Source organism: Cinclus cinclus, chromosome 23 (assembly GCF_963662255.1).
Source record: "Cinclus cinclus chromosome 23, bCinCin1.1, whole genome shotgun sequence".
Lineage (NCBI taxonomy): Eukaryota > Metazoa > Chordata > Aves > Passeriformes > Cinclidae > Cinclus > Cinclus cinclus.
In genome coordinates, this window is record NC_085068.1 from 1,270,593 (window position 1) to 1,342,204 (window position 71,612).

Below are 71,612 nucleotides of genomic sequence, written 5' to 3' on the forward strand. Positions count from 1 at the left end.
TGCTGAAAGAGAGAAGTGGCCAAAGCTTTACCTTTACACTGATTCATGGATGGTAGCCAATGCTCTGTGGGGCTGGCTGGAAAGATGGAAAAAAGCTAACTGGCAACGTAGGGGAAAACCAATCTGGGCTGCTGATGAGTGGAAAGACAATGCCAGTCGGGTAGAGAAGCTACCCGTAAAGGTCCGTCATGTAGATGCCCATGTCCCCAAGAGTCGGGCTAATGAGGAGCACCAACACAATGAGCAAGTAGATCAGGCTGCAAGGATAGAGGTGTCACAGATAGACTTAGACTGGCAACACAAGGGAGAGTTGTTCCTGGCTCAATGGGCCCATGATGCCTCAGGTCACCAAGGCAGAGATGCTAGCTATAAGTGGGCACGAGACCGAGGGGTGGATCTCACCATGGACAGTATTTCCCAGGTTATCCATGACTGTGAGACGTGTGCTGCCATCAAGCAAGCCAAGCGAGTGAAGCCCCTCTGGTATGGGGGGCGGTGGTCCAAATATAAGCATGGGGAGGCCTGGCAGATTGACTACATCACACTGCCTCAGACACGCCAAGGCAAGCACTATGTGCTGACCATGGTGGAAGCCACCACTGGATGGTTGGAGACCTACCCTGTGCCTCATGCCACTGCCCGCAACACTATCCTGGGCCTGGAAAAGCAAATCCTTTGGAGACATGGTACCCCTGAGAGAAGTGAGTCAGACAATGGGACTCATTTCAAGAACAGCCTCATAAGAACCTGGGCCAGAGAACACGGCATCGAGTGGGTGTACCAGATTCCTTATCACGCACCAGCAGCTGGGAAAGTGGAACGGTGCAATGGGCTGCTTAAAACCACCTTGAAGGCACTGGGTGGGGGGACTTTCAAGAACTGGGAGATTAATCTACCAAAGGCCACATGGTTAGTGAACACCTGAGGTTCCACTGATCGAGCAGGCCCTGCCCAGTCTGAGCCCTTGAGAACACCAGATGGGGACAAGGTTCCAGTGGTGTATATGAGAGGTATGCTAGGAAAAACTGTTTGGGTGAACTCTGCCTCCAGCAAAGACAATCCAATTAGTGGGGTGGTTTTTGCTCAAGGGCCAGGTTGCACCTGGTAGGTGATGCAAAGGGATGGAGAGACCCGAAGCATTCCCCAAGGAGACCTTGTTTTAGGGTGAACTACCTACAATACTGTGCCTGTATCTGTAACTGTATGGATGTCTATAATTTGAAGATTTTAATTTGGTTTAGCATGATGGTAGGGGAAAATTTGGGGTGGATAATGTTGGGGGTTGGTTCTCTCCCTTTTCCCTCTGTGGAATTTTCCCCATTGTCATGCTAAGATACCTGTTGACTCGGCCCTGGTGACAAGGGGAAGGGGGGAGAGAAGAGGGCAACCCCGCGAGATTCAAACAGCCAGAAGAGGAAGCAGAAGGCGGGGCTCGGCTCATTTCCCCCACGGAGTTTGGACGAGAAGGACGATCGCCATCTCAGCCCCACCTCCGCCATCCCAGCGTCGGGAAACCACTATCGGACCCTGCCCTGCTGCCTTCTCGCTGTGAACTACCACCATCCAGGACTCTGCTGAGCACTGGGACCCACACCGTGAGCGGAGGGCTCTCTCTCCATCTCTCTCTCCCCCTGGGACAGCGCTGCCATCACCCCCAGCCCTCCTGCAGCTCTGTGGGACCTGCCCATCCCCAGCACCGGGAACTGCAGCTCAGGGAAAAGGTGCCTGCAGCCAAAAAACACTGGGACTGAGTTACTGTTCTGTTTGTGGGTAATTTCATAGCTGTTGTTGTTCTTGTTTGTCTTGTTAGATATACTAGTAAAGAACTGTTATTCCTACCCCCATATCTTTGCCTGAGAGCTCTCTTAATTCCAAAATTATAATAATCGGAAGAATCACATTTTTTTTCAGTCCAAAGGGAAGCTTCTGCTTTCCTTAGCAAACACCTGTCTTTCAAACCAGGACAGTTATTTATACATTTTAGCAAACAAAGGCCTCAATATTTATTGGCTGCATGTTACAGAATTCTCTATTTCATATTTTATCTTCTTTTGGTTAAATGATTTTCTCCCATCTCTAATTATTTCTATAACACTAATTATTCCACAGGCTCAGTCTTGTCCATCCTTGGAGTTTGTGAGATTCTGGAATCAGTGGCCGTGAGTCAGTTGTCATGATCTCCTCGTGCCAAAATCACCTTTCATAGAGAGAACACCTCAGACTGATGAGCTGGCCCTGTTTGTCCCTCCTGAGACCCAGCCTCAACAGCCCTGAGGGATGTGCAGCCCTCAGAGGGACCTAAACAGGCTGAGGAAATGGGCAGGGAAGAATCTTCTAAGAGTTCAACAAGGGAAGTGCAGATACTGCATCTGTGGAGGTACAACCCCAGGCACCAGCACAGGCTAAGAGTGACCTGCTGGAGCAGCTCTGCAGAGAAGGACCTGAGGGTCCAGGAGACAGTGAGCTGTCCCGGGCCAGCAGTGTCCTGGGGGACCAAGGAGATTAATGGGATCCAGGGGGGATCAGGAAGAGCATTGCCAGCAGGTCAGGGAGTGCTCCTGCCACTTTGGTCAAGCCTGGGAGGCACATCTGGAGTGCTCTGTCCAGTTCTGGACTTCTCAAGACAGGAGGGACATGGAGGTCCTGGAGTAGGGCCAGTGGAGGCTGCGGAGATGATGGAGCATCTCCCTGCCGAGGAAAGGCTGAGGCAGCTGGGGCTGTTCAGCCTTGACAGGAGACAGAGCTGAGAGGGGCCCTCATCCCTGTCTTTCCTGGTCTGCAGGGAGGGCTCAGATCAGGGATCAGGCTCTAGTCCAGAAGGCCCAGCAATGGGACAAGGGGAACGGACAGGAACTGATGCCCAGGAAGTTCCAGCTGAACATGAGGTAGAATTTCCTTGCAGTGGAGTGATCGAGCTGGGAACAGGTGGTCCAGAGAGGGGGTGAAGTCTCCCTCACCAGGGATATTTCAGACCCGTCCAGATACAATCCTGTACCATGTGCTCTAGGATGGCCCTGCTAGAGCAGGAAGGTAGGACCAGATGAGCCACTGGGGTCCCTTCCAACCTCATCCATCCTGGGGTTCTGTCACTGGAGTCATCCATGTCCACCAGTCCCATCTGGATTACCGAACACTGTTGTCCCAACCAAGGGCTCAATCCCTGGTGTGAAGCAGCAATTCACACACCAAGGTGGTGGATTTCCAGGTCTTTATTCTTTTTTTCATGGTGCCATGTGGCCATCCTCATGTTCCAGTTCTGCTTCTGTCTCTTCATGGATCTCCAGTGGCTTCACCAAGTTCAAGGTAGATCCAGGAGCTGTTCAAGGTTCAAGGAGGTACAGGGAAGAGGGCAAAGAACTGCTCACCAAGTCTGCTCCTGGAGGTTCTGTAGTCTTCCAGACACCCCAGCCCTGCAGACCCAGCCCTGCCAGCCCAAGACCTGCGAGAGGTCAGTCCAGACAGCAGGGGAACCCACCCATGTTCTTATCTGCCCTGTCCTGGCTGAGGCTGTCACCTGCAGCTGGAAGGCATGTCTGGTTAAGGGACAGTTCTGCCCCCCCTTCACCACCCCCCCCCCCCAGCAGCACAGACAGTACTTCCCAGGGGCTGCTGCCAGTCAGGGGAGGAATGTGCCACCACAGGAAAATGCAACCAGTGCTTGGAAATACTTACTGAGGGAATTGTCATTGGACCATTTCTGTAACTTGTTGATCTGCAAGGCCTTCATGCACTGCTCCTGGGCAACTTTGTATGGCTGCAGATTTAGCAGGACCTGTTTTGCTCGTGGGGTCCTGCAAGGTAGGGACAGATTCCCCTCTCACTCCCTGGTTAGAATCCTGCCTGGCCCAGCTCCTGCTGCTCTTGTCTCCACTTCCTCTTTGACCACACCACCAAAAGGGACATATGGGACACCAGGATCAGGAGCTACCCCAGGGCATGCCCATGTCAGGGGATGTACAAGGGATCATATTCAGCCCAGGGCTCAGGGCTCCACTTCTTTAATCGCAAAGGGGTCCCTCCCACCTGCTCAAACCCCCTGGCCCTGACAGCTGCTGCCACACTCTTACCTTGGCTGTGGTCTTCCTACATGAGGGGACAGTGTCTTCTCTTTTCTCTCTGGGGACAAAGCAGCAACCACTCCTGCCACAGCAGCCACTCTCTCCTTCCTTAGCTTTTCAAATTCTCTAGGACCGAAGGCAGCAGCCTTCCCTGGACTCCTCTGCCCTTCCAGGGGTGAAAGCTGTTACATGAAGCAAGGGAAAGGCAGCTCATACATTTTGGCAGCAAGGGTCCCATCCTGCAGCCCATGACCCAAGGGACAGTTTGGATGCTTCCTTTCTCCCCCAGAGATCTTGGCAGTGACCCTCTGCTTCATGAAGAAGTCTGGACACCATAAGGGTTCCGTTCAGAGAAAGATTCCTAGCAACACAGCACAGAATGATGAAGTCATTCTCAGGACTGAATGGAGGACCCAAAAGACATCCCAGAATGGACACATCCAAAGGTACCCTTTCAACAGCCTCCCTGCAGTGACACAGGACATGATCCTACATCCATGTCACATACCTGGACACGTTTTCCCTGCCTGGTGGGAGCTGCCAGCCCAGTTTGGGGTGCTTCCATGCCCTTGGTGGCTCTGTCCTTCTTCACAGAGTTCTCAATTGGAGACAGTAAACTGCAAAGACATCACACAAGCGTTTTGTCTGAGAACAGTGAAAGCATCTTCTCCAGTGTGTTTTCCAGGCCTCTCCAAAACACTGCTGCCTGCTTCCCATGCTGTGGGAAGGGCCGAGACCTTGGGCATGTGCCCATATCTTCTCTCCATAAGTACAGGCAGCAGGGCCAAAGGTGACAGCTCCTCACACCTGTCCAGGAGCATGGAATTACCTAAAGGCAGCTCTCCTAGACTCTCACCTCCCTCTCTGCACTCCACCATCAGCCTTTTTCTTTTCTCTTCCCATCACTTTCACATCACATATCTGACTTGGAGAAAGATGTGGACAAAGAAGGAGGTGTTGGCTGGGAAGGTTCCCTGAAGAAGAAAAATAGGAAGCTCCTCTCAACTGCATCTCCTGAACACTTTGTGCATGAGGGATCGCCCAGCCTTCCTGTCCCAGCCGAGTCCCCTTCCCTGAGGGCTGTGCTGCTCCATGGTCCTGTCCCACTGCTTCCTTAGGTCCCCGTTCAGAAAAAGAGGGACCGGCCGGGACACTTTTCTGGCAGGCAACAGAATTCGCTTTGCATGGAGGACATCAGTTCCTAGGAGGGAACTTACCTGGAGTTTTTTGGCGCTTGGTGTTGGTCTTGCTTCTGGTTCCAGTGCCTTGTAGGGAAGCACTTATAGGATGTGGCTGGGACTTCCCATCTGCCTTCACAAAGCTGCAAAGGAGGTGGTGACACCAGTTTGAGTAAGGGCAGCAAAGTCCATGGCAGCCTCTGGGAAGAAGCTGTTCCCAGGCATCCAGTTTTCCAAATGAAACATCACACTAGAGCATGGGGAGAAGAGTCTCCCTCCATAGGGCTCCTCTCAGCCAAGTCTGGGATCCCACTTGTCAGAGATGCTTTCCAGGGAAAACAAACCCGCAGTGACTGAGAACACCCCAGGCTCTGGGACCTGTTGGTTCTCAGTCTTTCTCAAATGAAAAGGAAGGAGCTGGTGAGGCTCTCTGCTCCATGGCCCCCAGCTGTGCCTCTGGAGTCATTCCCACAGAGGTGGGAAGGTAAAGCAGGCCCTTTTCCCAGGGGAATCCACCTGAAGACACTCCCCAAAGAAACCAGAATGGCCATGGACCTTGCACAATTTCAATTCCACCTCCAAAATTAAATACATCCAAAGATTCCTCCCACATGGAAGAAGCCAGGACCAAAAGCTGTTGCTGGTTATCACCCTGCCATGTACAGAAACAATTGCACTCACTGTGGCAGCACTAAGACACCTCCAGGTGGAATCTGGGAAATATCCTTTTCCGTGTGGGCTATGAATAACGGCTTCAGATTTGGTGACTGCAACAGGGACAGAGACATGGCAGAATCCTCAGGGAATTTACCTGCTGCTCGCAAGGCACAAAACCCCTCTTCCACTCCCAGTCCCAGCTGCCTCTCCTCAACCCCCAGCTCCAGCTCTCTCTTCACCACCCTGTGCCCCTACATCATCCCAAATCCATAAGCATCTCCATGACCTCTGCATTTTGAGACAACAAGGCCATGCCAGGAGCCTGGACACACAGGAGCCAAAGCCAAGGGCTAATTCCCTGGAGCAGGAGGGCAAGCTCAGCTACTAGGACCATGGAAAGCTGTCCAAGGCCACAGTTGTGTCCCCAGGAGTTTGAGGGCACATAAAATACATGCCAGACTCACTTGGAGCAAACCTTCTGCCAGGTGCTGTGACGGAGCCACCCTTCGGACCAAGTCTTCAAAGAACCGCATGACCATGTAGTTTCCCCAGCAGACCAGGATGCCAATGTCCTTGAACACAAATTCGAAGTTCTGGCCACTGGACAAGGCCCACTCACAGATCTTTAGTGTGGCCTCAATGCACATCATGATGGTGGCCTTGGGCTTGTGGAGGTGCAAGGCCACCTCAGCACAGACCAACTCATCTGCTTTGGAAAGCCCTGTGGAGAAACCACCCAATACAAAGTCACTCACTCAGCCCTTCTGTGGCCCCTTGAGAGCCCACCAACCTCCACCCACCACAGTGACTCTTCACCCAGCAGCAAATGCCCTGCTTGTGCCATGAGACCCTGTCACTGCACTGCCAGCTCAACCACCATGCTCCAGCTCCACAGAACCTCTAAGGTGGCTGCAGGAGCCAGCAGGAATGCTGGTTCCTGCCTTCCCAAAGTAGTGGGGATCATCAGCCTCTTTGGTGCCAGGAGATTCTCAGGAACACCTCCAGGAGCTCTCCAGCGGCAGCCAGCATATTGTGGGCACTCAGGGAGCCCTGGAGGGGCTGCTGGAGGGACCCATCCCTGTCCAGTGGGAGCACAAGGCTGAAGGGCTCATCTTACCAGGCACGGGGCTTTTCCCACAGACACTCTTCTTCCCCACCATAAATGGCTTGTTCAGCTCAAACTCCAAACTGTCTGCCATGAAACCTTCCCCTTCTCCATGCCAGATGGGTCTTTTCATAATGTGGATGGTACCCAGGCCCATCAGCCCAACTCTCTGGAAGCAAAAGCAGGCAATCAGAGGGCAAAAAGGAGGGAAGACTAAGGGTGATCTTCCACCCCTGCAGCTCCAAGGCCTTTCCTGGAGCCCCCAGGAAAACTTTGGAGAAGAGCTGTTTCACTCTGTTTTACTCCAGATGGTTCCTCACTCCCTCCTCTCCAGGATCTGCAGGGTGCAAGACGTGGGAGAAATTCCTGCAGCCTGGGAAAGCCCAAGGAGTGCAGGAGAGGTGCCTGGGTGTCCCTCCTTTCCAGCCATCCTGCAGAAGACTCCAAAGAGGAAATCCAACATTCTTCTACTCAAGCAACAGTTGACTTCTTGCCTGCACTCACAATGGGTCTCTGGCTAAAATGCAGGGTCTGCCTAGGGCACCTCTTCTGTCCTCTAGGCTGGGTGAGGGCCAGGCAGGATGGGGAAGGATCAGGAAACCACCGTGGTATGAGGGAGGACCATGAGGAAACCAGCCCCACCTTCTTCAGCAGCAGGTCTTGGTGATAGTACTCAGACACACAGTCCCAAACTTTAGTGATTTCTGTCAGGAGAAAGGGCCATGCTGAAGTTATGAAGTTCATCATCCCCCCTTCACCTTCCTAATGTCAGATCCCCTTCTCCAAAGGGACCCTCTCCCTGGGCAAAGCCACCAACACATTCCTGCGCCCAGGGGCAGGAAGATGCCAGGACCTTGGGGGATCTCAAACTTCACCATCCTTGTGGAAGTACACAAGATCCGGAGACAGTGCAAGGAGGAAGCCAGGGAAAAGCTCTGTCATCACTGCAGCTCCTTCTGCCCGACCACTTCCTCTCCTGGTGGAACAGTGGGGCACCACAGCTGGGCTGGTCTCTTGCTCTCAGGGAAGTGGGTGTTACGGTTCCATGGAGGCAGAATTTATCATTATGACCTCACATGTGTGACCAAGGGGCTGCAGAGCCCCACAGAGAAGCCCCCGGCTTCAACCCACAGGGGAATTAGGCTGCACTCATCATCTCGAGGGGCTGCCCCCACTCAGCCACTGCCCTTTCCAATGAGTCTCCCACAGCTGCTGCTGAAGCACACAGGAAAATAGAATGGAAATCGATTTAGAATTATTTACATGGATACTGGGAACTGCTGTGTTATGAGTTAGAAATCTGGCAGCAAGCAAAGTTAGTGTCCCAGCTGGTCCTGAGGGATCAGAGGGGCTGGGGGCAGCAGGGCTGAATTATTGATAGGAGCCAGTTCCACCTGGCAGATCTGGTCACATCCAGTGGAAACTTTCACAGACACAAATTCACCAACACTGCAGTTTATTGGAGCAGCAGGTTACAGACTCTTGTTAAGACTGAGACTGATAAATGCTCTGGACCTGCAAAAGCTGCACAGGACTAATGTTCCCAGGAATTTTCTGATGCATCTGGAGGCACAAATCTTTGCTAAGAGGTGTCCATGCTTTGGGAAGGAGAGAGGAGCATCCAATTTATCTGGAAATTAGGGATATCGAGTCATAATGAGAGAGATTCCAAAGGCTCTGGGTCTTGGCAAGGGCAGAACAGAATGTGACACCTGAGCAGCACTCCCTCTTCTACCTGGCAAGATTCCAAGGATAGGCATTATTCAGCCTCTGCCTGATGATCCATCACCTCCTCAGCAGATGATCACACCCAGGTACTCCCATCACCATATATCCCATGGAAATGCCTTATCTCAGATTGTGGGCCTAACTCCTACACAGGCACAGAGCTGCAGCACAGGAGAACTCCAAGGCAGATTGGACTGGTGTTTGCAAGGTTAGGAGATGACTGGCTTGAATCATCAGTAAATTTCTATCCTGGCCAGAATCCAAGTTATCCAAAACATTTAGAAACTGTTTTCAAAACTCCAGCAACAATGGTACTGTTCCACTCAAGCTCTGACTCCGGCAGGGACTGTTCCAAGGCTGTCAGGGAATGCATGATTATACTTTGTTCCTCACCTTGGACAGGCTGTTGGACAGCTGCTGTTCCTGATATACTCAGGAGTTCCTTGTACTATCAGGGGACACTTCACTTCATCAGGTGCTTATCAGGAGCTCCCATATAGCAGGGGGAGGAGGATGCACCACAACAGGTTATTGCAAAAACAGCCATACAGCTGATACTGGATGCGTGAAAAGTCCATGAAGTGTAGTTCTGTTGGGGTTCACCCAGAGCAGGGTCCACTGTGTGTGACATACAGGGTAACTGATCCCACTTAACTGGATCCACAATTACCAGTTACAGAGATCCCAGTTACCTTGTACCAGATGCATTCCTATGCTGGGCATAAGGAAAACGAACCTGCAGTACAGCCCCAGAGAGTTCCAACAATGCCATTACAATCACAGATTCATTTCCTGTGTCAAAACACTCAACACGGCCTTACCCAGGGATTTACCCTGGGGCATCATTCTGGGCAGGATGAACGGGACAACACCACCAATCTGTAACTCCAAATTCCAGGTTGAGCTTTCATCCCCTACATAGGTATAAAATCGGGGTACATTTCTTACCTTTTTAACCACAACTGTGCAAAGTGCTGTGGGTAGGGTCATGGTCAAACCTCTTGTTCTCTGGGGTCCCAGTGTGTGGAGGCTGGTAAGCCTGCCCCAGCTCTGCCCTGGAGGGATATCCCTTGAAGAGGGTGTGGAAGCCCATAAGCCTACCTCAAGCTCCCCTGGAGAGATACCCCTTATATGGACACATCCTCCTGGCCATGGTGAGCTATCCCAAGGGCTTCAGTTATCCCACCATGCTTTGGTCCTGTTGGGGGTTGGTTCTCTCCCTTTTCCCTCTGTGGAATTTTCCCCATTGTCATGCTAAGATACCTGTTGACTGGGCCCTGGTGACAAGGGGAAGGGGAGAGAGAAGAGGGCAACCCCGCGAGATTCAAACAGCCAGAAAAGGAAGCAGAAGACTGGGCCTCAGCCCATTTCCCCCACGGAGTTCGGACGAGAAGGACGATCGCCATCTCAGCCCCACCTCCGCCATCCCAGCGTCGGGAAACCACTATTGGACCCTGCCCTGCTGCCTTCTCGCTGTGAACTACCACCATCCAGGACTCTGCTGAGCACTGGGACCCACACCGTGAGCGGAGAGCTCTCTCTCTCTCCATCTCTCTCTCCCCCTGGGACAGCGCTGCCATCACCCCCAGCCCTCCTGCGGCTCTGCGGGACCCGCCCGCCCCCAGCACCAGGAACTGCAGCTCAGGCAAAAGGTGCCTGCAGCCAAAAACACTGGGATTTTAGTTACTGTTCTGTTTGTGGGTAATTTCATAGCTGTTGTTGTTCTTGTTTGTCTTGTTAGATATACTAGTAAAGAACTGTTATTCCTACCCCCATATCTTTGCCTGAGAGCTCTCTTAATTCCAAAATTATAATAATCGGAAGAATCACATTTTTTTTCAGTCCGAAGGGAAGCTTCTGCTTTCCTTAGCAAACACCTGTCTTTCAAACCAGGACAGGTCCTTCCCCCTTTGGTACCACCCTTGCTTTCCTCATTAAAACCCCAGCTTGTCCCCAGTTCAGCGAGGCAGGTGTTGTCCCTGGTCCCTTCCACAGAGCTGCTGGACAGCAAAGAACCTCTGTGGAATTGTCATACGATGCTTCTGTCTCTCTGTCCCTGTGTTGGCCTGGGGTGTCTTAGAAAGGCAGAGCTGGAATCACGGAGCTGAAATTCACTGCTAAGAGCTGATCTCCAGCAGCCACAGGCTGTCCCCCCTTGCTGAGGTTACCCAGCAGCCAGAAGTGCCAGTCCCTGGAAGGCTGTCCCTTGTGAGAACTCTCTCTGGGAAGGTTGAGGCATTCCTGGTCAAACCAACAGAGTCCTGGCCATGATACCAATGAACAGAATATTCCTTGGTAGGAGTTGTTGGGCCTCAAGCAGAAGAATGAGGCCATGCCCTGCTCCATGTTCCTCTCAGTGCCACAACAACACAAAACGCGGACTTCCCTCTGCTTCTGTATCTGCACCATGGCCCTGTCACATTTGGAGCTTTGCATTTTCTTCCCTATTTTATGCTTCCAGCACTGGGGAGGTCCCAGCTCAGGTACTGTGGTTGTTTTAGGCCCCTCAATGCAAGACAGGGCCCAAGATTCCAGACATTGGAGGGCTATGGAAAATTGCCCATCCTGTTGTGTGGGCACAGAGCTGCTGTGAGGTGAGAAATAACTGATGGAGCTGTTCCAAGCCATCTCTGATGTGGGAGAACCCAGGCTCTTGGGTTAATAGATCCCTTGTAATGGATGAAAGGACACTAAATGTTTGGTGTTTACACACATACATACATATATATTTATATATATGTCACATTTATTTTAACACTGGTTGCAATGAAAATCACCTCTTGTACCCGTTTTGATTATTTCCTTTAGAAATACACCAATATAAAAGTATAGAAATAACACTTCAGAAAATACATGAGGAAAAGAAAGAATAAAAAGAAAGGATCAGAGTAAAGAGTGGAGAGGAAAGGTCTCACCCCCCACGGGTGCAATGACAAGGCTTGGTTGTTGCAATTTCAGTGTCCACGGTCAAAGTGATGGTAACAGTCTGGATCGATCAGGTGTGGGGGAAGCTCCAAAAACACAAAGTTCAGTGGGTTAATAGAGGATCAGGCTTAATGGGAACACCCAGCGACCTTCCCTGGGGTCAGGAGTTTTACACTGACTGATGTAACACTGGGGTCATGCCCAGCCCTCTGGTGGAAAGCCCAGAAATGAGTTTGTGGGCCCTTCAGGGTCTCTAATGGTTTGTACCCCTTCTAAGACCTGACTCTGCTTCTCCCCAAGTGTGGCTGAGGCAGTTCTGCCCCATCAGAAGGGATGAAACCCTTCAGCCCTCCATGGGAGTGCTTCTGATACCTTCCCTGGGGTCTGTGGTAGCCAAAGGCTCAGTAGGGGGCTCTGGGGTAGCCCAGGGCACAGCCAGAGGGCTGAGGATGCACTGAACTCCCCCAAGCAATGCTCACACACACTGGGGTGTGCAGAGGAGGCCAAAGGTACACCCAGGACTCCGTGACACAGAAAATCCCATGGAGAGGTTCTGTGCACCCCAAAAGGCTCCTTGAGGGCTGTGGGGAGCCCAAACAGGCACAGGCATGGTCCAGGGACACCCAAAGGCAGTGCTGGGGCCTGGACATGGCACAAAACAAACCAAGGGGTGGGGATAGCCCCCAAAATGGACACCAGGGCATGGGATACCCTCTAAGGGATGTGTGCAGAGGGGGCGAACCAAGGAGTCAAGAACTCCCCAAAACAGACAGGGAGAGTCCAGGAAGCACAGAAAGGCCCATGGAGATGTGCAGCCATGCTCTGTTCCCACCTGATTTACAGCTGTGATCCCTCTGTTTCCTTCTTCGTATCCTCAGACTCCAACCACTCTGTTTCGCAGGGCCTGATCAATCCCACCCAAGCATCCTCAGAGAACATCTATTCCAGATGTATCTCCTTTCTTTTCCTGGATGCTCATATCCCTCCTCCCTTCTATCCTTATTCAAATTCCTTTTCCCCTTCCATTTACCTTTATCTCATTTCTGACCCTTTTGCCCATAGCATCCTGCCCCCAGAGCTTCTCTTTTCTCCCATCTTCCTTCCCTGCACATACCCATCCTCTCCCCAGTGCTCAGATATCCCATTCACGTCTGCACAAAGCAAAGGGAATTCTGAGAGCATGGAAAAGGGGTATACCAGTGGGTGTGCATGGATTGTGGGCACAGGGTAAAAGGGAACTTCTCCAAGTTTTATTTAAAAAATGTATAGATTTGGACTGGACAGGGAATTAGACTTGAGGGAAGACACCCTTCAACCCACCCCTCTACCACTGTACAGAGTTCATCTATAAATTCCAGCCTTCAGTGGATCTGGGATCACACACATTTAGAGGTGGGCAAGTAAAAAAACATCTGTGGAATAATTCAGTTGGAATATATCCCACAAATCATGGGGTCAGTCCATTTGGCAATTCTCTTTGCAGGCTCTGTCATCCCATGGCCCCAGGAGGCAAAATCCTGCAGTTCAGGCAAGACTGCACCAACCAACATTCCCAGCTCAGTTCTCGGAGCCAAGGCTCCGGCTCCCATCATGCAGCGGTGAGGCCATGGGGGCTGTGGTATCCCCAGGAGAGGCCACATTCAGGTATCCGATCTCTGAAGGCTGCGATGGGGACAGGCAGAAGGAGGAATCCTGGCTCTCAGCCTCTCCCTCAGGCTTTGTGTTCTGTGGGGCCTTCAGGGTGCTGAGGGGCTCTGGGACATCTTGGGCTGGGAAGCTGGAAATAAATTTCCATCTTCTGTCATTCTATGGAGTCTGGGGGACCCTTACCCAACGCCTCTGAGCAGCACAGGACGATGTTGATGCTATTCTCTTGGATCAAGGCTCTTCCTCCAACCAAGGAAGGGAAACACCATCAGCCAGCCTAGAGGGCTGTTGATCCAGGTCCAACCTGCTTGGACCATCCTTCACCCCAACAGCACCTGGGGCTGTGATCAATCCCCCTGAGCTGCATCTCCAGAGCTACAGGGTCCCTCTGCCTTCCCCTCATCTGGTTTGGCATAGATTAGAATGGAGGAACACATCCCAGAGTGATGTGGGGACACAGCTCTGGCCGTACTAGGACTCCAAGTCTTACCACCTCTTGTATAAAGACTCCTCCAAAGCCCCTGGGCACCAAGATTCCTAAATCCCACAATGTTCCCCAAAATCTTCTGAAAATCTGACTTCTCCATCCCATCAGCTGACTGGTTTTAATACTATTTCAATGCCATTTTAATACCATTTTCCCTAAAATTTGACCAAAAATTAACAAAAATGGCCTCTGGGAGGTGAAAGCAGAGGGTGGAGCAGCCAAAATGCTTAAGTGGCTCCTCCCTGGCTCCTCCTTCCCCCCACAGTACCTGGCACGAGGAGGCGGCAACACTTTACTCTGTGGTTGGCGTTCCGACCCAGGAACAATCTTCAAGTCCTGGAAGGAGAAACAGAGACTTTGAAAGGAGGAGATACTGGTCAGACCCTGAATTCCAACAATTCCTGATCTTCCAAGCTCTCTCTCAGCTTCACTGAGAATCCTCTCCAGCAACTGCAGTCCCACAGAGGTGCTAATCAGGGATTTGGTTGTTGTTTGGGTGTAAATTTCTACCAAAAAATCCAAACCAAGCCCCACCAAGGCCAGGTGAGCCCCAAGCAGCTCTTTCCCCCTCAACAGCTCATTTCCAACCTACCTGGGTTCTCTCCAAATTAAAAGTTCCAATAATCTCCTAAATCCACCTGGTTGATTTGAAAACTCTTTGATTTCCTGGATTTTCTCAATTTCTCCAGCCAAAGCTCTTCATTAACATGACCAATACTTTCACTCCGCTCAGGAATTATTGCTTAGCTTGGCCTGAGGGAGGAACATTCCTCCTGGCAGGAAGAACATTCCCAATCTAGCACACAGGGTTGGTTCTCCTTTCCTAGAGCCAACTTTACAACTAAGGCCTCTGAACAGCTCTAAATGTGCCAAGTGAGATTCCTGTCCCTGTGGAAGGGGATCCCATGGGCAGCAGCTCAGAGATGAGCAGGGGCTGAGTGTATGGAGCCTTCAGCTCCTCACAAAGCCTCTCCTCAGCACAGTTGTCAGCACCTACCATATGGGAACCCTTTCCATCTCACAGGATGGATCCAGCTCTTCCTCAGCCCCTTAGACATCAGGTTCTGTGATTGCTGCTGATCCCAGCCCTCCCAGGGTCTCACCTCTGTGTTGGGAGTGGGGCTGCTCCTGGCAAGGTGCTGGGAGAAGGCCACATGGCTGGAGAATTGGAGCTTGTCCTGCAGCCGGGCGTTCTCCTCCTCCAGGATCTTCCCTCTGGGTATGGCACAAAGCACAAGTTATTTTCCTTCCAGCCATGTTTTCAAACAGGAATTTTCTTTTCCAACCTCAGAGCTGTTGCTCTCCACAGCCTCCAGCTCAGCGGCAGGATCTTGGATGGGAAAACGGGGTAATTACATCTCTAATTACAGCCAAGAAAGCTACTGCACCAACAGCTGGGGCACAATCCAGACTTTCCTCTAGAATTCGTAACAGAAAGAGGCACAAAACCAGGAAAAGGGAGGATCCCAGGGGATGGACATCAGCATGGACCTACCTACTCTGCAGGGAGGGAATCCCAGACCAGAGGCTCCAAGGGAATTCCTCCTGATCTGATATTTTTTGGAGGAGCCATCGCCTCTCCTGGAGTAATTTCTCATTCTCAGCATTGATCTGGGCAATCAGCACCTTCCCCTTAGGGTGGTGGAGAAGGAAAGAACAATCACCAGTTACTTTTGACTCTTCTCTGTCCTCTGCAAATCTCGGGGCTTTCCCAAGGGACCACCATTAAGGGTGCCAGCTCCTAAAAGCTTGCAGTCACCACCCCTGCAAGTGCTCAAGAATCATGTGGATGTGGCATTTGGGGACATGGTTTAGTGGTGGTGAGTGGATAGGTGGATTTGATGAAGATCCTCATCTTTAAGGTCTTCTCCAACCTCAATGACTCTGCAATTCCACACCCTGTTCGATGTAAAATACCCCAAAAAGAGGCTCTGGGGTCACCTCCCAGCAGGAATTGCTGAGACAAAGGAACATGGAGCTCAGCCAGTATTAGACTGCGATTTGAGGATGTGACTGCCCCCAAGGGCTATCCTGAGCCAGGAATTTCTTTTTGGGTTTTTGTTGCTACAGGTTGGTAGTCACACAGGTCCCTTCCTGCAAGGAGGGACTTTGGACAAGGGCCTGGAGTTCCTGGACAAAGGAGAATGGCTTCTCACTGCCAGGGGACAGCGTTACATGTGATATTGGGAAGGAATTGTTCCCTGTGAGGGTCAGGGAGCCCTGGCTCAGGTTGCCCAGAGCAGATGTGGCTGCCCCATCCCTGGCAATGTTCAAGGCCAGGTTGAACAGGGCTTGGAGCAGCCTGGGATAGTGGAAGGTGTCCTTGCCCATGGCAGAGGTTGGAATGAGATAAGCTTTAATGTCCCTTCCAATTCACACCATTCCCTGAATCCATGATTATTTTCACAGAATCATGAGGTTGGAAGAGACCTTAAGATCATTGAGTCCACCCATGCCCTAACACCTCAACTAACCCAAGGCACCAAGCGCCATATCCAGTCTTTTTTTAAACACATCCAGGGATGGTGACTCCACCACCTCCCTGGGCAGTGATGATTCCAGTATTTTATCACACTTTCAGTAAAAAACCTTTTCCTAATATCCAAATTAAATTTCTGGCAGTGCAGCTTGATACTGTGTCCTCTCATTCTATCAGTGCTGCGTGGAGGAGACCAACCCCACCTGACCACAACCACCTTTCAGGGAGCTGTAGAGAGGTGATAAGGTCACCTCCGAGTCTCTTTTTCTCCAGACTAAACAACCCCAGCTCCCTCAGTCATTCCTCACAGGGTTTGTGTTCCAAACCCCAACCAGCCTTGTTCCCTCCTGTGGACACACTCAAGGGTCTCAACATCCTTCCTCAAGTGAGGGACCCAGAACTGGACACAGCACTCAAGGTGCAGCATCACCAGTGCCAAGTAAAGGGGAAGAATAACCTCCATGCTCCTGCTAGCCACACCATTCCTGATATAGGCCAGGATGTCATCGGCCTTCTTGGCTACCAGGGCATACTTTCAGAAGCAGCGATGCCCCTGCAGCATCCCCTTGCAGAAGCCCTGGATGTGTCCTCTCACCTTTTCCACTTGGAGCTTTGACTCGCTGAGCTCATTTTCCAGCTGTTTGATCCTACTGTCCCTCTGTTTTACCTCATGGATGAAGGTCTCCTTGGCCCTGCGGATCTTGTCCTTGTGCCGGAGCTGCATCTCATTGTATTTCCTGTGAAAGCAGGGACAATCATCAGACTGTGAAAGGCACTTTGGCTTGGGATCACCATCCAGGCAAGAATGTCCTAGGTTTATTCAGGCTCCTCAAAGTCCAAACTCAGAGTCTCAGCCATCCCCCAGCTCCTCCTTCCCATCCAGAATGAGCACAGAGACTATCTAGATGCTTTCACTGATCAGTTTTGGGGTGTTTTTGTTGGAAATTTTAATTTTTAAGTGTCAACCAAATGCAAATTGATAAAGGAAAATGACCCAAAGCATTTCCAAAAGTAACTCTCAGCTTTATAAATCCTTGTGCTCATCCCTCCCAGCTCTTTACAACAAACAGTATTATAAGGGCACCAAAACTGCAAGGTCCAAGGAAAGGATAAGTGTGTTTTGTTGATGGGCATGTGGATGGTTAAGGGAATGACTTCTGAATGGGAGGAAAATTTAGGAAAATCCTCTAAGATCACCAAGTCCAACCATTCCTCCAGCACTGCCAAGTCCTCCCACTAACTATGTCCCCAAGTGCCACATTGACACATTGGTTGCAAAATTAAGAATTCTAAACAGCAATGGACAGGTCAAGAGGAACAAGAAGAGCCACTTCAGTGCGAGCTTCTTTGAGTTAGGACATTGGAGACAAATATTTTTCCCTCCTGACACTTCTGATTTTTGCTCTTCCTCACTTGTCAGTTTGAGCAAAGTTCTTGTTCAGTTTTATCCAGTTGGGATAGAAGGTAAAATGATACCAAAACAGAAGACAAATTCCTACCATATAAGGAGTATTTGCCCATGTTTGCTCAAAATTCTTGATAAGAAAAGCTACTCTGCTTCAAATTAACCAAGAGGGCTTTGGGGAGAAAGGGGCAGCTCCAGGGAGAGTCTTTGCTGACAACAGACCCCAAGTGATACCCAGACCATCCTCCTGTGCTGCCTTCACCTGCCAAGGAGAGCAGAAAGGCTGGAAGAGCTGGGGGTGTTCACCTGGAGAAGAGAAGGCTCCAGGAAGACCTCAGAGCCCCTTCCAGTGCCTCAAGGGGCTCCAGGAGAGCTGGAGAGGGACTTGGGACAAGGGCCTTGAGGGACAGGACACGGAACGGCTTCCCACTGCCAGAGGGCAGGGTCAGATGGGATACTGGGAGGAAATCCTTCCCTATGGAGGTGGGGAGACCCTGGCACAAGGTGCCCAGAGCAGCTGTGGCTGCCTCACTCCTGGAAGTGTCCAAGGCCAGGCTGGACAGTTTGCTCTGAGCAACCTGGGCTAAAGGAAGGTGCCCCTGGCCATGGCAGGTGGTGACACTGGATGGGCTTTAAGGTCCCTTCCCATTCAAACATGTCTTGAATTCTCTGACAGCAGACATGGGGGATGAGCTTCTAATAAAAACAACATAAAAATTGTTCATTAAAATAGAAGGACTACCAAGAGTTCAATAAAATAACAAAGAATAGAACCAGATCTGAGAGGGCACAAGTCATGCACCCGTAGTCCACAAGAATGTCTTGATTAGTTTGAGCTGAGTTAATTAACCATACTTAAGTGTCCATTGTTCAACGTGTAAAAAGGATCTACTGATAAGGCAGAGGTTCTGCCGGGAAGAGGAGTCTTCTTCATTCCAACAACCACCGGAGAGCAAAGTACGACCCCTATCAACAGGCAGTGCCAGCGCAGACACGATTGCAAAAGGGACACGTATACCAGAAACAAGGGGTATAAACCCCAAAGGACAGAGAGAGGAAAGTGCGCGCCGTTGGTGGAGTGCTAACTCCCGGCCGCCCAGCGCTGCTTTTGCTTGTTACCGCTTGCTTAATAAATTCCACTTGTTGATGTTCAATTGGCTCTGAGTCAGTGTGTGTGACAAACACTTATAACAAATTGGTGCCGTGACTCGGATAAGGGCAACCCGGTGGGAGACCTCCACCAGGGAGGCGCCCCGCTTTTAGCGGCCTTGGTGCTGCGCCCACCCTCCTGGACCCTTACCGACAAACCCTAAATTGGTAACAAGCAAAGGAAAACCGGTAACCCCATAATCTTTGTGCACGAAGCCCCGGGCGAAGACGCAGGAAGCGTAAGTATATGTGTGAATCCGTTCAGTTGGGGTTGGGTATCCCAGGACACAGCAAATGAGACGCCCGGTGTGGGTGAAGCAAGTGCAGACCTCTGAGTAGTGTGGTTCCCAAATCCCGGGAGGAACTGGGCCACAAAAAGAGGGAAACGTGTGTGTGAGTGTTTGTTGGTGTTCTGGAAGATGGGACAGGGGAAAAGCAAGCCCTCTGATCCCATGGGTAAGGGGACCCCAGTAAAGCTCCCCCAGATACCCCCTGACAGTCCGTTAGGGATGATGATGATTAAATATTGGAATGATTAGCCTTCTAGGAAAGGGAAGGATAAGGTCAAAATGATACATTATTGTATGGAGGTGTGGGGAGGGAAACAGATCCGTGGAGATAATCTGTTTTGGCCAGTATTCAGAAGTTCCGAAGACTGGATTTGCCAGGCATTAAATATTTTTGTAAACTCTAAAGAACCTTTTTGCCTGGAAGAAAGTGAATATGCTGCCCTTTGGATAGTGGGAGAAACTAGGACTAGATTGTTTGCCCTAAACACCTGGGGAGGGAAAAAGAAATCTAAATGATCCGAGGAGGTCCCGACTGCTCCCCCCCCCCCCCTACATATCTCCTCCTCTCCCAGTTCCCCCACCTCCCCAGGCACAAGTCCTAGAGTCAGATCATGAAGAAGAATCCGGGGAACAAGAATTGGGGAACCACGAGTTAAGATCCGAAGATAACCGAAGGATCACTCGCAGCCAGTCTAGGAGGGATAGAGAAGGTCCAACCCTGTATCCATTAAGAGAAGTGGGCCTGGGGATGATCCCTAATCCAAATGCTGGACAACAGGGGCAGCCTGCCCAAATACCGGGCATAGGCTATGTAGAAGTGCCCCTTAATTCTGGAGATGTTAGAGAATTCAAGAAGGAGATGGGACATTTGCTAGAAGATCCCCTTGGGGTGGCGGAAAGGGTTGATCAATTTTTGGGTCCCAATATATATACGTGGGATGAAATGCAGTCTATCATAGGAATTTTGTTCTCTTCTGAGGAAAGGAGAATGATCAGAACAGCGGGAATGAGGGTGTGGGACAGGGACCACCAGGCAGGTCCCCAAGATGATGTGAAGTGGCCATTGCAACGCCCTAATTGGGATAAGCAAAATCCACAGCACCGAGCCCATATGGCAGACTTAAGAACTATCCTAATCCAAGGAATCCGGGAATCTGTCCCTCGGGGACAAAGTGTAAATAAAGCCTTCTGTGAAAGCCAAAAGAAAGATGAGGACCCTACTGAATGGATAGAGAGGCTCCGAAGGTCATTTCAACTATATTCCGGGGTGAACCCTGATACTCCAGAAGGTCAAGTGTTATTAAAAACTCGATTTGTAGCAAAATCTTGGCCTGACATCAGGAAAAAGTTAGAGAAAATTGAAGATTGGCATGATCGTAGTTTAGATGAATTGTTGCGGGAAGCGCAGAAGGTGTATGTCCGGAGGGAGGAAGAAGGACACAGGAAGCAGGCTAAAGTAATGATGGCAGTAGTACGTGAGGGGCAACGAGTAACAACTAGTCGATTCTCCTCGAAGGCGGGCCCTCCTAGAACCAGAAATGTGCCTAGAGAAAAGGAGGGTACCCAGGAGACTTGCTATTATTGTGGAAAGAGGGGGCATTTTCGGAGAGATTGTCGGAAAAGGATTGCAGATGAGAAAGAATTTAAGGAAGATTAGGGGGGTCAGGGGCTCTATTTGCTGGGGACCCGAGAAAGATCAGAGCCCCTGGTAAAGCTGAAAGTAGGTCCCCAGCAACAGGAAATAGAGTTTTTAATTGACACTGGAGCAGAAAGGTCCACAGTACAAAGCCTCCCTTTAGGATGTAAAATATCAAAAGAAAGAATCCAAGTTGTGGGAGCGAAGGGAGAACCTTTTAGTGTACCTGTAATTAAAGATGTAGCTTTTGAAAACAGCTCAAAATTGGGTTTAGGAACCCTCCTGTTGGTACCTGAAGCTGATTACAATCTTTTAAGAAGAGATCTTATGGTAGAACTAGGAATTGAAATTAGTATAGAAAATAAACAATTAACAGTAAAATTATGTCCATTGCGAGTAGAGGATGAACAGGAAATAAACCCAAAAGTTTGGTATACCCCCAACACTGTGGGTCGATTGGAGATAGAACCGTTTGAAGTGACATTGAAAGACCCTGACATTCCAGTAAAGATTAAGCAATATCCAATTTCAGATGAAAGGAAAATGGGGATAAAACCCGAAGTTGAAAGACTTCTAAAACAAGGATTGTTGCAACCCTGCATGTCCCCTTTTAATACACCCATTCTCCCTGTTAAGAAGCCTGATGGGAAATACCGGTTAGTACATGATTTACGGGAAATTAATAAAAGAACCGTGGAACTGATTTCCCGTAGTAGCAAACCCTTACACCCTGTTGAGCCAATTAGGACCTGATAATCAATGGTATAGTGTAATAGATTTAAAAGATGCTTTTTGGGCCTGCCCCTTGAAAGAGAATTGTAGGGATTATTTTGCATTTGAGTGGGAAGACCCAGATACTCATAGAAAACAGCAGCTTCGCTGGACGGTTCTTCCTCAAGGATTTACTGAGTCCCCCAATTTGTTCGGCCAAGCACTTGAACAATTACTAAGTGATTATAAGTTAGGAGAAGGGGCCGTGTTGATTCAATATGCGGATGACTTGTTGATTGCTGGCAAGGAGGAATGGGTGGTAAGGCAAGAGAGCATAAAGCTGTTGAACTTCCTTAGTTTAAAAGGACTGAAGGTATCAAAATCTAAACTCCAATTTGTAGAAGAAGTAAAATACCTGGGATACAGGCTGAAGCAAGGAATGAAAAAGATAGATCTGGATAGGATAAAAGGGATCTTATCTATGCCAAGGCCACAAACAAAACGAGAGGTGAGGCAATTACTGGGATTATTTGGATATTGTAGACAATGGATTGAGGGGTTTAGTGGGAAAGTAAAATTTTTATATGAAAAATTAACCAAGACTGGTTTACTTAAGTGGAATCAGTTAGATGAAGACAAATTACAAATTCTCAAGACAGAGTTGGTAAATGCACCTGTATTAAGCCTCCCAGATTTAAAAAGGCCTTTTTATCTCTTTGTAAACACAACGGAAGGAACAGCATATGGGGTGTTAGCCCAGGATTGGGCTGGTAGTAAAAAGCCTGTGGCCTACCTATCTAAATTACTAGATCCGGTATCAAGGGGTTGGCCAACATGTTTGCAGTCGATAGTGGCTGCTGCTCTGTTAGTAGAAGAAGCTGTAAAAATCACTTTCGGGGGAGAGTTGCATGTTTTGTCTCCTCACAACATAAGGGGGGTCCTCCAACAGAAAGCAGACAAATGGATAACTGATGCTCGGCTTTTAAAATATGAAGGGATCCTTATATCTTCTCCTAAATTGAGCTTAGAGACAACCTCTCTCCAAAATCCCGCCCAATTTTTATATGGGGAACCGAGTGAAAACTTAAAGCATGATTGTTTAAGGGTAATAGAAGAACAAACAAAAATCAGACCAGACCTAGAAGAGGAAGAATTAGAATATGGGGAAAAACTGTTTGTGGATGGGTCTTCCCGAGTAGTTGAAGGAAGGAGAAAATCTGGTTATGCAGTAATTAATGGAAAGACCCTAGAGGTGAGAGAATCAGGACCACTAAATTCTGTGTGGTCAGCGCAGGCTTGTGAATTGTATGCTGTATGGCAAGCACTGAAATTATTGAGAGGAAAAGCAGGAACAATCTTTACAGACTCAAAATATGCTTATGGGGTGGTGCATACCTTTGGAAAAATTTGGGAAGAGAGAGGTTTAATTAATTCCCAGGGAAAAGGATTAATTCATGAAGATTTAGTAAGGAAGGTTTTACAGGCTCTAAGGTGGCCCACTGAAATAGCTGTGGTCCATGTAAAAGGGCACCAGACTGGAGTAAACAATCGAGTGAGGGGAAATAACCTAGCAGATCACGAAGCAAAGGCCGCAGCCCTCAGGGTATTAAAAGAAAAGGCTGCAGGAGTTAAGAGAAATTGCTCCTTTTGTGAAAAAGATTTAAACAAATTACCTCGTATGCTTTGCTGGGAAGATTCCAAAATAGATAAGATAGAATGTGTCTGTTTGAACCCCACTAAGATGCATTGTTATTATCACGGGCCAATTCAAATACTCACATTCACTGAGAGAGAACAACAGAAATTGAATGAAATGGGGGTAGTGAAGAAAGGAAAATAAACGAGAATTGCCAGACGGTCGCGAAGTTCTTCCAAAACCGGTAGCCCGAAGAATTTTGGAAGCCATCCACTCCAAAACTCACTGGGGTACACAAGCCTTGATAGATCAATTTGCTATTAAATATGTCTGTATTGGGATGCATAACTTAGCCAAACAGGTCACACAACGATGTTTAACCTGTCAAAAGGTGAATAAGAAGCATTGGTGACAACGGGAAGCTGGGGGAAGGGATTTAGCCTACAGACCTTTTTCACACATTCAAATTGACTTTACTGATTTGCCTAAGGTAGGGAGATACAAACATTTGTTAGTGATAATTGACCATTTAACCCATTTTGTAGAAGCTTTTCCTACCTCTAGAGCAACTACACAAGCAGTGGTGAAAATTTTGCTAGAAGATATCATCCCTCGATATGGGTTAATAGAGGTGATAGATTCAGACAGGGGGGCACATTTTACATCTAAAATCGCTAAAGAAATTGTTTCAACCCTGGGGACAAAATGGAAGTATCACACTCCTTGGCACCCACAGAGTTCAGGGAAAGTAGAAAGAATAAATGGAGAAATAAAGAAACAACTAACCAAGCTGATGTATGAAACACAATTACCTTAGGTAAAATGTTTACCTTTAGCTTTGCTAAATATACGCACTCAACCCCGGACTGATGTAGGGATTTCCCCCTTTGAAATGCTTTACGGAATGCCGTATAATATGGATGCCCCAGCGGATCATCCCGAGATAAGTAATCAACAAATTAATCATTACATAATACAGCTGACACAAGCTCGTGATAAACTCAGAAAAGCTGGATTATTGGTACAAAGACCTCCTCTTGACTTAGCGATTCACAATATAAAAGTGGGTGATAAGGTTTTGGTTAAAACATGGAAAGAAAATACGTTAACTCCAACTTGGGAAGGTCCCTATGTTGTGTTACTCACTACAGAAACTGCCATCAGAACCGCGGAAAAAGGCTGGACTCGTGCAAGCAGGATAAAAAGACCTATACACCCCTCCTCCGAGGAACCCTGGAAAGTAACCAGCGCTCCAGGAGATCTTAGAGTCACCCTAAAACGGACTTAAATGAACACTGTGAAGGTAGTTCGGGTACAATGAGACAGCGAAATTAAGTGTAACTACTTGATAACTGGATATTTCAAGATATATTGCTCGAACAAGGATTGTGGTTGTGATCCATTTGTATGTTTTGTTTGTAAAATTTGCCAAGAACGGTGGTGGGTCCATTGTTAGAGAGGAAGTCCACCTAGCAGTGTTTGTAAGAATTGCTATCAACTAGAACGGGAGCTTACTAAAAGGATTTTACATGAAGGGGAAGGGTATTCACAAGGGGGGGCAAGGTCAGAAAATTATTGCTTCCATCCTAATGAACCAGTTCCTTTCATAGCTAAAATCATTAAGGGAAATTGTAGAAAAGCTGTACCTGGGGTCTGGTGTTCTTCACCGCAAGTGAAGGATAAGAAGTGGGAATCTTATAAAAAGAGGCAACAAAAAACGACATGGCCCTCCTGAAGAATATCCTTGCTGCCGAGAAGATGGTTCCCCTCGCGGCTCGAAGCAACCGAGTCGGCGAGCGAGGCAGAGGGATAAGAAAAGGTGGAGGAGAGAACCCACAGACTGGAACAATTCAGAAATGTTCCGAGAACTGCCTCAAGGATTTTAAATCCCAGAAATCACTCATAGACCCAGAGGGGGGGTGCAAAAAATAAAAATTTCACATTAAGACACAAAGGAATTGAAAATAAAAATCCACCAGGACCACACCCTTCTTGGCAGGTTATGGGAATTTTAGCTGTAATATATATACAAATCAGCCAAGTAGATGCTTATGCGAACAAGCATCAACCTTTCAAATGGTCTTTGATACAAATAGAAGACTCGATAGTTATAAACTCAACGATTACGACTGCAGCCCCAAGCTTCCAAACACATTTGAGCTCAATTATTCGAGCAGGGACTGATAACACATACAAAAGACAAGTACAATCTAAGGCCTTTTATATGTGCCCAAGCTCAAATCCAGGATGGGGTTATTGCAATTGGCCTGGACATTACTATTGTGCATATTGGGGATGTGAAACTATTGCCTCTGATTGGGAACCGGGGGCAGGCCAAGACAGATACCTTAGAGTCGGGTGGGGACCGCCTGGATGTCAAATACCCAAACATGGATATGATGACACAGTGCAAGGGGAAAATCGAAATACCTGTTGGATGATTTACCTTAACATAACCAATCCACAGGATCCAGGGTGGAATATTGGGAAAATCTGGTGAATTCGGTTTTGGGAACCTGGCACAGACCGAGGAGGATTAATACTAATAAAGAAAGAAATAGTCCCAAAAGACCTAGTGGGTGTCGGTCCTAACCCAGTGGTAAAAGAGTCCCCAAAATTATATACCATCCAGAGGAATATGTATATCAAGCCCAAAATACCCCAGAACATCATTTACAAAAAAGAGAACCCTTTACAGCCCTTACTGTGGCCACACTTATGTTGGTGGGCACTGCGGGAGCTGGTACAGGAATAGCTTCCCTAGTGAGACAAACAACAGAGTTTAATACATTAAGGATAGCAGTAGATGAAGATTTAGCTAGAATAGAAGAATCAATCACAGCCTTAGAAAAATCTGTTCAATCTTTATCTGAGGTAGTATTACAAAACCGAAGGGGGCTAGATCTAATAATCTTCCTTCAGCAAGGAGGATTGTGCGCGGCACTTAAAGAAGAATGTTGCATTTATGCAGATCATACCGGGCTTGTTAGAGATACAATGGCTAAATTGAGAGAAAGGCTAGAGCAAAGAAAGCGAGAAAGAGAAGCTCAACAGTCCTGGTATGACACTTGGTTCAACAGTTCTTCCTGGCTTACTACTCTGCTATCTACAATTGCAGGTCCTTTGTTATTTCTGGTGTTCGGATTAACTTTCGGACCCTGCATCTTTAATAAGGTCATAGAAATTGTAAAAGGGCGATTAGAAGCTGCTCACCTGATGTTAATTAAAGCTAAATACGAGTACATCTTAAATGATGAGGAGGTGGAAAAAGAGCTTGCATTGAGCTATCAGGAATTAAAAAGATTTAATGAACAAAATATGAAAGAAGAAAAGGAGGGATTGTAATAAAAACAACATAAAAATTGTTCATTAAAATAGAAGGACTACCAAGAGTTCAATAAAATAACAAAGAATAGAACCAGATCTGAGAGGGCACAAGTCATGCACCCGTAGTCCACAAGAATGTCTTGATTAGTTTGAGCTGAGTTAATTAACCATACTTAAGTATCCATTGTTCAACGTGTAAAAAGGATCTACTGATAAGGCAGAGGTTCTGCCGGGAAGAGGAGTCTTCTTCATTCCAACGACCACCGGAGAGCAAAGTACGACCCCTATCAACAGGCAGTGCCAGCGCAGACACGATTGCAAAAGGGACACGTATAGCAGAAACAAGGGGTATAAACCCCAAAGGACAGAGAGAGGAAAGTGCGCGCAGTTGGTGGAGCGCTAACTCCCGGCCGCCCAGCGCTGCTTTTGCTTGTTACCGCTTGCTTAATAAATTCCACTGCTTGATGTACAATTGGCTCTGAGTCAGTGTGTGTGACAAACACTTATAACAAGCTCACTATATTCAGGGCTAGTGGATTTAGCGCTGAAAGTCTGAACATTGGACAGGAAAGTGCACACCACAGCCAAATCCAAGAGCAGGCCTAGGCAGGTTTTTGGTCATTACCTGACATAGAGATCCTTCTGGTTCAGGAGTCGGACACCTTCCTCATACAGAGCTTTGTTCTCCTCCTTCAGCAGCGCCAGCTGCTCTGAGAGCTTCTGGTTCTCCTTCTGGCACTGTACATGCTGGAAAAGGGCTATTTTTAACTTGTGTATGTGTGGCCTCAGCTGGACGGGCCCCGCTGCCTCCCATCTGCCTGGTTTCCAAAGCTTCTCTCTCATCAATCCCAGCGGTTTCCAGTACAGCCAATAGCCAACCAGCCAGCCCCCCAGACCACTCCCTCCTCCCCCCAACAAGCAATGGGATTTTGTTGCAGAGAGAGGCAGTGAACCCTCCCAGACTGCCAAAATTTCCAAACAAAAATTCCAAGCTCTGCAAGATAAAGGGAAGGAAGAAATAACCAAGCCTTCCTGGGCCCTGCATCCCACTGTTGTTTGTTTTTCCTCTCCTCTTTGCCTGTGGAATTTTTTCCCATTGACATGCTAAGAAGCACTGATGGCTAGGTCCTTGAGATGGGGGAGGGAAGGAGGAACCTCCCTGTTTTTTTGGGAATTTTCTCCCAGAGGGGGTGGGGGGAACACTTCGAGATTAGAAGCAGGTGGGGGGGGCGGGGGGGCAGTTGCTGTGGCTTACTCGCTTTTGGCTCTTGGAGGAGGAAGGCCGCTTTCCCCTGGCCATCCCAACGCCGGGACCTGCCTCTTCTGCTGTTGGACCTCGCACCCCTGCCCTGCTAGGACGCCCTGTCGCTTCAGTTTGCTGTTTCCAAGAATCCTGTTAGAGCACCAGGACCGACAGTGCCCCAAGGGTTCATGAGCAGAGTCTCTCCTCCACCCTTCCCATCTGGGACACGGCTGCCATCACCCCCAGTGCCCCTGCAGCTGCACAGGGATGGTCGCACCTGTCCTGCCCACTGGGAACCTGCCAGAGCTCATGGCCAGCTGGGACGGGAACTACACCAAAGGGGAAAGTGCCCCTATTCAAGAGAACTGTTACTGGCTTCCTGTTCTGTTTGTTGTTAATTCCATAGTTGTTGTTGTTCTGTTTGCCTTGTTATATATACTAGTAAAGAACTGTTATTCCTATCCCCATATCTTTGCCTGAGAGTCCCTTAATTTCAAAATTATACTAACTCAGAGGGAGAGAATTTACTTTTTCCATTCCAAGGGAAGGCCCTGCTTTCCTCAGCAGACACCTGTCTTTCAAATCGGGACACCCAGAAAACCAGCTGGCAATGGGAGACTGCTTTTCCTCCAGCTCTTGTTGAAATCAGTGAGAACTGCAAGAACTCAGCCTCTAATTAGATGTTCACAATTTCAGAAGCTCCCAGGAGCAGATTCCAGCTCATGATGTGTGATGAGGAACCCCCTCACTGTCACTCACCTCACCAGCATCCAGCTTCTTCTCATCCTCCAGGACGTGCAGGGTCTTGGCCTGGAGCTCCACATGCATCTTGGCCAGTGATGCCTCTGTCTCCTGGGAATGCCAGAGCTGCTGCTGCAGCTCCTCCACCTGCTGTTCCAGGAGCCTCCTGGAAACACAATAGGGTAACAGTGAGAGCTGGAGGGGGAATGTATCACCTGTCCCCAAGACGTCTGTCTGTCTGTCATCCAAAACACCCCATTCTCCTCTTGCCCTGACTGGCATGGAGGGGACAAAGGAATCAGCACATACCAGTTGTCCCCATGTCCCAGTGACACAGAAAGGGGGGATGATATACTGGGATCATTCCCAGCTGCACGGGGAAGGGGCCTGCTGGCATCACTGCACTGACAGGAGAGGCCACAGCCCTCCCAAGGCAGATGAAGCCTTCAAAAATCTTTTAAATCTCAGGAAGAGGGAATCTCTGGAGAACTCCAGGGATAAGGTAAGTCCAAAGGGAAGACGGAAGGTCAAAACAGTGGTTGGGTTCTCCCTGAACCCTCCAAGGGCAGCCAGGAGGACTGGCACAGCCCCTGCACAGCACAGAGACCTTTTTAGCTGCTCCTCATGAAGTTCCTGTTGCACTCGAGCTTCATTTTCCCGAGCTTCCTTCAGCTCCTCCTCCAGAAGCTTCTTATCAGAAACATGGGCCTCTGCCAACAGCAGCTGGTGCTGGGAATCCTTCAGCTTTTGCTGGAGTTTTGAGACCTTGGATTAAAACGGACATAGATTAAACTTTCTGAATATACAGGTCAGCATCTGAATCAGATCCCTCTAATTCCCCAGTGTCTGAGGCACGGGAAGAAAAGACTTCCTTGTTTTGACTCTTAAGTCCATTAAAAGCAAAACCTTTGGAATGGCTACCAAATTTTGGACCAAACACTATGTCATGAATTCCTAACAATCTTTTTTCAACCCAATTTGATCCTGCAAACTTCAAAAGGGAATCCAATGGTTTCTGCATGAGCATGGCAGAATCAGCGCCACGGAAAACACAAGGTTTTGGAATTTTCCAGACAGCAAACAGTAGGAAATCTCAGCAAGAACAAGATCAGGGTTCCCTGTGCCTGCCAGCCCCACTATCAGTATTTCAGAGATATTGAGTTATCAGACATGGCTTCTATTGCCTTGATTATGCTCCTGCTAATTACAGGCATTTTTTCTTATAATATTAAGCCGAGGGATCACAAAAACAGAATTTGGGGAAGCAAAGCTGCTTGTTTTCTGAACTAGACCTGCACAGAACTGTCAAACATACCCCAGCTTACACTCACCTTCTTTTGTGCTTCTCCTGCTCTCGATTTCTCCTGAACCAGCTTCTCCTGGAGGCTGCTCTGGAGCTTATCAGCCTGGGAGCACTTGGAGAGCTCCAGTTCCAGCTCCTTGACCTTCTGCTGGCTCCTCTCCCACTGTGCTGAGAGGGAAGAACATGTTTCCGTGGTGTCCGAGAGTTTGGCCCGGGCCTGCTTCAGCTCAGCTTTGACCTGAGATCCCAGAGAATAAATCAGATTTATCCTTCAGCAAAAATCAGCTGGAATGGCTTGGCTAGGGAAGGGGAACAGGATTCCCGAATGAGCAAAAGAGGAATCACAGAGGAAGTAAAGCATGTTTTATTTGGATGCAGTGAAATTTTTAACAGAATCCCAGAGTGGTCTGGGTAGGAAGGAGCCTTAAAGATCACCTGGTTCCAACCCCCTGTCATGGGCAGGTACACCTTCCACTATCCCACGTTTCTCCAAGCCCTGTCCAACCTGGCCTGGAACATTTCTGAGGATGAGGTGCTCTGGGTAACCTGTGCCAGGGCCTCCCCACCCCCACAGGGAAGGATTTTCTCCCAGTATCCCATCTGACCCTGCCCTCTGGCAGTGGGAAGCCACTCCCCCTTTTACTGGCACTCCAGACCCTCATCCCAAGTCCCTCTCCAGCTCTCCTGGAGCCCCTTTGGCCCCAGAAGGGGCTCTGAGCCTTTATTCCTCCAGGTGAACACACCCAGCTCTCCCAGCCTGGCTCCAGATGGGCTCCAGCCCTCGTGCTTGTAATTCCCATGGAGCTGAGGCAGAGCACACTGTGGAGCCTGGCTCTGTCCCTACCTTGGTGCATTCCTGCTGGAGCAGCAGATTTTGCCTCTGGAGGTCAGCGTTCTTCTCCCTCTCATACCTGAGCTCCCTCTCGGCGGAGCTGCACAAGTTCTGCACCCGCCGCAGGTCTTGGCGCAGCTGCTGCAGCTTCTCCTCCTGCTGCTGGAACCTCTCCTCAGACAGACCCTGCAGGAACAACAGAAGTGACACAGAAATTAAGGTAGGATAAAGGTGATTAAAGAAGGCAGAAGCCAGTAGGATTTAAGGACATTTGGGCAGGTAGATGCATGAAGCCTGGCATTTCTATGTCCTTACACCATGTCCTGTTCCCTTCACTGTCCCTGCAGGGCTTTAAGAGCCATATGGATGTGACACTTGGGGACATGGTTTGTGGTGGATATGCACTGCTGGGTTAATAGTTGGACCTGATGATCTCAGAGGCCCCAGTGATTCAATGATTCTCTCCACCACCTCAGAGAAGCCAATACAACTCCTGAAACTGAGGGGGAAGAGGTGATAAGGGAATAAATCCCTGTTAAAAAAAAACCTGTCCAATCAAAGCAAAGCCACTAGATCACTTTGGATTCTTGTACCAGAGTCTCATTCAGGAGTGACACAGTCAGGCCAGCTCCCAGAGGGATCAGGAACAGGAGAAAGGTGAGTCCCGGCAGCTGGACAAGAATACATGACAGAGCCTGGCCACTGGGAGGTGTCACCGACGATCTGTGAGGGCTCTTGGGAGATATCAGATCTCCTTGGCTCACTCACCTTCCTGGCACATACACCAAAACCTGGCTTGTACCAAAGCCATTCTTTCCAGATCACTTTCAGCCATCTCTGGATCTGCATTCCCACTTTGCATCTTCACTCTCTGCTCTTGGGACCAGATGGAATTCACTGAAGACTGAATCTGCCTTCTCAGATAATCCCCAGATAATTTCCCAAGCTGGGAAAAGTCTTGATCCAGCACTGTGGGATCTGGCAGTGTCAGTCATTCTGGAGGCCCGTTGACTCCATTGGTTTTGTGGGGCTTTCCCCACCTGTTTCTATCAAGATCCCTTCCCACATCCACTGCACTCCTTGTGTCTTGCCCTGCTCCATCGGATGATTTGCTGCTTCTTGGATATAACCAGACTCCCATCCTCTACTTCTCATTCCCACCCTGGCCATACAGACCACCCTGTCCTCTCTTCTCTCTTCTCTAAATCTTTACACAGAAGCTGAGATCCTCCTCAGTCTCCCCATCCTGAGTTCTTCCATCATTTCCTCCCTGTTTGGCAGGGACACCTACACCTCCCTTTCTCTGTCAGCTCACAAGGTGAGAAAAGTGAACAAATTCCATTTAAATCACTTATTTCTGCCATGTGTAATCAGTTCAGTTTATCCAAGTCCCCAGCCCATCCAAAAGCACAACACAAGAAAATGAACACATCCCTAATTTCCAACCATTGCTCACACCACAGGACTGGCTTTCAGCCCACTTCAATTATGTTTTGCCACTCAATTAATGACAAAAAGTAGGGTGCAGATAAGCTGCCCATACCTGTTTAAGGCTCCCCTCTAAACTGCCTGCCAAGCTCTGCCATGGGAGAAACCTGTTCTCCCTCTCCTCCAAGCCTGGGGTCATCCTCCTCATGTCTCTGCTGGGGCCCTGCTCCCAGGCATTCCGGATGTCACGTTTGAGCTGAGCAATTTCTTCAAGCAGCATCTGTTTCTCTTCATTGCTCTCTTTGAGCTGCTTTTCCAGCTTCTCCTTCTTCTTATTGCTCTCTAGTAATTCAGAGCTTGAAGGAGAAACAGTAAAGAAGAGAGATAACTACAGAAATCCAGGGAAAACACCCTTAAAGCAGAAAAGCTTGGGAGAGTCCAGTGAAACACTTAAGCGCTTCGGGAGGCTCCAAAGGGGATTCAGTCCTGGATGCAGCTGTTCTGGGCAAGGGTCAGTCTCCCTGGGACACTTCCCACAAAATCACGTGTGTCCAAAGGTTCAGCTCTCCCCCAGAGGAGGTTACAGGCTGGCTAAGGAATCCTCACAAAGGCACAGGAGCTGCTCTGGACTCAGAGTCACAGGGAAGCCCTGGAATAGGGGCTCAGGTGTCCCAGTCCAGCTGTCTGACTGATCTTCACCCGAACTCCATCTCCATTTTCTCCATCCAAGATCAAAGCTGTGGCTGCTCCATCCCTGCAAGTGTCCAAGGCCAGGTTGGACAGGGCTTGGAGCAACCTGGGATAGTGGAAGGTGTCCCTGCCCATGGCAGGGGGTGGAACGGGATGAGCTTTAAGATCCCTTCCTTCCCACAACAGTCTGGAATTCTGTGATTTTATGTCCTGGATGTCCAGGCACTGGTACAGGTTGTCCAGGATGGAATCACCATCCCTGGAAGTGTTAAAAAAAAACTGTGGATGTGGCACTTGGGGACATAGGTTAAGGGTGAACATGGCAGTATTGGGAAACAGTTGGACTCAATGACCTTGGAGGGCTTTTCCAGCCTGAATGATTCCATTATTCCCTAGCAGCTCCCTATTGCCTTTTCCTGGTTGCACTTTATCCCAGTACCAGTAACCCAGGTCACTGTAACTATACTGGATTTAAACCAAGCTTTTATTTACTAAGTTTTAGCCCAGATGCTCCAGCTCCAAATTTGTCCTGATCTACTCAAAAAGGAGAGTTGGACCAACACCTGCTGATACCTCCCCTCCAAAGACACCCAAATTCCAAGGACTACCCAAACCTCAAGTGGGACTAGAACCACCAGCTGCTGCCAGCAGCGAGCCCTGAGGAGCCCAAACCCACAACAGGAGACTTCTGAAACCCCCTTAGTCCAACTTTAAGGGAATAATCTCCTCCCTAAGGACAGCTCCCATTTAGGCTGCTCAGAATCTGGAAGAGCTGCAGAAAAAATCCTTAATCCTGGCTGATCCTGATGGCACTAAGTCACCTAAATCAGAGATGCTGACCCAAGGACAAGATGAAGATGCCAGGCCCATTTTTGCCAGGAGCAGCCTCATGGGGAGTTGGAAAAGACTCAAAATTCAAGTCAGCAAAGACAAGGAGCAGCAAATAGCACAGGCTTTGTTAAGGTTTACCAGAGCAATTCTTGTTCTTCCCGCAGGTTTTTGATCTGTTCTTCCAAAAACACTACTTTAGCCATCTGTTCCTCATAGGTCTTTGCATCTGCACAGGGATCTTCCTCTTTCTGCTCCACTTTGTGACTCTGTTCTCTGTCTCGCAGGACTTCAGAGGCCTGTAAGGTCAGAAAACACCACGACTTGGATCTCCTTTGCTCTGATGGAAATCTTTGGAGGCGTACAGGGCAATCTGGGGACTCCAGCAAGACATGGCTTGTGATTCTGTGGCTAAATTATTGCAGTTCTTCCCTCTCAAAGACACACGTGAGTCTTTTTTCCTGCATGGAAAGTAGCTGTGTCTAAACTACCACCAAGCCATAGTTCTTTATTTGATTTTATCCTACTGTGGCACATCTACAGCTCACAGGGATCTACAGCATGTGCCAAAGCTATTTACAAAAGCAGCAGCTTTTGGCAAACCAGGAGGAGCACAAGGTGGGGGTTCAGGTAGCTCTCTCTCACAGAGGTGCTCCAACTCTACCCCAAACACCTTCCTAGGGATGGATTCTCCTTTCCCAGTGTCACCTAACCCTGTAGCAACAGGTAACACCACATCCTGAACCTGAGACTTGAGGAGAAGATGCCAAGAAAATAAAAGGGGCAGGAAAGGAGGAATGCATCAGGACAGAGGAACTCCCAGCTATATCACAACTGGAGTCTGCCCAGTGTCAGATCTGCTGCTTAGCTATGTTGGACCCAAATCCTTCAGACACAAACACCATTATCCTCACTAAACACCAACTTTGATTGCTATCCTCACTAAACACCAACTTTGATTGCTGAAGCTTTTCAATCAACAGCTCTTCCTGAGCTTTCAATCCCAGGTATTTCCTGGTATTTCAATTCCAAGGTGTCTTACCTACACCAAGACAAATTTGCTCATATTTGAGCAACACACCCAAGCAGCTCCTGTCTGCAGCAGGTACCACAGGAACTGGGAATTCCTTCCACATCTCACCTCTGGATCTAGCAAAGCACTGTCTTTGTGTTTCTCATGGGATAAATCCACAAGATCCCTGCTGGCTGATGCTCTCTGGAGACTTGGGAAGGTGCTTATGTGGCTTGTGAGCTCTGAGTGGGAGTCAGGTAAACCCTGGAGAGGAAACAACAGTCAGTGGATGAACACCCTGAAGGACAAGCTCAGGAAAAGATTTCTCCTTGCAAATGTCCAAAAACAATAAGAGATTTCCAGGTGACAGAACCCAATGATTTCATGCAAAGCTTTCCAGCACTGTTGGGAAATGATTCACTGCAGTACAGCTGCTCCATGCAAAGGGAATGAGCCTATGTGGGAAGCCAGGAATCCACCAAATACATGCAAAGGTCTCTATGCTAAAGGCTGTTCCAGTCTAACGTAGGGCTCTGGATTCCATCTCCTCCTGATCCCTTTGATGGGAAAACTGTCCCTCTTTCAGGAAGACCACGGGTCAGTGGGTGGCTGAATTCCAACCAGACTTTCAGGGATGGATGATTTGGATTCAAAGCTCCCCGGATCACGAGTAGACTGAACTACTTCGAGGCAAGAGTTAGAAAAGGACTCTTCCCATTTTCCCCACCATCCCCCAGATCAGACAATTCCTTTCCATGTGCACATTGACAGACTGACCTAGCCTATTCCTCCCAGTCATGCTGTTTTCATCCCAAGCTTTGATCCCAAGTTTCAGTGTGGATTTGCTGCAGAACAACTAAACCCTGGCCTCTAGATGCCACTGTTCCTCCAGCAGCACCTGAGTCTGTGGAGTTGTGCCAACAGCTCAGGACTTCCATGGATTTTTACTTGGATTCAAGGACTCACAAACTGATCTAAGGCTTCTCAGCATGATAAAAAATGAGATTTGTCATGCCTGCATCCCCCCCATTGTCAGATTGTCAGTCTCCAATTTCCAGGTCCCTTTGTCCAGGCCACGGATCTGCCAATCTCCTAAACTTTTACCCTAATTTTCAGCACTTGTCCTGGCAGCCCTTGGACAATTTTGTTGGCACCTCTCACTGTCTTTCCTCTGTGGCCCAGCTGGAATACAAGAGTTCCAGCAACATTCCCAGCAGGGAAACCCTCAGAAGTTGATTTATTGCCTAAATTGGTTCAAGCCAAGTGTGCCAAGGCCCTTGGGGAAATCCCAGCAGGATGATTATTTGGCTCTGAGGTGTTAAGAGTCTTGCAATTAATACCTGAGTCTGAAAACTCCCATTCTGCCCTCTGTAGAATCAGGGTTTGGCTACAAAGCTGGATTTACTGATTTGGTATTAGATTCACTGAAAGGAAAGTAAATTCTGGAGTCAGAGATGATGCCACGAGAGCAGCTGGATTGAAAACCCTCCACCAAAGGTTTGAGAGAGGCTGGGCTGGAGATATGCATCAAGAGATGCCAGGAAGTTAGTTTGGGGGTCACCTGTGGATGTTTCAAGGAGCATCCAGAGGCAGCTGGCTCCTGCAGGGAGTCCCACCACAGGGACTGGACATACCTGGCTGCCCAGAACCACCTTCTCAGCCTTCAGGTCTTCCCAGAGCAACTCCAGCTCAGATGCCAGTTGCTTTCTCTGTTCTCTTCTCTCTCCCAGCTGACTCCCCAACTTGTCTATTGTTTCCTGACAGCTTTCCAACATCTGGAACAATAAATGTTCACAGTCACTTCCACAACATTGCTTTTTCTATGCAGAGAGAAGCAGATTGCAGGAAATGTGGCTTCTAGGAAACAAGGAGAGGAGAAAAATAGTTCTCAAATGTTTCCAGTGGTATTCCTATACCTCTTATCCAGGGCTCACAGAACCTCCACTGACCCAAAACACCATGGGAAGCTCCCATCTCTGTCTGGCTGACACACCAGGCAGATCCAATTGTTGGGCTGGCAAGGAACAAATGGACTGGAACCTGATGGGAATCAACTTTAAATGTACCTACACATCTCTTGGTTTCACTAAACCCTAAACAAGAATCGAGCACCTTCACACAGGTAAAAACTTCACACTCATGGGGGACATCATGCTCCTCAGCTGGCGCAGCTGAAGGCAAGACAACTCCTAAGGGGAGAGTTTTCATGGAGATCACATTGGCTGCTTTCCTCCAAAAATCCATTCATCTGCATGAGCTGAGGGGCTACAAATCCTCAGGAGAGGGTGAGAAATAGCATCCCCAGGAGACAGTCACTTCAGATGCTCATTTAAGATGCTCATTTAAAACATTTCCAAACAGAACAGCTCATTTCACAAGAAAAAGTTCTCACCTCCTGCATCTCCTGAGCTCCAGATGTCACCTGCTCATTCCCATTCATCTCATTTTTGTTCTTCTGCACCTCAAACAACTCTGTTTCCAAACTGGTGATCTGAACATGAACATGGGATTTCCAAGTTAAAACCAAACCAGGACTCACAACTAAATGCACAACTACTCCTAGAGTGCTCCCTGTGCTGCTGTTATGGGATAAGGCCCATATTGGAAGCAAGGAACAGGAGGGGATGTGCATAGCCAGCTCCAGCTCATCCCTCATCCTGCTGCTTCCAAGGAAGAAGGAGCCACCTGGACTCAAGCCAGAAAAAGATGGAATTCCGCTCCACAAAAGGAGTAGAACAACCCAGGCACATGGTGAAAACTCAAAGCTTCCACACATTGTAGTGGTCCCCCAACATGGAGGACCCCAAGACACACCAGTTTAGGTACGGGTCATCCTTGTTCCCTGTGCTCAGAGTGCTGATCTTATCCAGCCAGATGTTCAGCCTGGTCCATCAGGACTCATCCTAGTCCCTTCACTGCTCATAGGAAGTTTTCAGTCCCTCCGGAAGTGCTCCAAGGACTCAGGATTTGGGACAGCAAAGCACTGACCTCTGTGACCAATGACTTCTGTTCCTTCTGGCACCTCCTGGCAGGTGGGAGTTTGGCAAGGTCTCACTCTGCAGTTGGACCACCCCACAAGGGCATCTGCCCTTCATGGAAAAGTTATTGGTTCTGAAGTTATGAAGGGCTCAAAGAAGCTCAGAGCAGCCCAGATAAGGATCATCCCAGAGGAGCAGCTCAGCTTCTTTTTCCCATGAGGGATCCCACAGACCTTTTTCCAAAATCCAAGTCTTGGCACTGGCAGCCCCCCTGCTCTGTTGCCAGCAGGAGCCTGGACAGCTTCCTTTTCATTCCTTAGGCTTGAAATCCAGTTTGAGCCTATTTCTAAAACCCCAGGCTGGACTGTCTAACTGCCTGAGCTTGGTTCTCCTGAAATGAGCTGGGACACTGGAGGGAGATGAAGTCCAGCTTCACAGAACCTCAGACTGGTTTGAACTAGAAGGGACCTTAAAGCCCATCCAGTTCCACCCCTGTCATGGGCAGGGAGGGACACCTTCCTCTATCCCAGGCTGTTCAGCCTGGCCTTGGACACTTCCTGGGATCCAGGGGCAGCCACAGCTTCTCTGGACAACCTGTCCAGGGCCTCCCTACCTTCACAGCCAAGAAATTCTTCCTCATATGTAATCCCAAAGCCAAATGAGTGCCAAGTCCCTGCCAATCCCAGTCTATTTCCAAAGCAGCACCTCAAAGCCCCTGAGCTTTGCTCTCCCTGATGAGTTCCTGGCACCAGCTGGGTCTGCTGGAGCTTCCAGCAAGAAATGGTCTCCAACACACAGGAAAGCTGCTGCAACACTGCTTTTTGAATTAAAGATATGAGTTCACCAATGTGTTAAAAGGTATTAAAAGTGGAGTGAAACACCCAGATCTCTCACAGAAAAGCTAAAGGACAACAAACCGCTCTCCTTTTGTATGACTTTATGATTATTTTGGGTTCAGCAAGATTTTGGAACTCCAAAAGGGATCTCACATACAAAACACACCTCCCCTCCTCACCCCCAGACAGCCTCTAGTCAGAAGTTGATAACCAACAATGCATTTCTTTATTCTCCCTCCAAGCCATTAACTTTTAAGCATTTAATTTGTGCTCCCAAATCCCGTGCCAACAGCAGAACAATCCTCACTCTGTATCCCGCTGCCCTGCTCCTGAGTTACAGCTGGGCCAGCCAAGGTTTCTGCAGCTGTGCCAGGATCAAAAAAACCTCCCAAGTCCTTCCCAGCTGGGGCAGGACTGGCAAACACCCAGCACACTGCCTTGCCCACGTTTCAGCCCCTTCCCTCCTCATCTCCAGGGCCCTTAAAGCCCTCGGGAATGCAGGACACAGCTCAGCAACCTCCAGTTAAGCAGATGGATCTATCCAAGGGTTAAAACCCACCTCCTCGTCCATCCCACCTCTGCTCCATGACCCTGCATCCCTCAAAATGGTTCTTTTCCAGCTGCAGCAGCTGCCAAGCCTCTGCAAACAAAATGCCTCACATCTCCTTGGTTCCCGAGCATGGCGTGCCCTGGGATCTGTGTGACAACCCACAGAGCAAAGCAGGGATTTGTCCAAACTGAAAAGATAGCATGTTTGATTTGTGGATGGCTGTGTTTACTCTGGTCCAAGGGGGAAGAGTTTGGTGTGAGCTGAACAAGCCCCAAGTTAAACCAAAGCACTGCCACAGTGGACAGACCCTTTTCCATCCCATCCCAGAGCTGGCCTCTGGCTCCTCCAAGACAGGAGGCAAACATGGTACCACTGGCACCCTCATTGAGGTATTTGAACTTGCCTTCAGCCTGTTTTTAGAGGCTTTTCCAGAGGCTACTGGGAATTCCTCATCTCTTCCTTTGAACAACCCAGCTCAGAGTTGTGTATCCATGTGGGACATGCTGGCACCATCTCTGACACCATGTTTTAACCCAACACCAGGTGTTAGGACATGTCATTCCTCACTGAAAACTGGGAGGGGGGGCACTAAAACCACATCTCAGAAATTCCCTAGGGACACTCTGGACTGGTGCAGCTGTCAGGAAAGATAAATCAATCCAGGTCCACTGCAGAGAGAATTTCCAGCACAGAGGGCAGAGGGCAAGAGCCCCAGCAAGGAAGTGCTCCTGCCCAGGCAGCAGTCTCAGCACATGGGAACGACCTCCTCAGCCAACCTTTGTGGGGAGAATCCCATCTACCTACCTGGCCAGACCAAAGTCTCTTTTCCTCTGCTCTCTCTGGCTGTAAATTCTCCAGCTGCTCCCTCTGTAAGGGATCACATGGCCTGGCAGTGATGCTCCACGCTGAATTTTCCCCAGGGAAGCAGTGCCAACCCAGCCTGTAGTGCCAGTGCTCCTCACAGAGCTACTCCAGAGGGATGGAGGTATCCCTCCATAAAACTGAGGCTAAAAACCACCGTGACAAGACAGCATCAGCCTGAGAGGCTTCAGCCACAACTTATTCCTTGCTCAGAGGATGGAGGTGGTCCTACAGGTGCTCAAGGAGGCTCCCAGTGTTGCCATGGTTCTAGAAAACCTGATGTTTAATAAGTGCTTTGCATCTGTGATTTTCCAAAGGTTTCCATTTGTCACATGCAAATAATAAAGAATTTCTATCCACCTCCTGAAGTCAAAGCATGATTTGTGTGGATTTGTCCTATTAACAGGAATAGATCCAGGTTACCCAGGATGAGGGTATCCAAAATCAAGTAGGACCCAGGTTAGTGTGGAGGGGTTTTGGGCCAGTGAGGCAGCAGAGAGCTTGCTTTGCAGTGTTGGGATAAATTGGGCTATTTTAGTGCTAACAAAGGCATGCTGATCTTGGACTGAGAATAAGATATAAACAGGTGGCCAGAGTGAGAAAGCAAGCCAGGATGTGCTAATCACAAGAGCAAGAAAGTAGAACATAAACATAAAATGCTGTAACCAATTAGTAGGGTAGTTGCTGCGCATGAACAGTTACTTGTAGCCAATAAATATTAGTATTAGGCGCATGAGCGCATGCACGTATGTCAGAACTTTATAAAAGACAACAGCTCGTATAATAAAGTGGGGCATTCACCATAACTCTGTGAGTGTTACGTGTCTGACTCTGGTCGCTCCTCGCAACGTTTGGCGCCAGAACAGGGACCTTCGATTCGACCCACTGTGGGAGGTAAGCGAGTGGGCAAGCTCCGAGAAGCAGTGCTCGGAGGGCTGAAGACCACTGCATGCAGGCATACCCAGTGGCACTGTGCCTGGGCTGACACTATAGAGGAGAGCTCACTGTTCCAATTGATTGATTGCATTCTTCCCTCACCGAATTCCTCCGTAACATTTGGCACCCGAACAGCGATGCAGCGAGGTTGGACATGGTTTTCGCTAGAGATGCATAGGTGTTGATTCGATCTCGCTAATCTTGCCACAGCATGTGGTGAGGTGTTGGAGGTTGGTTCTTTCCCTTTTCCCTCTGTGGAATTTTCTCCATTGTCATGCTAAAATACCTGTTAACTGGGACCTGGTGGCAAGGAGGAGGGGAGAGAGGAGGGTAACACCAGCGAGATTCAAATATCCAGAATAGGAAGCTGAAGGCTCTGGCTCAGCCCATTTGCCCCACGGAATTCGGACGAGAAGGACGATCGCCGCCTCTACCCCAACCCTGCCATCCCAGCACCAGGATCCATCCTCAGTGCTGTCCAACTCTCGCCTTAACCTGCCATCATCCATCACTCTGCTGAGCACTAGGACCGACACCATGAGCGACGGGCTCTCTCTCCATCTCTCTCTCCCCCCCTGGGACAGCGCTGCCATCACCCCCAACCCTCCTGCAGCTCTGCGGGACCTGCCCGCCCCCAGCACCGGGAACTGCAGCTCAGGGAAAAGGTGCCTGCAGCCAGAAAGAACTGGGACTGAGTTACTGTTCTGTTTGTGAGTAATTTCATAGCTGTTGTTGTTCTTGTTTGTCTTGTTAGTGATACTAGTAAAGAACTGTTATTCCTATCCCCATATCTTTGCCTAAGAGCTCCCTTAATTTCAAAATCATAATAATCTGTAAGAAAGAAGGATCACATTTTTCAGTTCAAAGGGAGGCTTCTGCTTTCCTTAGTAAACACCTGTCTTTCAAACCAGGACAGATTTTGGCGCCCAATGTGCGGCCCAAGGGCATTGAGAGGAAGGGGTGAAAAAGGAATAACAGTTCTAGAGATACCTCAGTTTTGTGTTAGGTGGCATCATGTTGTCCAGCTTACCGTGGTTTGGGCTCCATGTGGCCACAGCTTTATCTCTCCCATTTGCAATCCCTTACTTGAACATGGGTCCTATAACTCAGGCTGCTGTAACTATTATCCAGTTCATTTTGTGGGCTGATAACGAGAGAAATTAATGGATTTTTAACTTCCTCTGGAAGGTGGGCACATGGATTCAGGGCTATCACACTCTAACTGTATGTTTTTGGGGTTACTTTAATAATGGTACATACTGTGAAGATATGACACCAGAAAAATTTTTGTCCCAACCCCCTACACAGTTTTTTGGGTCTGCTCCACCAGTTTTTGAAGGGTTCAAATCTCTTCTAAGCGGTAATAATATCATACAGTGGCTGACATTGCTAATAGGCCTTATAAACCTGTTCTATTTAACATTCAGAGATAAGGGGAGATTGACTCGCATGACAACCCTAATATGTCCCCCAAGAAGTAGAAATTCTGCCCCAGAGCCTGGCTCTGCCCCAGAGACTAAGAATTCTGCCCCTGAGCCTGACCCTGCCCCAGAGGCTAAGGATGTTGCCCCTAAGCCTGACTCTGCCCCAGAGCCCAACTCAGAGGGGAACCACCCAGAGCGGGTGGGGTTTCTTGTGAAGGAGATGGGCCAGATGCTGGAGGAGTACTTTTTCACAGCTCTTGAGAAACTCTCCCCCTGCCTTAAAAAGGAGAACCTGATGGTGCAGCAGTGGAACCCACAGATGTTACATCTCGCCAGGCTCCAGCTGAACTGCAAGGGCACTCACAACCAGCAGCAGTTGCCCCCGTGGAAACTAGAAAGTCTAAGATGAAAACAAAGCACCTAAATAATAATGATCAGAAAGCAGGGCCCTCACAACCAGCAGGGGAGACAGAGGTTAAAATCATCATGGAGTCCCTGTCGTACAAGAGTCTCCATAATCTGTGTAAAGACGTTGTATGAAGGGGCCATGAGGCTTTTACAACGTGGTTACTGTGGGTCAGGGACCTTACGGGTACAGGTGTGCAGCTGGATGGTACTGAGGCAAGGAATTTGGGACCCCTGACCCAGGACTCAGGTGTGGATCACATATTCGTAAGGGAACCAGGCCCCCTTTCCCTCTGGGAGTGGCTTTTAATGAGTGTAAAAAAAAGGTTTGTCCATAAAGAGAAAATGCAGGAGCACCACCATAAAATGCGCTAGAAGACCGTTGAGGAGGGGATCCAACAGCTGAGAGAAGTGGCAGTACTGGAGGTACTCTTTGGGAGGGGTGGACAACATGACAATGACCCTGACAAGGTCAAGTGCATAGGGCAGATGTTGTGGAATCTCGCACACCTGGGGCCATCTAATTACACCACATTCATTGCAGCCATTAATGATGACACCAACCACGAGACAGTGGGTTCTGTTGCCAAAAAGCTCAGAAATTTTGAGAGTATAATGAATGGCCCAATACAGGCTCAGGTCTCTGCTGTGATTAGGGAACTCAAAGAGGAGATGAGAGGGGTGAGGGAGGAGATGAGGAAGGTCAATGCAGCACCAGTGCGAGTCACAGATCCCAGAGTTAGAGCCCAACGTCCCCCAGCTAGGGAGAGAGGATACATCCCACGAGCTGACCTGTGGTTCTTTCTGCGTGACCATGGGGAAGACATGAGGAGGTGGGATGGGAAACCCACTTCTGCCCTGGCAGCACGGGTGCGTCAACTCAGGGAGGGAAACACTAACCAAAGGAGCTCCACTAAAGTGAAGGTAGCCTCAACTTCCCATAACCAAGATGCAGGGCCTTACAAAAGGGAGGATGATTTGTCAGAGCCCCTTGAGGGAACCTCCAACATGTATGCCCCGGAAGAAAAATAATAACCAGGGCTAGAGGGGCCCTGCCTCTAGCCAGGGAGAGGCATGGGAAAACTGGGTCTTTTGGACAGTGTGGATCCGATGGCCTGGCACATCAGAGCCACAAAAACATAGGGCATTAGTTGATACTGGTTCACAGTGCACCCTAATACCATCAGAACATCTGGGGAAAGAGCCTGTTTCTATTGCTGAGGTGACAGGGGGATCACAGGAATTGACTTTGCTGGAGGCTGAGGTGAGCCTGACTGGGAAGGAGTGGCAGAAGCATCCAATTGTGACTGGCCCAGAGGCACCGTGTATTCTAGGTATAAACTTCCTCAAGAATGGCTATTACAAAGACCCAAAAGAAGTCAGGTGGGCTTTTGGAATAGCAGCTGTAGAGGCAGAAAACATTAAGCAATTGAACACCTTGCTTGGACTGTCAGAGAGCCCATCTGCAGTGGGACTCCTGAAGGTGAAGGAGCAGCAAGTGCAAATTGCCACCTCGACAGTGCACCACAGGCAGTACAGGACAAATCGAGATGCCGTGATCCCCATCCACAAGATGATCCGTGAGCTGGAGGGCCAAGGGGTGGTCAGCAAAACCCACTCACCCTTCAACAGCCCCATCTGGCCTGTGCGCAAGTCTGACGGAGAATGGAGATTGACTGTGGACTATCGTGCATTGAATGAAGTGACTCCACCGCTGAGCACTGCCGTGCCGGACATGCTGGAACTCCAGTACGAGCTGGAGTCCAAGGCAGCAAAGTGGTACGCCACCATTGACATTGCCAATGCATTTTTCTCCATTCCTCTGGCAGCAGAGTGCAGGCCTCAGTTTGCTTTCACCTGGAGGAGCGTGCAGTACACCTGGAACCGACTGCCCCAGGGGTGGAAACACAGCCCCACCATCTGCCATGGACTGATCCAGGCTGCACTGGAAAAGGGTGAAGCTCCAGAACATCTGCAATACATCGATGACATCATTGTGTGGGGGAACACGGCAATGGAAGTATTTGAGAAAGGAGAAAAGATCATCCAGATTCTGCTGGGAGCCGGTTTTGCCATCAAGAGGAGCAAAGTCAAAGGTCCTGCCCGAGAGATCCAGTTCCTGGGAGTAAAGTGGCAAGACGGGCGGCGCCAAATCCCCACTGAGGTCATCAATAAGATCACTGCGATGTCTCCACCAACCAACAAGAAGGAAACACAAGCTTTCCTAAGTGCCATAGGCTTTTGGAGAATGCACATTCCTGAGTACAGCCAGATCGTCAGCCCTCTCTACCTGGTCACCCGGAAGAAGAACAAATTCCACTGGGGCCCTGAGCAGCAGCAAGCCTTTGCCCAAATCAAGCAGGAGATCGCTCATGCTGTAGCCCTCGGCCCAGTCAGGACGGGACCAGAGGTGAAGAATGTGCTCTACTCTGCAGCTGGAAATCATGGTCTATCCTGGAGCCTTTGGCAGAAGGTACCTGGTGAGACCCAAGGCCAACCTCTGGGATTCTGAAGCTGAAGTTACAGAGGGTCTGAAGCCAGTTACACCCCAATAAAAAAGGAGATCTTGGTTGCTTATAAAAAAGTTCAAGCTGCCTCAGAGGTGACTGGCATAGAAGCACAGCTCCTCCTGGCACCCCGACTACCAGTGCTGGGGTGGATGTTTAAAGGGAAGGTCCCCTCTACCCACCACTCCACCAATGCCACATGAAGCAAGTGGATCGCCCTCATCACACAGCACGCCCATATCGGAAACCCAAATCGCCCTGGAATTTTGAAAATAATTACAAACTAGCCAAAAGGTGAAAATTTTGGTCTTGCCAAAAAAAAGAAGCAAAAACAAGTGACCCGAGCTAATGAAGCCCCACCATACAACCAACTGCCAGCAGACAAAACTCGCTACGCTCTTTTCACTGACGGTTTCTGTCGCATTGTGGAAACCGAAAGTGGAAAGCAACCGTATGGAGCCCCACATGACAGGTTGCACAAGCTACTGAAGGAGAAGGTGGATCAAGTCAACTTGCTGAACTCAAAGCCATTCAGCTGGCCCTGGACATTGCTGAAAGAGAGAAGTGGCCAAAGCTTTACCTTTACACTGATTGATGGATAATAGCCAATGCTCTATGAAGTTGGCTGGAAAGATGGAAAAAAACTAACTGGCAACTTAGGGAAAAAACAATCTGGGCTGTTAATAAGTGGAAAAACATTGCCACTTGGGTAAAGGAGCTACCCGTAAAAGTCCATCATGTAAATGCCCGTGTTCCCAAGAGTCGAGCTAATGAGGAGCACTGACACAATGAGCAAGTAGATCAGGCTGCAAGGATAGAGGTGTCACAGATAGACTTAGACTGGCAACACAAGGGAGAGTTGTTCCTGGGTCGATGGGCCCACGATGCCTCAGGTCATCAAGGCAGAGATGCTACCTATAAGTGGGCAAGAGACCGAGGGGTGGATCTCACCATGGACAGTATTTCCCAGGTTATCCATGACTGTGAGACGTGTGCTGCCATCAAGCAAGCCAAGCGAGTGAAGCCCCTCTGGTATGGGGGGCGGTGGTCCAAATATAAGCATGGGGAGGCCTGGCAGATTGACTACATCACACTGCCTCAGACACGCCAAGGCAAGCACTATGTGCTGACCATGGTGGAAGCCACCACTGGATGGTTGGAGACCTACCCTGTGCCTCATGCCACTGCCTGCAACACTATCCTGGGCCTGGAAAAGCAAATCCTTTGGAGACATGGTACCCCTGAGAGAAGTGAGTCAGACAATGGGACTCATTTCAAGAACAGCCTCATAAGCACCTGGGCCAAAAAACACGACATTGAGTAGGTGTACCACTTTCCTTATCACACACCAGCTGCTGAGAAAGTGAAACACTGCAATAAACTGCTTAAAACCACCTTGAAGGCACTGGGTGGGGGGACTTTCAAGAATTGGGAGATTAATCTACGAAAGACCACATGGTTAGTGAACACCTGAGGTTCCACTAATTGAGCAGGCCCTGCCCAGTCTAAGCCCTTGAGAACACCAGATGGAGACAAGGTTCCAGTGGTGCATATGAGAGGTATGCTAGGAAAAACTGTTTGGGTGAACTCTGCCTCCAGCAAAGACAATCCAATTAGTGGGGTGGTTTTCGCTCAAGGGCCAGGTTGTACCTGGTAGGTGATGCAAAGGGATGGAAAGACCCGAAGCAAACCCCAAGGAGACCTTGTTTTAGGGTGAACTACCTATGATACTGTGCCTGTATCTGTAACTGTATGGATGTCTATAATTTGAAGATTTTAATTTGGTTTAGCATGATGGTAGGGGAAAATTCGGGGTGGATAATGTTGGGGGTTGGTTCTCTCCCTTTTCCCTCTGTGGAATTTTCCCCATTGTCATGCTAAGATACCTGTTAACTGGGACGTGGTGGCAAGGGGGAGGAGAGAGAGGAGGGAAACCCCGCAAAATTCAAACATCCAAATGAGAAAGCAGAAGGCTCTGACTCGGCCCATTTTCCCCGCAGAATTCAGACGAGAAAGACGATCATTGCCTCTGCCCCATCCCTGCCACCCCTACGCCGGGAGCCATCCTCAGTGCTGTCCAACTCTCGCCTTAAGCTGCCATCATCCAGCACTCTGCTGAGCATTAGGACCGACACCGTGAGCGGAGGGCTCTCTCTCCATCTCTCTCTCTCCCCCCCTGGGACAGCGCTGCCATCACCCCCAACCCTCCTGCAGCTCTGCGGGACCTGCCCACCCCCAGCACCAAGAACTGCAGCTCAAGGAAAAGGTGCCTGCAGCCAAAAAAAACTGTGACTAAGTTACTGTTCTGTTTGTGTGTAATTTCATAGCTGTTGTTGTTCTTGTTTGTCTTGTTAGTGATACTAGTAAAGAACTGTTATTCCTATCCCCATATCTTTGCCTAAGAGCTCCCTTAATTTCAAAATCATAATAATCTGTAAGAAAGAAGGATCACATTTTTCAGTTCAAAGGGAGGCTTCTGCTTTCCTTAGTAAACACCTGTCTTTCAAACCAGAACATGAGGCAAAGAGGGAAAAGGAGCGAGGGACCGTCCCTAGAGGAGGTAGGAAGAATCGAGCACTCTCTTCCCAGTCCTGATTAAAAGCAAGCATGGAAAGTGAATGAGCTGCCGTGGTGAAGCTCCTGCTTAGTATACTCGCTAAGCGAGAGGAATCAGTAGCAGAGAAGACCCTCACCAAATTGGTGAAGTGGGTGTGAGAACACGGGTTCCTCGCTAGCCCGCTGCTTGAGTTTCAAGCAGTGGCTTGGCATGCTCTCAGTGATCACATGTGGGACATGACGATCACGAGCAAGGACAGAGAAATTAAAGACTTCCGTACTACCTGGCGCACAGTTATTAACACCTTAAATGATATGAGAGCGGAGGTAAAGATAGTTGCTGCCACTGTTGAGGCTCCTGCCCCACCAGGGGGAGCGGTGAAACCCCGACTGCCAGTTAAAGGGCTCGGACTTTTAAACGCCTTTTTTGGAACAACATGGGCAAGTGCCAGTTAAAGATCTATTGGCCTATCAATGCCCGACTGTACCTGATATGCTTAAACGAATATCAGAGGGGGATGTTTCCGCGGTACCATCTGTCCCACCGCTCCCAGAGCTACCCTCGGTTCCGCCATTGTCTACGGCTTCCTCCTTAAATGTGGTTACTGAAAACAACTCTAGAATAGTTATTGATAGCTGTGCTGCAGAGTTGGGGGGTCCAAGCTGCCGATCGCCACCCGCCCCCCGCCACGGTGCCACTGCCTGAGGGTGATGACGATGCGAACTGGGAGGGCCCCTTAGAACCAGGTCCTAAAAAGCCTAGCCTAGTGCAGCAAATGGCGAAACTAATGCAAAAAATGGATGAACGCACCTAGTTGACCGTTGCAAAATTAATAGATAATGTGCAAGAGTTACAAGGGGAACTAAAACAAAAGCGAGAACAAAAGCCAAACAAGGAAATAGCTATGCAATCCACAGTGAGCCCCGCCGTTCACGGAGCCACCCCCGGCAGGCCGAGCGGCGGTGGCTCCCGCAGCAGCGCTGAGAACCGCATCTGCACCATCTACCCCAGGGTTCCCGGAGCCGCCCGACCTCCACCGACAGCGCCTCAGTGCCCGCTGCCGTCGTGTTGGCCCCGGCCCACCCCTGGCCCCGCCATCGTCCGCAGTTTCCTCCTTAAGTGCACAAAAGGGAACGTGTACCGACAAAAAAAAAAAAAAAAAAAATAAGCAGAGAAGCACGACGGGTCCCTGCGCAAGGATACAAGTGGCCGGCCCAATGCTATCGAACACCTTCAATGCCCTGCCACAAGAGACAGTTTGAGAATCAACTTGGCAGCAGCAGTAGGCATGACTCTGTTAGACTCCCGGTAGTAAAAATCCCAACAGGAGTAACTGGACCTATTTATCATGAAGCCAGCGCTTTAGGTGCTTTGCTATTAGGGTGATCTTCGACTAGTATGGCAGGACTCATTGTGCTGCCCGGGATCATAGATGCTGATTATACTGGTGAAATCCAAATTATGGCATATGCATTTCAACCACCGATTACAATTTAAAAAGGGACACGAATTGCACAGCTGCTGGTGTATCATAAAGAACCTTTAGAAAATTATATTTTTCGCAGGTGCCTGCCACGACAGGATCGAAGATTTGGTTCCATGGGTGGAGCAATGGCCACTGTCTGAAGAGCGGCTTCAAATTGCACATGAATTAGTATAAGAACAGTTAAAAGCGGATCATATTAAGCCGTCTACCAGCCCCTGGAACACACCAATATTTGTAATTCCGAAGAAATCTGGAAAGTTGCAACTCTTACATGAACTATGAAAAGTCAATGACCAAATGAGGGCTATGAGGGCCCTCCAACCAGAAATGCCTCTGGCGGCTATGCTACCAGAAGGTTGGCATATTGTAGTTATTGTCCTTAAAGACTGTTTTTTCACCATTCCGTTACACCTCAAGACACAATGGCATCATCATAAAATTATTGGCTCTCGAGATGATTCCCTTCAAACCCTGTAACTGAAAGCTGTCCTTTGGGCATTGGGACAATGGAGACATCAGAACTTAAATATAGTGTCAGATTCCTTATATGTAGTAGGAATCGTTCAAAGAATAGAAGATGCAGTGTTACAGCTGCCCAAACGCAAAATCTTGGGGCGACTATTTTTACAGCTACAAAAGACTATTAATGAACAATCCACCCCTTGCTGCATTCTTCACATCAGAAGGCATCAAACAACCTTGGGACTTGGGGAAGGGAATGACAGAGCAGATCAGTTAGTCTCAATTGTGCACAAAGGCCCTGTTGATTCTTTTGCCGCAGAAAAACAAAGTCATAGCATGTTCCACCAGTCGGCAAAAATGTTAAAAAGACAGTTTCAACTGTCATGGGCAGATGCTCTGGGGATAGTAAAGTCACGTGATCAGTGCAGTCATCATACAGGATCACTGGGGCTAGGAGTTAATCCCAGAGGTCTCCAAGCCTGTGAGCTATGGCAAATGGATGTTTCACATGTTTCTGAGTTCGGCAGGCAAAAATACATGCATGTGACAGTTGATACCTTTTCTCACATGATTTGGGCCACGGCCCAGACAGAGGAGCATGCAACGCACATTATACAACATTTATTAGCCTGCTTTGGGGTTTTGGGAACGCCCATACAAATAAAAACAGATAATGGTCCTGCCTATAAGGGCGGAAGAGTAGCAAAATTTTTGCAGAAATGGGGAATCGAGCATTTACTGGGAGTCCCTCATAATTCCACTGGGCAAGCAATAGTGGAATGGGCAGACAGGACCCTCAAAGAACAATTAGCCAAACAAAAATTGTCAGAAGAATTGCAACCCCAGAATAGATTGCATAAGGTGTTATTTACGCTAAATTTTTTTGAGTCTCATAGGTGAGGCTGAAATGCCCCCAGCATTAATGCATTATGGAAAATAGGATAAATTACAACGATCAGAGGTTTTAGTGCATTATAAAAATCCTGCAACCGGTTCCTGGGAGGGCCCTGTACCACTTTTATTGACAGGAAGAGGGTATTCTTGTGTCTCCACAGGTGAAGGACCCCAGTGGATTCCAAGCAAATGGACTCGAGCCGCCAAGCGGACCGAAAAGATCAACAACAAAGAGTGATAAATTCATTGATTAAGCACTATATAGATGACTTGTGTTTTGAGGGAGCATTGTGTACCACTTGTTATTGTTAGAACCCTGTGTTGTTTAGTTCAGATAGTGTAGTTGTGTTACAATAACCCGCATATGCTCCACAGGATTATGGGGGTGAGGAAGCATTTAAACTGGCATATACAATTTGGGCAATTAAAAGAGCAATATGGAAGGCCCAAAAGGTAAAACAGGGAAAGGTGCTATTGGCATCTTGTTCCCTCTGCTCACAAGCATTGTCGCTTTGAGCTGGGCAGACCCGCATTTGGCAAATCAATTAAATTAAAGAACCAATGTTTGGCTTGATAAACGAAAATGAAATTAATTTAACCAGTACCATTTTAGATAAATTATCCCAAAATGTTAGTAATGTAAATCATGCAGTTCTGCAAAATCGGGCAGCAATAAAATTTTGTTAGCACATAGTCATGGGTGTAAAAAATTGGAAGGTATGCACTGCATGAACCTATCCTATCATTCTGAGTTAATTCACAAAAATGTACAAAAACTAAGAGATCACTTAAACAGATGATCCTTTGGGAGACTGGGTTTCAAAACTTGGTATTGTGGGTTGGATTGAATTGTTGATTAAGCCGGGGCTTGAGATGCTTTAAACTATAGTTATAATTTTGCTGCTTGCTAGCTATGCTATATCATTTGTAAAAGAATATGCTTTTTAGAACAATTAATAATGCCTGGCTTTTGCAAAAAGAAAAAGGGGGAACTGTGGAGGAGTTTTGGGCCAGTGAGGCAGCAGAGAGCTTGCTTTGCAGTGTTGGGATAAATTGGGCTATTTTAGTGCTAACAAAGGCATGCTGATCTTCGACTGAGAATAAGATATAAACAGGTGGCCAGAGTGAGAAAGCAAGCCAGGATGTGCTAATCACAAGAGCAAGAAAGTAGAACATAAACATAAAATGCTGTAACCAATTAGTAGGGTAGTTGCTGCGCATGAACAGTTACTTGTAGCCAATAAATATTAGTATTAGGCGCATGAGCACATGCACATATGTCAGAACTTTATAAAAGACAACAGCTCATATAATAAAGTGGAGCATTCACCATAACTCTATGAGTGTTACGTGTCTGACTCTGGTCGCTCCTCGCAACAGGTAAGGAAGATGCTGCTGAGGTCATCTTGATCAAGATTGAGCAGAGCTTCTCAGGATGGATCTCAGAGCTCTTCCTAGAGAGGTGACCAGCCCAACCCACAGCAGCTGCTGCACCACAAGACAGGAAAAATTCCCTGTCCCTCAATTCGTGTGTTCAGAGGGATGTTCCACATCCTGAGCCTTCACACTCAGCACTGCTTGACACATCTCCAAGATCCTGTCCCTGAGGAAAAGCCAAAGTGCAAACTTCTGCCTACAGGACACCTAACTAGTGATGTTTCCTGGGGTAAAGGAGCATCAGTGTCCCAGACAGAAGGGTCAGATGTGATACTGGGAAGGAATTCTTCCCTGTGAGGGTGGTGATGCCCTGGCACAGGGTGCCCAGAGAAGCTGTGGCTGCCCCTGGATCCCTGCAAGTGTCCAAGGCCAGGCTAGACAGGGCTTGGAACAGCCTGGGATAGAGGAAGGTGACCCTGCCCATGGCAGGGATGGGACTTGATGGGCTTTAAGGTCCCTACCCAATCAAACCAGTTTGGGATTCTGTGGGGGGGAACAGGAGAGGGAAAAGACAATACTTCCGTAACACTGGGGAATCTGTACTTCCAACCAAGTAATTTACTCCCTGCTGGGATTTTTTCCTTCCCCCTCTCTCCCAAACTGGCAGGTTTTTCTGGCTGTTTTTCTTATCAAACTAAACACAGCAGAGTGCAGGGCCGAGTCAAACATCATTCTATTTTTCCAATCAGAGAGAAAAGCAGATGAAATTAAAGAAACACAAACCTTGTCTCTCCTATTCCTTACTCACTTTCTGGTGCAGTTCCTCCACATTGCTCTCCAGCTGTTGCTTCTCTTGCTTGGTTTGGAACTGTGTCTCTCCCAGAATTGATTCCAGCTTCTCATTGCGCTCAACCAAACCCTCACGTTCCTGCTCCAGTTTTTGCAGCTTGTGAAGGAGCTGGGAATTCCTGCCCTCAACGTTCTCCATGGCTTTGCAGCACCTGCATACCAAAACCTAGCATCACCAAGGCTGGAACTGCACCCCAACTGTTTCCCACCAGCAAGGAAAAGCTGAGGTTTTCCTCACACTCTCCTGCTGATTTTGAGTCTCACACCCAGCATGTCCTGTGCCCGTCCTCATTTACATGGGAATTGAGGGGGTGGGATCTACACAAGGAATGATGAAGTTCTGGGCAGGAAACAGGTAAGGCACGAGGCTGCCAACAGTAGAGAGAAAACAGCAAATTCAGCTGCTTGAGGTGGAGAACAGGCTTGGGAATCTGAAAGAAAAAGAGCCAGATGGATGGGATCAGCTCCCCTTTCCTCCCTGAACCTGCCAGAAGAGGTGCAGCAGCTCCTGAGCAGGTATTGGGAGAACAAACTTTGAATTCCCTTAGAAATCCCTGTTTACATAATTATGTTTGAAAGCCAGGTGTTTTGGTGCACTCCTAGAGAGCAACCAAATCCAAAGAAAACTTCTCAGCACCAAAACAGCTTTAGAAAAAGTATTTTTGTCTGCAGAGAGCCCCAAAAGCCCAACTCTTATTTTAGGAAAGCAACAAACTGGAGGAAGTGTCAGCATTTAACTGGAAGAAGTGATTCCTCACAACTGCATCTCCTCCAAATCTTCCCATTTGGGAGCAGAAGAACAAAGTCCAAAACAGTATTTAATCAAAATCAATTGGTGCAAGAGAGAGCACCAGAGGCACAGTGCCAGGAACCAGTGGAAGTACAGAGGACAAAGGATTGCTACACCTTTCACCTTTTGTGGAGCGTTTCAACACCCTGATCTCCATGTTCTTCATACGGGGCAGTTCTGCTGGCACCAGTTTCTCCATCAGCGCCTGCTTCTTCGTGTGTGCCCTGTGCCTGAGAGAAAATTAACATTAGCATAGAACTAGGATTGAGATCCCAGAATCCCAGGATGGATTGGGCTGGAGGGACCTTAAAGCTTATCCTGTTCCATGGGCAGGGACAGACACCTTCCTCTATTCAAGCCCCATCCAATCTGGCCTTGAACACTTGCAGGGATCCAGGGGCAGCCACAGCTTCTCTGGGCAACCTGTGCCAGGGCCTCCCCACCCCCAAAACCAGGAATTCCTTCCCCATATCCCATCTGACCCTGCCCTCTGGCAGTGGGAAGCCATTCCCCCTTGTCCATGCACTCCAGACTCCTGTCCAAAGTCCCTCTCCAGCTCTCCTGGAGCCCCTTTAGGCACTGGAAGGGGCTCTGAGGTCTCCCTGGAGCCTTCTCTTCTCCAGGTGAACACCCCCAGTTTTCCCAGCTTGGCTGCAGAGGGGCTCCAGCCCCTGGAGCATCTCCCTAGTCTCCTCACTCAGCTCCAACAGCTCCACATCTTTCCCATGCAAGCACAGAGTGATTCAAAGGCTACCCACGTCTCTCAGAAATAAAACACATGAGCTATGTCAGCCTCATCTCTCAGCCCTAGGAGCAAAATCCTCCAACCCAAGAACATCCAGATTCTCATGGACAGCTAGGTTCTGGCATGCAGAGGGGACCCTGTTTTTCTGGAATGCCAAAGAAAGAGCCCTTGGAAACACCTGCAGTGAGGCCATTCCGACTCCCTCGACCAGTGGAGGCTCTGGCCTCTCACTCCGCTGGTACTCACAGATCTCCTCCTTGAGCTGCTCCACCTGCAACACAGAACACCTGCTTTGAGCTTTGGTGAACATTCCATTTTCACATTTATTAATAATTTATTACTATTCCTTATCCTGAGGGATTGGTTGAGATCCTGTGGCTGCTCCAGCTACTGAGTGACCTCAGTCAAGGTGCAGCAAAAGTGGGAATGCTGCTCCAATCTGTAGAGATGAATCCCTCTGCCAACAGCCCTGCAAAGACCCCGTGGAACCTCCCTTGAGATAAGAAAAATTACTTGCTTAGAATGACTCATGTTAGAAAAATGTAAGCTCTTCTTATCTTTTTTGAATATTATTGGTTAGGTTTGGTTCTTTATAATTGGTGGTCCCAAACAAAGGAAGATAATGTAGTTGGCCAAAATGTGTTAACCCTGTTTTCCACTGGTTTACTTGTGATCCCCCCAAACCCTATAAAAGTACATGTGTGATCCCCCATCTTTGGATTTGTAGCCTGACCCCTTCACAGATGATAATAAAGCCTGTGGAAAAAGTCTGAGCTGCTCTCCCGGTCTTTTTATGCCGGCTGGAGACTACAGGTTTCTGTGAGAAACCATGAAGCTAAGTGCCTGAAAGGCCAGCGCTCACAAACCTTGTCACTTTCCCCTGCCCAACAACAACAGGGCAGGGGGACACAACAAAAAGTTACACCAATCCATTAAAAGGTGATTTTCCTGAATTTTTTTCACTTCCTGACCACACCCACATTGTGTCAGATTCCATCTGCTATTTCTGAGGACACCTTTCAGCGTCTTCCATCCATGGGATCAATGGAATTCCATTACCAGCAGCAGCTCTTCACCCCACAGTCACAGCTCTTCCCAGGCCAACTGCCCAGCCTGCTCCTCCCCTACTCTTCATAACTCACAGACAAGAAAACACGTTTCAGGACACAGAGCTGCTGTAGTTTGCAATATGGCACATTTTCAACTGCTATAAATTAGAAATTGGAGGGTTTCCAACTTCTGTGCCAACAGTTAAACCCCATTCCTAAGGAATAAAGAGAATTTGCTTTTAGCTTAACATATGGCTGGAACTGATCTCAGTTTGGCTACATATTTTCCCGTTCAGTGACCACCATATATTACAGATATCTGTATGTTTTTTGTCTATATAGACCTATATATATATATATTTTAATATTATATTTCAATTTTTTTATAGGCTATACCTACATTTGTGTATCCATAATGACTGAAAGGAGTAATGTCCTACAGCAAGGAAAACATTGTTTGGAATAAAAAATAAGTAAACCGAGGAATTTGAACTAAGTTGTGGTTTTTTGCAGCTCCAGAAAGAGACTGTGCTGTAAATACAAGGTTTGAGGTGAAAAACATGGAAAAAACAGCAACTTTTTTAAATGCAAGGAACAAAACTATAAAAATTCTGTACTATAAAAAAATACTGTAAAGTTCTGAACACCTCAAGCAGGAATAAATCCCATTCAAGATATTACCTTTGAAAAGTATCTCCTCAGAGATACTTCTAATTATTTAGCAATACTCATTTGATGTGAGAGAACTGCAAAATATTGCAGCCAAGAGCTCTCAGTGCTGGGATGGCAGAGGCAGTTTCAGGTTCTCAAAGGCTGATATAAGGAAATCAGGAGATAAGAACAGCAGCAGATTTTGTGCCCAAAGATACATTTTAATAGGAAGCAGACTCTTCTACCCCTTCCCTGTTGGCAACCTCAGTAAGGAATTATCTGGTCGATAGTTCCTTAATTGTTCCTTAATTCTAGGTGGCATTTAGAGAATCCTGGCTGTATAACACAAAACACAGTAGTAATGTAATAGTAATGTAAGTAACTACATTAAGAGAACCCACAGAAAATAAGCAAATCAATCAATGGGGCTGAGTTAAAAACCAAAGGGGCTGAGAGGGATCAAAAATGAGCATAAATTTCAAATGGATTTCAAACCAGCTGATGGGGGTTTTAGGTTAAACTTAGGCAAACTGAACTCTTCAATTCAGTCCAGGGAAAGCCACATGTGTTCCTTACTCTGTTTACACACCTGAGTTGGGGTAAACACTGACCAGGAGCAGGGAGCTGATCTCTCTCCATGGGCACAGGAAAATGTGTCCCAAAGTGTTCAAACCATCACACAGCTGGGGTCACTCAAACTCCTCCTTCATGGAAGGAAGTTCCCAGAGCTGCATCCTCCCTATTTCCCGAATTTTACTGCTCCATGAACCATGGCACAGCCAAACTGCAGCTCTGGAAAGACTGGGCACAGAACACAGAAGGGAAAGGGAAAGGCAGGGCAGGTTTGGGAACAGGGATGACAGCCAGCCCAGGATTGTTGGCTTGGCTTGATGGATCCTCACCAGCTCCAGGAACACTTTCCTCTCCAAGTCGAGTGTCTGGACCCGTGCCCGCAGCGCCAGAATCTCCTTGTCCAGTCGGCTGCTGTGCTCCATGGCCCTCTGGAGCTCAGTCCTGTCTGGAGACAGCAGCACCAGGAAAGTGGTCACTGGCTTGGCCCTGCCAGGCCCTGCCTGGCCCACCTCCAAGCACAGACTCCAGGTTGGTCCCACACATGGGAAAGGTGGGAAGCAGCATGGACATGTCCCACATCCACAGGAAACACATCCCACATCCACTGGGAATACATCCCACACTCACTTGCAAATAAATCCTGCATCCACTGGAAATGCATCCCATATCCACTGGGAGCATATCCCACATCCACGTGGTAACACATCTTCATAAAACACACCCACATGGGACACATCCATGTGGGAACACATCCCGTATCCATACCTTCTCCCTCCCACAGCAAAGGTTGATGTCCCTGGAGATCCAGGTTCAACAGCAGTCTCTCTGTCATTATTCCAGGAATTCAGTTTACCTCTGGATCATGGAGGTAAACCTCATTTAAATCACTCATCTCATCTAATATAGGTTTCACTTTCTCTTTGGAAAACCCCAATAGCCACATTTCAAATTTTCACCATAAAATCCATCACCACCACAAGCAGGAACACAATCCCAGCCAATGTATCCGCACTGCCTACACATTAAAATTTAATGGAATGGCCACAACTGGAAAAACTGCACACCAATTTTTCAATGGACCAATGAATAAATTAATCCAAACACCAATAAATGTGGATTCCAAATATTTCCAGGGCAGAAATAGGAAAAGGTGTTTGTATTAGGAGCACATGATGAGGACACACTGGTATCCCGCTGTTTCAGGAGATAATTTTCCTTAGAGAAAAAGGAAGAAATATTTTTCCCTTTTCAGTTTAACACTGGGCACAGGAAATTTTAGTTTAAATTTTACCTCTATTCACTCAAAAAAAAAAAAATAAACAAATTTACTTTTTGGTTCCAATTTGGAAAAAGCAACAAAATCCTTTTTCAAACAAGGATTCTGATACTGGATTTTCAGTTGTGTCATTTAAAATAAAAAGCAGAGAGCATCTTCATAGAATCACAGAATGGGTTGCATTGGAAGGGGACCCCAAAGATCATCTCATTCCAACCCCCATCTTCCATCAGAATGGAAATTTTACTCAAAAGCCTGTTGACCACTATACAAACTGATTATAAAATCATAACACAATTATGATTAAAACATTGACGAAAGGATAATAAAATTCCAATTCTTTTCCTCATGCAAAAATCCAGACCACCCCGTTTCCCCATTATTTCCCATGTTTTTCCCCCTCAGCTGCCTTCAAGGTTGACCACAGGGGTGATTACACAAGGACAACAGTGTTTGGATATGGCAGCCCAGATCTGCTTTGGAAAAACCCCACAACATTCCTTAAGCACTTTGTTAAATAGCTTTAAAGCCCTTCCTCTCCAAAATTCCACTAACTGGACTCAAACTGATCAGGAATTCTTCCCTCCAATGCCCACAAGTTATCACTGAATCAAAATACATTGTTTAAGGGGGTTTTACTAAGGATGAGTGACCCCAGTTTAGGTTTTTAGCAGCAAATCAATTGATTCCTAGATCAGTTGGCTCAGAGCTTGCCAGGAGAAGCCTTGCAGAGGCACAGAACTGGAAAGCCACTGGGATGTCATCACCCTCATTCTGCACACACAGCACAACAAACCCCAGAGACAAAACAAGCATTAGACTCTTACTCACATTTTGTAAAGCCTTCTATAGATCCAAGACCTCAGAAAGCAGATTTCCCTGTGCAGACTACAATCCAGGCTGGAGCCTGTCTGTGCTCCAGAGGCAGCACTGGAGCTGCCACAACACTCACCCCATCCCTGGGGACTATGGATCGATCCCCACCCAGTAGAGGGATGAAAATGCTAGGAAAGATGGGGCTGGAGGCTGGAGAGAAGCTGCTGGGGCTGGAAAGAAACAGTCAGGTCCTGGTGCTGTGTATGACTTCCAAGAGGAGCCTCAGGACCTGCAATTCTGCCCTAAACCTGCCCCAGGTAGTGGCAGTCTCCTACAGTCAGACTTCATTTAAAAAATCCTACTAATAAACAGCACTTCAGGGCTGGTCAACAGTTATTTCAAGAAGGAGGTAAAGGGAATATTCTCAGCAATGTACCCAGTCACTTCCACACTGCTGCACTTTCTAAGGATCCTATGGAGGCAACATCCTGAACTGTACCTGGAGAATCCTGGGATAAGAGGTCCAGCTCTGCTAACTAACCCCATGCACATGGTAATTCAGCTACCCTGCTTCCAGACCAAGTCATCATTCCCTCTCCATCAGCTCCCAGGACAGAAAGCTCTCCCTGGACAGGAGATAGGGAATTCCCAGGGATATGAAGGAAATTCATCCAGACTGTGCAGCTGTATCACAGATCAGAGAAGCCCAGTCCCAGAATTAATGGATCTGTGACTGTTAACAGCTGCATTCCCACCTCCTGTGGAGCAGGCTGACTCCTGGCACTGATTTTCCCATATTCCAAGTAGAGATGACAGAGGACAGACTGCCTCCCCCCTCCCCAAGGCTAAGAGCAGGCCAGGAGTGGCCACCAGAACAACACATGCTCCACTGTGCTCTTTGCTTGATGTATCCAGCCCCTCTGCCACCCTCTGGGTATCTTCCTGGGACACCACCAGCCTCTGTTTGCCTCTTCCAGATCTCCCACAACTCCTGCAGGCGATGCTGGCTTCCCCTCCAGCTCTTCCCTGTGGAACTGAAACACAAGAGTTAATGTGCCAATAGAAATGAGGAACCCTGTGGTGATGTGACGAAAGCAGAGCTGTTTGTCACCCCCTCTACACTAGTCCCATTGGGAAAATGTGTATTTCCTCATCTTCAGTGCCAGTTCTGGGACAAACCAAAGGCAAGAGATGCCCAGCAGGCAGCCCTGCCCCTAAATGTGAGGTGTTCCTTGGCTCTCAGTAGAAGGGATTATTTCCTGCCCAGGCTGGTCACAGACTGAGGATGAGGCTGTGATGCTGTTTGAGCTCTGGGTTTTTTACTCTAAACTCAGAAAAAACCCTTCCAACCTGCTTGAGGACAAACCTGAAATGAGGGAAACCAGAAGTGTGATGAGGAGCAGCTAAGGGAGCTGGGGGAGGCTCAGCCTGGAGGAGGCTCAGAGGGGACCTTCTAGCTCTGCACAGCTCCCTGACAGGAGGGTGCAGCAAGCTGGGGGTCAGACTCTGCTCCCAGGAAAGAAGGACAGGACAAGAGGGAATGGTGTCAAGCTGTGCCAGGAGAGGTTTAGATCGGATATTAGGGAAAATTTCTTCATGGGAAAGGTGGTCAGACATTGGAATGGGCTACCCCTGGAAGTGTTCAAAAACCCTGTGGATGTGGCACTTGGGGACATGGGTTAGTGGTGGCCCTAGCAGTGCTGGGGGAATGGCTGAACTCAGTGACCTTGGAGGGCATTTCCAAACTTGGTGATTCTATGAAAACTCAACTATGAGCCAGCAGGAAAATGAGCACTTCTTTATTTCTCTCTCCCCAGGAAGCTGCATACATTCCTGCTGCTGTGGAAATTCAGCTCCTGACACCTGAGAGGTGTGAACAGAGCCAGCCTTGCACACAGAGATGTTCCTGAATAACAGCACCACCAGCACAGAGTCATGTGTCCCTCAGTACTGCCATGTGCTCCTTGGCACTTCCATGTGTCCCTCAGGAGCATGAGAGGGATTTTCAATTCCAACATATCTTGACTATAAGGGGTTTTGTTACCATGCCTTGTACGTGACAGGAATGCTTCAACCAGAGTTATCCCAAACCCTTGTGAAAAAATCTGTTTTCCCAGCTCCACCTGGGAGCCCTGTGGAGTCACTAGTTTTTAAGACTTCCGATTTCCTAGGCCTGCCCACAAGAGCTGGAGAGCTCAGTTTCGCCCTAACTTTTGGCACCAAGTGTGATTGGCTCACTTTGTCAGAGTAACACTGGGAGACTTGGAATCATGGGATCATAGAAAGGCTTGGAATGGAAGAGACTTTAAAGCCCATCCCGTTCCACCCCTGCCATGGGAGGGACACCTTTCACTATCCCAGGTTGCTCCAAGCCCTAGTATCCAACCTGGCCTCGGACACTTGCAGGGATCCAGGGCAGCCACAGCTGCTCTGGGCACCCTGTGCCAGGGCCTGCACACCCTTGCAGCCAAGAATTACTCCCCCATTCCCCCTTGTCCAGGCACCCCAGACCCTTATCCAAAGTGCTCTCAGGCTCTCCTGGAGCCCCTTCAGGCACTGGAAGGGGCTTTAAGGTCTCTCTAGAGCTTTATCCAGGTAGACACCTCCAGCTCTCCCAGCCTGGCTCCCAATGGGCTCCAGCCCTCAGAGCATCTCTGTGGCTTCGCTTCAACATGTCCTTCCTGTGTTGGGGATCCCAGAGTTGGAGCACCACTGCTGGGGTGGCCTCTTCAGAGAGGAGCAGAGTCATGATGCTGTATGGCCTTTGGGGTACAAACACACACTCCTGCTCATGCCCAGCTTTTGATCCACAAGAACTCCCAAATCCATCCCACAGGGCTGCTCTCCATTAATTCTTCCCCCAGCCTGCACTCGTTCTCAGATTGCTCCCACCCAGGCACAGGAACTTCAACTTCAGAAACTTCCCTGGACCATTGTTCCACATCCCTCCTTTTTATGGAGTTACACATTCCTACTCCACTGCACCTGCACTCTGGGAGTCTTAAGGCCCAGCACATTGGTTGCCATTGATATTTGGCACTTGAGAGGGTGAGTAAGCTAGCACATGCCATGAATCCAGAAAGCATTTCCCTATGGCTTTCTTGGAGCTGACCACACAGAGGCAGGTTTGCAGCCCACCTTTCTACTTTCCTGGGGGTGCAATAAAACAATCAATTCTGCTTGAGCTGTCTGGCTAAAAGCTGAATTCATCCCTGTACCAGACAGGAATGTGTGCAGCCCTTCATTCCAAGAGTGGAACAGGTCAGCTGGGAACAAGCAAGGCCACACATTCCAGTAAACAGAGTAAGATGAGCAATTAACACCTTAACCTTTAACACTAATGGTTCTGCAAAACAAGTGGGAGGAACAATGGAGTGTTTAATCAACAGTTTCTGCTCCACAGGCACAGACAGCAATGACATCACTGGGGAGAGTAATCAGTTCACTCAGGGAGACTGTTTTCCGGGAAAATACATCTCCAATGTGTCCTTCAGCTGATTAAAAACACAGAAACAGTGCCCAGTGTAAAAAATGCAGAGAAGCCGTGGTTGACTGGAAACAAAGAGCATTCGATTTGTAACAATTCCACAGAAGCATTCAATGCCAGATTTGAGCAATCTGGTCTAGTATAAAGTGTCCCTGGTCACTTCCAATCCAAACTGCTGTGTGATTCCATTCCTGTCAGCAGGAAGAAACATAAAAGAACAAGAGAAAGAGCCCTGACCCCTATTTGAGGTCTTGCTCCCTCCTCACTGCCTGAGACCTCAGGGACGAACAGCAGCTCCTGAAATACCAATGCATTCCTGGACTCCAGTTCAACAGAGACATGGTAAGCCAGAAGTAGGTGGAAACTGGTGGCCTTGGAACCATAGAACCAGAATATCCTAAACTGAAAGGGACCCAAAAGGATCATCCAGTCCAACTCCTGGCCCTACACAGACACCCCAGCAATCCCACCCTGTGCCTTGGAGTATTGCCCAAATGCTCCTGGAGCTCTGCTGCCTTGGGGCCACGGCCATTCCCTGAGAAGCCTGGTCAGTGCCCCACCATCCTCTGCGGGAAGAACCTTTTCCTGATATCCAACCTAGCCCTCCTTGGCACAGCTCCAGCTGTCAGATCCTGGCCCTGCTCACAAAGAGCAGAGATCAGAGCTGCCTCTCAGGAGAAGCTGCAGCCCCCAGCCTCCTCTGTTCCAGCTGAACCCAGACAAAGTCATTCTTCACCCAGTGAAGGTCCTTACACCAACCACATCACAAACTCCTCAACACAGGATTACAATTAATCCATTTTACTGTCCTTGTGCAGATGTGAGAGTAAATCAAGTGCTAAGTGTGAAAACTAAGAAAGGCACTGATTTAGCATCCTGGAATCCCAGAGTGGTTTGGTGACGGAAAGTATCTTAAAGTTCATCCCATTCTATACTCAACCATAGACAGGGATACCTACCTCTATCCCAGGTTGCTCCAAGCCCAACCTGGCCTTGGACGCTTCCAGGGATGGGGCAGTCACAGCTTCTCTGGGCAACCTGTGTCAGGGCCTCACCACCCTCACAGTCAGGAATTCCTTCCCAATGTCCAATCTAGACATATTCTGTCAGTTTGAAACCATTCCCTCTTGTCCTGGCATTCCAGACTCTTGTAAACACTCTCACTCCATCTTTCTTGTAGCTCCTTCAAGTACTTCGGCCCTGAGACTCCATGGTAGCCTCAGAGACAGGAGAAATAATTTTCATTACAGAAATATCCCCAATATCTGGCAGCTCTCAGGCAGCCAGAACCATGGAGTAGGAGGTACCTGGAGTCCATCAATTATGTTGTGGGATTCCAGCTGTTGGGCTGCCACTTGCAGCTTTCCTAGCAGTACCACCTGCTGCACCAGGAAATAGGCAACCTGTTCACTGACAGCACTGCAGGAGATCTGGGATAAACCTTCCTGCTCCAGCATCTCCTCCACCTCCTTCAGTTGGGTTTCTGCAAGGCAAGGTAAGGCTTAGTGTAAGCAGAGGAGAAACAAAGGGCAGGGTTTCCTGGAGATCCGTCACAGCTCCTCTAAACATTCTTCACTGCAACAGCCCCATTTCTCCTGGAGCCCAACAGCTCCTCAAGTCCCTTCTGCTTCCCACCTCCCTCACTGCCTCCCATTCCCTGCTATCCATTATCTCAGCCCTATTCCCGCTCTCTCAAGGTTTCTCTTCACACACCCTTCCCTGCCTGCGAAGCATGTGATAGGAGCTGCTCCCCCAGGCATAGTTCTCCCAACCTGGTTTATCCTCAGCCCCTTCAACCCCAAGTACAGCTTGGTGGAAACTGAACACCAGATTAAACAGATACTGAGAGAACCAGAGAATCATTAAAGTTGAAAAGACCTCCAAGATCATGAGTTCCAACCCTCATATCCTCAAGTCCAACCTTGGAGAGAAAGCAAACAAACAGACACAGAGTCACAGATATTTTCTTTAGAAGGACACACACAAAATACCAGATCACTCCTAGAAAGCATCACTATTTTCCCAATGGAAATCTAGGAAGGAGGCAGATCTGAACCCCTTTAAGAATTCAACTGCCAGTGCTTATGTTTATCCAAAAATTATAGCCAGAAGGACTCTGTAGTGGGAAAAACTTTCAGACTCAAGGGTCTCTAAGGCAGAAAGGTGACAAGAAGACTTGCAGGAGTCAGCTTATGGCTGGGCACCGTTGTGTTTGTGCAACAAACAGTTGTTAAAAAGACCCCCTGGTCGGTGTGGTTGGAAATTACCTGCCAGGAGAAAATGAGGAATCTTGGGTGTCTGGCATGATGAGGACAGCAACTCCTGCATTGGATCCAGCAGCTTATGGAGCCAGGGGAGGGCTTTTCAAACCCTCCCTGTGTAATTCATATTAAAATCAAAACCAAAGGTTTTGAAATCCAAATTGCTAGCCCAAACCACATCATAAAGGCTTCCAAGTAGGGTAAGATGGGAAGTGCAGGGAGTTCACATTCTTTCCCTGCTGTCCTGGTTTACAATACAAGATATATATTCTATTACCATCTGAGAAGGGTGATCATCCTTATCTCTGTGGGAAATGTCTTCCCTTGGTGGGCCATAACTGAGAAGGGTGATCATCCTTATCTCTGTGGAAAGTATCTTCTGTTAATGGGCCATTCAGTCCTACTGTATAACTGATAAGATTACATCATCCCATTGGGAGATGCTCCAGCCAGGAGGATGAACCAAGCCTTTCCTACCTAGATAAAAACTGAGGTTTAGAACGCCAAAGGCAGCCTTTTTCCACTGGATTCCAGAGGAAGAACCAGGCTTTTTTCCACATCATTGCTGTACCCTTTGGAGGAAAACTGCACCTTCTACAATACCACTGCTTCAACTGAACCACATCTGTAATCCAGGAGGACTGTAGCCACCATTTAATCGGACTGCACCAACACCCTGACTGACAGGGTATCAGGTTGTATTCTGACTCTGTCAGTGGTTTTATTTTTTATTATTGCATGTATTTTGTTTTTCCTTTTTCTCTTCCCTATTAAAAATTGTATTACTGACTTGAAGTCTGACTGGTTTTGCTTTTCAAACCAGTACACCTGCTCAGGGATCTGGAGTTGGACAGCAGAGGTTCAGCAGAGCAAATATTCCTCAGACAAAAGACATACAGAGTCCTGGACAAGCCTGTCCCTTACTCTCATGTACTGATTTAACACAGGACCCAGTACAATCACATCCCGAGGCTCCAATCGAACCCATGTTTCCACTTCACGCTTGTCAGCCAGCTCCATCCAGTCCTGTGGATGGAAAACACCCTGCGGTTTCTCAGGCATCTTCCCCAGGGAGACAAAGCACAGCCTGGTCAATACAGGGTCAAACAGGGTTCCCCAAAAGCTTCCTGCTGCACCAGAGCAAACAAGGCAGTTCGCAGGATCAAACTGATCTGTGTGCCTCAGGAAGAGCCCACAGAACACACTAAACTGAACCACAACCTGCCTAGCAGCTTCCTCCTACAGTTTTGCCAAATCCCAGCTAAAATGAACAGAAACTCCTCTGGTTTATGCCCAGGATGGGACCCCCTGTGCCCTGAACCGCCTTCACCTGCCAGTGCTCCCCTTGTCCCCAGCTTGCAACGCAGGATGAAGCAGTATCATTTTAGAACCCAGACATATTCCAGAGGCTGGAAGGAAAAAGGACTTGTGAGGATGAGGGGGGTCTGCTCACATAGCACAGGTTGCCTATGGGTAAACCTCCCTGATTCCTTACAAACCCCTTCCCTCCCCCATCCAGTGTCTGGAAAGGGCCAACACCTGCCCCAGGCACTGTCACGCAACAGCTCCACTGGCATCTCCCCCATCTGTCCACGTTTGTTTGGAAGCAAATTTTATATTAATATTTGCATTTTCCTACCCCAGGAATACTCTGAGAAACAGCAGCCACCTCACCGCACCACAGCTCTACATCCTCCAGCCCTGCTGGGTGTTTAATCAGCCCAGGTGTTACAACAAACAAGTTCAGACCATGACTGCTTTTTTCTTTTTATTCTAGTTTTTAAACAAATCCATGCAGCTCCCCGAGTGCTGTGTTTCACTGCCGTTCCAACTGTTTTTCAGGAAGGCTTTTGGAAGCACCATTGATCTGCCCTCCAACAACATCCCCTCCAGCAATACCCGGTGCATTCAGCAAGAGCATCAGAAACGGATTGGGAGCTGCCTGGAGGGAAGAAAAAATGTCACTCTGGGCAGAGGTATCAGATGAGGTGACACTCAGCTCAATGGCCCAGCATCAACCAGCCTTGGCTCCTCCCTGTAGGAACATGTGAGCCCGGGATGGCAGGAAGCAAATGTGTGAGCAGAGATTTACTTATCTTCAGAAGCTGCTCAGTGTTAGTCACCAGCACTAACTATCCTCAGGGTCTACTGGAGGGCTGGAGAGAGACTTTGGTCAAGGGCCTGGAGTGACGGGACAAGGGGGAATGGCTTCCCACTGACATTGGGCAAAGTTAGATGGGATAGTGGGAAGAATTTCTTGGCTGTGAGGGTGGGGAGGTTGACCAGAACAGCTGTGGCTGCCCCTGGAGAGCCCACACGGGGATCTCCAAGCTCCCTTCCCCAGCTCTCAGCTCAGGCGTATCAGCACAGATCCTCTCCTTCACCCTTGCATAATTCACAGCTCAGGCCCCTCCTTTGTATCACCGGCTTCAATCAGCCACTGCCCCCAATTGCCCCTTCCCATTCTCCTTTCAATGCTTCCAAAAGCTACCAGCCACCGTCCTGTCCTCTTGCCTTGCTTGCATTTTTAACAATCCCAGCAGACCATGGTCTGTCTTTCCACAACCCCCTTCTCCAGCCCAATCCACGATTATCCTATGCTTGCTGAGACACCCAGGTGTCCTGCAAAAATAACGGGGACCAAGACGTGGAGCACAAATCCTGTGGGGAGCAGCTAAGGGGGCTCAGCCTGGAGAAAAAGAGGCTCATGGGGAACCTTCTGGCTCTGCACAACTCCCTGACAGGAGGGGGTATCCAGGGTAGGGGGGGTAGGGGTGGAATTGGGGGCTCAGGATGAGAGGAAAAGGCCTCAGGACGTCCAAGGGGAGGTTCAGGGTAGATATTCATTGAAAGGCCAGTCAGGCACTGCCACAGCTGCCTGGAGAAGCAGTACAGTTACCATTCCTGGTGTTGTTCAAAATAACACGTGGATGTGGTACAAGCAGTGGACCTGACAGCGCTGGGAGAATGGTTGGATTTGATGACCCTAGAGGGCTTTTCCAACCTAAGCATTCCCATGATTCCAAGAACTCTGATGAAAAGCAGAGGCCTGGGAAACAGACACAGGGATGCAGCATAGAACCCTGCAGCAGGGACACTATTAGACACCTGGAGCAGCTCAACAGAGGCCTTTGGAATTGTGCAGCATCTCCAGCACAAGCACATGCAGCCACTCCATACTGGAGATGGCCAGGGGGATTATTTTATGAAGAGGCTGACCTAGAACCATGGAACTACAGAATATCCTGAGCTGAAAGGGACTCACAAGGATCATCCAGTCCAAGCCCTGACCCTGCCCAGGACACCCCAACAATCCCACCCCGTGCACCCCTGGGAGCGCTGTCCAAACGCTCCTGGAGCTTGGGCAGCCTTAGGGCCAGGACCACTCTCTGGGGAACCTGGGCAGTGCCCACCACCCTCTGGGGGAAGAATCTTTTCCTGACATCCAACCCAACCCTCCCTGGCACAGCTCCAGCTGTTCCCTCATGTCCTTTCCCTGGTCACAGTGAGCAGAGATAAAATCCTCCAGAAGAGCTGCAGCCTGGGATGAGCTCTCCCCTCAGCTTCCTCTGCTCCAGCTGAACAAACCTGGATAAAAGGATCAGTCACGCAATAAAGTGCTCTATAAGGACCCAGAACATCTTGGTGCTGGCACTTCTCCCTGCAGGTGACAGCCCAGAGGGAGCAGGGCTTCCAGATTCTTAAATTATCCATGCACATCCCAGGATATCAGCCAATGCCAGCAATGAGTCAACAAGTCCTGAACCTCAAAATCCAAGTGATATCCCAAAAAACATCCCTCCAGAAACACTCTACAGCACTAAAGCCACACAACCCCCTCAGGGACAACACATTGGAAACAACTGGATGGCAACCAGCAATCCCTCCTGGATATACTGAGATCCATGGAAAAGGATCTCAGCTTCCATTCCAGGGGTACTCATTGCTCAACAGCCTCAGGAACTCCCTAAGAAATGGAGAAAGCCCAGAGGAGCAGAGCCACCAGGAAGAAATTACCACATGCCAGCTTTCAGGACATTCTGTCTTTCTCCTGCCTCCTTGTGGAAAGGGAGAGAACCGGGAACAGAGTTTTCTGCCACAGTGAACCTCCCAAGAGTTCATTATTCATTTTAACCTTTGCAAGCAGCCTTTTCACCACAAACCACAGCTTTAAGTGCCCAGAGACATCAAATTTTGAGGTAAATCCATCTTTGGAAAGCCACAGCACCAGATGTGCTCCCTGAAAACCCATCTGATGTTCAAAATTTCCCCCAAACTCCTGTATTTGCTGTCCCAAAGCCTGAATCACAAAGAAACTCTTAGTGCCATCACCCCCAATTTTGCCTTAGGACCAGGACAACACAGCTCACGAAAGGAGTTAATGGTGACGTGGGCTATGAGCACCACTCAAAGTGCAACAGAAGACTGAAGAAAATCAATAATTTAACCTAGCAAAAGTGACCCTAGAGTCTGTAAGTGAATTATTTCAAGTTAAGTAAGTGAAATAATTTGTTTAAACAAAATTAATGAAGCTCTGAGGGACCCTGAGCAACCCGGTCTACCGGAAGGTGTCCCTGCCCATGTCTGGGGGTAAAAATTGGATTTAAGGTCTCTTCCAACCAAAACCATCCTGGAATTCCGAGACAAGGAGCACACCCGAGTTTTGAATCCCAGAACAAACAACTCCCATCAATCACATTGTTTTTAAAAATGTGGAGTTTGTGTAAACCAAAGCCAAGTGCAAATTCACTGACTTGGGGGGAGCAACAGATAATTCAGAGCTGGTAACCAAAGAGCACCATCAATTCTGGTCTTCAAACAGCCTCTGGAAGATGTTTCATGCAACAGCAAAGCTACATGGAGAACCTACCAAAGTCCCTGAATAAAGACAGTAAAAGCAGGCAAGAACCACTAAATCAATTACATATCTGTTTGAACAGCTCACTAACACTTTTAGTAACTTCTCAAATAACAAACCACTAAGAGCTCCCTGAGAACTCCCCAAAAATGCTGCTCAGCTCTCCAATAAGCTTTCCAGACTCAAACACCTGCCAATGCATTCCCACAGCCCACACTCTGGAGGGAAGGGACTATCCTGCTGCAGCTGTGCCAGCTCCAACCTGAGCTGCTCATTTTCCTTCTCATATTCAGAGGCAATGGCATCCTGCTTTTCCATCAGGGTACGGACATGGCCCACGTAGCTTTCCACCTGGAATAAAAAAAAAATCTGGCTACCCCCATGTCTGCTGGCACCCCCACTGAGCTAGCAGCACAGAAAGTTCTCCACCTCATCATGTTTTACAGGATAGCTTCAAATGTTTGCAGGACAATATGTCTTATGCCTTTGGAACACGTGGGAATGGTAAAACCTGGCCTGAGAGGTCAGAAGGTCATGCAGCTGTATGACTGCATGACCGAACCTGCTGCTTCACAGAGGGGAAATCGGGGGATACAGGCCTGGGAGGGTTAACCCTGGGGGTATCCCAGAACCACTGAGGTTAGAAAAGGCTCCCAAGTTTCCAACCTGTGACAAAACTCTATCTTGTCACCAGACTAGAGCACTGAGTGCCACATTCAGTCATTCTTTGAAAACCTCCAGGGATGGAGACCCTGGAGGAGATGGACACCCATCACAGCCCTGGGCAGCCTGTTTCAATGCCTGATCACTTTTTGAGTGAAGAAATGTCTCCTCATGTCCAACCTGAGTCTGCCTGGTCCAGGCTGAGGCCGTTCCTCTCTTCCTGTCCCTGTTCCCTGGAAGCAGAGCCAGACCCCCCCAGCTGCCCCTCCTGTCAGGGAGTTGTGCAGAGCCAGAAGGTTCCCCCTGAGCTCCTTTTCTCCAGGCTGAGCCCCTTTCCAGCTCTCTCAGCCGCTCCTGGTGCTCCAGCCCCTTCCTCTTCCTAGGAGAGACCCCAGCCGGGCCTGCTCTCCGGCCTTACATCTCTCACGTTCTGGGCCCGCCGCCGTTCCAGCTCGCCCAGCGGGGTCTCCGCTCGCCGCAGAAGCCGCCAGGCCAGACCCAGCTGCTCCTCGGCCAGGGCGGCGGGGTCGGCGTCCTCTGCCCGCAGCCAGCGCTGGATGGTGTCCGCTGGCACCGGGGACTCCGCCTGCGGGGCAGCGAGAGAAGCCGTGAGAAACTGGGGGGCCGCCGGTACCCCGACCCCCTCGGGCCGATCCTGGGGGTACAACCGACCCCCCGAATTTCCTCCCCGGGCTGGTCCCCGGGGTACAACCGGCCCCGACACCCACCGGGGCGGCAGCGATAGCGTCTATGCGGCGGGACGGACCCTGGCGCCATAGCAACAGGCCAGCCCCCCCCCCCCCCCCCGGCTGCGGCCGCACCCCCCCCACAGGAATGCCGTGAATGGGCCCGCGAGGCCACGCCCCCACACGTCACGCGTGCCGGGGAGGCCGCGCCTCCGCCACGCCCCCTCCTCGCTCCCTGACGCCCCCTGGCGGCCGACAGCGGACGCAGTCGTGACTATTCCTATTATTCCTACTCCTACCCCGGGTCACCAAAAGGGGCCAAAAGTTTTCCTTATTTTCTTCTAAACCCCAAATGAATCTGCTGGAGCTAAAGGGGAAGAGGGTAAGTTCATGGAGCCAAGCCTAGAGAAGAGAAGGCTTTAGAAAGACCTTAGAGACCAAGCCCATTCCTACAAGGGTCTCTTAAGAGAGCTGGAGATGGACATTGGACAAGGACATGGAGTGACAGGACAAGGGGGAATGGTTTCCCACAGCCAGAGGGCAGGGTTAGATGGGATATTGGGAAGAAATTCTTCCCTGTTTTTTCTTCAGGGGGAAGGCCCTGGCACGAGTAGCCCATAGAAGCTACCCCATCCCTGGAAGTGTTCCAGGACAGGTTGGAAAGGGCTTGGAGCAACTTTGGCTAGTAGAAGGTGGAATGAGATGAGCTTTAAAGCCCCCTGAAACCCAAAGATGACTCCATGAGATTGAGGAACTGAAGAGCTAAGTAGGTCCCTACTGCAGAACCAATTCACTGGCTGAAGACACTGCACAAGGGGATGGTAGAAAAAAGGGAAGACCTGGACATAGAAAAGAGGGACATGGCAGAGTCCAGTGAGGACCTTCTCCTGAGCCCTCTGGGATCCTCAGAAAGCAATGGACAGATGCTGGACTTGCAGGAGCCACTCCTAACTTGGGTGCCACAACCAGCATTCCCAGAGTGCTGGTGCCCAAACACTGCCAGGGTAAGAGCACTCGTGGGCTTGGGTTAACCTCCTACACAGAACAGGTGCATCCCTGACACAGGATCCAGATGGCTGTGGCCCAGTCTGAGCTTAGGGGATCTCCCCAACCAGCATTTCACAAATAGGGGCAGACACA

General features: G+C 48.8%; 1 protein-coding gene across 1 annotated transcript; it reads right to left on the bottom strand.

Moving 5' to 3' along the window:
- Positions 1-13,208: 13,208 nt before the first annotated feature.
- Positions 13,209-56,847, bottom strand: CCDC30 (coiled-coil domain containing 30). Its single transcript, XM_062507792.1, has 19 exons — positions 56,755-56,847; positions 54,331-54,423; positions 53,531-53,637; positions 52,577-52,769; positions 36,888-36,986; positions 36,130-36,270; positions 34,625-34,759; positions 33,625-33,782; positions 32,081-32,321; positions 30,550-30,723; positions 29,734-29,943; positions 29,010-29,167; positions 28,421-28,568; positions 27,044-27,165; positions 16,860-17,001; positions 15,281-15,417; positions 14,889-15,000; positions 14,054-14,121; positions 13,209-13,428 (listed from the first exon to the last, which is right to left on the bottom strand). The coding sequence occupies exons 1-19, from the start codon at positions 56,845-56,847 to the stop codon at positions 13,209-13,211; spliced, it is 2,751 nt and encodes a 916-aa protein (XP_062363776.1).
- Positions 56,848-71,612: the final 14,765 nt, after the last annotated feature.

Bases quoted from the DNA above. Each gene is read 5' to 3' on its own strand.
- CCDC30 (XM_062507792.1), bottom strand. From the start codon at position 56,847: ATGGAGCACAGCAGCCGACTGGACAAGGAGATTCTGGCGCTGCGGGCA. The intron at 27,166-28,420 runs GTGAGTGACAGT...GCCCTTTTCCAG, and splicing joins AGAAGCTGGATGCTGGTGAG to CATGTACAGTGCCAGAAGGA. The intron at 15,418-16,859 runs GTGAGAGGACAC...CACCACCCTAAG, and splicing joins CAAAGCTCCAAGTGGAAAAG to GGGAAGGTGCTGATTGCCCA.